Here is a 71,787-nt window from a genome sequence, read left to right on the forward strand (position 1 = left end):
AATGCCTGCGTAAAAGATGCGCAGATTCTGTGAGCACACGTGAAGCCTGCTGCTGCCCTTGCTGCCAAGTGAAGGAGCAGACGGTGCGCTCGGTGCTTTTGTACTTTTCAAACAGATGACGATCCACCGGGGCAGAGGGGGGGGGGGCAGTGTCGCAGTCAACTTTCCGTAGCTTGAAAGGTGATGCTAGCGTCGAAAACACAGCTTTCCCATCCGCGGTGTTGCAAGTTGAAACGGTAGTAGAGCCACCACAGCCAGAATGCTGGGCACGTTGCTCACTGAGCAATGCCTGCGTAAAAGATGCGCAGAGTCTGTGAGCACGCGTGAAGCCTGCTGCCACCCTTGTTGCCAAGTGAAGGAGCAGACGGTGCGCTCGGTGCTTTTGTACTGTCCAAACAGATGACGATCCACCGGGGCAGAGGGGGGCAGTGTCGCAGTCAACTTTCCGTAGCTTCAAAGGTGATGCTAGTGTCGGAAACACAGCTTTCCCATCCGCGGCGTTGAGAGTTGGAACGGTAGTACAGCCACCACAGCCAGAATGCTGGGCACGGCATCAGCAATGCCTGCGTAAAAGATGCGCAGAGTCTGTGAGCACACGTGAAGCCTGCTGCCACCCTTGTTGCCAAGTGAAGGAGCAGACGGTGCGCTCGGTGCTTTCGTACTGTCCGAACAGATGACGATCCAAAGGGGCAGGGGGGGGAGGGGGCAGTGTCGCAGTCAACCTTCCGTAGCTTGAAAGGTGATGTTAGTGTCGGAAACACAGCTTTCCCATCTGCGGCGTTGCAAGTTGAAACAGTAGTGGAGCCACCACAGCCAGAATGCTGGGCACAGTATCAGCAATGCCTGCCTAAAAGATGCGCAGAGTCTGTGAGCACACGTGAAGCCTGCTGCTGCCCTTGCTGCCAAGTGAAGGAGGAGACGGTGCGCTCGGTGGTTTTGTACTTTTCAAACAGATGACGATCCACCGGGGCAGAGTGGGGGGGGGGGGCAGTGTCGCAGTCAACTTTCCGTAGCTTGAAAGGTGATGCTAGCGTCGAAAACACAGCTTTCCCATCCGCGGTTTTGCAAGTTGAAACGGTAGTAGAGCCACCACAGCCAGAATGCTGGGCACGTTGCTCACTGAGCAATGCCTGCGTAAAAGATGCGCAGAGTCTGTGAGCACACGTGAAGCCTGCTGCCGTCCTTGCTGCCAAGTGAAGGAGCAGACGGTGCGCTCGGTGCTTTTGTACTGTCCGAACAGATGACGATCCAACGGGGCAGGGGGGGGGGGGGCAGTGTCGCAGTCAACTTTCCGTAGCTTGAAAGGTGATGCTAGCGTCGGAAACACAGCTTTCCCATCTGCGGCGTTGCAATTTGAAACGGTAGTAGAGCCACCACAGCCAGAATGCTGGGCACGGCATCAGCAATGCCTGCGTGAAAGATGCGCAGAGTCTCTGAGCACACGTGAAGCCTGCTGCCGCCGTTGCTGCCAAGTGAAGGAGCAGACGGTGCGCTCGGTGCTTTTGTACTGTCCGAACAGATGACGATCCAACGGGGCAGGGGGGGGGGGCAGTGTCGCAGTCAACTTTCCGTAGCTTGAAAGGTGATGCTAGCGTCGGAAACACAGCTTTCCCATCTGCGGCGTTGCAATTTGAAACGGTAGTAGAGCCACCACAGCCAGAATGCTGGGCACGGCATCAGCAATGCCTGCGTGAAAGATGCGCAGAGTCTGTGAGCACACGTGAAGCCTGCTGCCACCCTTGTTGCCAAGTGAAGGAGCAGACGGTGCGCTCGGTGCTTTCGTACTGTCCGAACAGATGACGATCCAAAGGGGCAGGGGGGGGAGGGGGCAGTGTCGCAGTCAACCTTCCGTAACTTGAAAGGTGATGTTAGTGTCGGAAACACAGCTTTCCCATCTGCGGCGTTGCAAGTTGAAACAGTAGTGGAGCCACCACAGCCAGAATGCTGGGCACGGTATCAGCAATGCCTGCCTAAAAGATGCGCAGAGTCTGTGAGCACACGTGAAGCCTGCTGCTGCCCTTGCTGCCAAGTGAAGGAGCAGACGGTGCGCTCGGTGGTTTTGTACTTTTCAAACAGATGACGATCCACCGGGGCAGAGGGGGGGGGGCAGTGTCGCAGTCAACTTTCCGTAGCTTGAAAGGTGATGCTAGCGTCGAAAACACAGCTTTCCCATCCGCGGTGTTGCAAGTTGAAACGGTAGTAGAGCCACCACAGCCAGAATGCTGGGCACGTTGCTCACTGAGCAATGCCTGCGTAAAAGATGCGCAGAGTCTGTGAGCACACGTGAAGCCTGCTGCCGTCCTTGCTGCCAAGTGAAGGAGCAGATGGTGCGCTCGGTGCTTTTGTACTGTCCGAACAGATGACGATCCAACGGGGCAGGGGGGGGGGGGGGCAGTGTCGCAGTCAACTTTCCGTAGCTTGAAAGGTGATGCTAGCGTCGGAAACACAGCTTTCCCATCCGCGGCGTTGCAAGTTGAAACGGTAGTAGAGCCACCACAGCCAGAATGCTGGGCACGGCATCAGGAATGCCTGCGTAAAAGATGCGCAGATTCTGTGAGCACACGTGAAGCCTGCTGCCGCCCTTGCTGCCAAGTTCGCTGGCGGCAGACACTCCGCGTGCAGTGCCGTTTTTGGTCTTGCGTTCGCTTGCTCGAGCTGAGCGACGTCGCTCGCTTAGAACTCGCCGACTTGTTAGCGGCACGGTAGTTCGCGGAGTTGTGACTGCGGCCGCCGCTTCTGAACTCTTGCGCTACGGGGATCGAAATGAGTCTTTGACGATGTGTGACATCACGGTGGAATTATTAGCATGTCATATCTCACATATGTTTTCATTTCACCATGCAGGTATTTCTCATATGCATTTGTATTCATCCTCTGGCACGTTTGACTCACTATTTTACATACTTATTGTGCTGCCGTGGGCACACACCGTGCTGAAGACTGCGCTGGCGTCTGTGATGCCCGTCATCTATCTCTTTCATCAGAGCAACTTCAGAAGGACTGTGCGAGATGTGAAGGTAAAGTTATTTGTGTGTCATATTTTAACGCTTGTTTTTATATTAACGTGCACGTACTTGTCATATGCGTGCATTCTCATCTTCTGTGACGTGTGCCTAACTATTTTTACAGTATTATTGTACGTGCAGCCGTGGGAACACAACAAGCAGAAGGCTGCGTGCGCTGGCATCTGCAATACCTGTCATCTATCGCTTCCGTCAGAGGAGCTCCCCAAAGAGTGAACGAGATTTGTCAACGAGACTGGACTTGTACACTTCACCATGAATTCACTTAAAAGAACGGGGAACCTTCATGTGTATGCAGAAAAATAAAAGATTTCCATGTCTCACTTTTGTCTTAAGTTGTTGCCAGGACTGTGAAAGCAGTTTCGCATAGGTGGCTAACTACTTCTTCGCGTGTTCTTTTCTGCGGAGTTTGTTGCTCACTGGGCAGAAAAACACGCCAAAAAAGTATTAGGCTTGGCGGAAAATAAAAAAAAACAATGTTTGAACTGGGGACAAAAAGTTCGTCCGATTGGAGTATTTCAGTGGATCAACCGTTCGTCCGGCAAGGTGCAACTGTGAGGACTACCGTTGCCCAGTAAGGTGTACATGGGGATTAACAGTTGCTCTATAAGTAGCAAATGTGAGGACTAAATGTTAATCCTTTGGGGTGAACTGTGGGACTAACGGTTACTCACCAAGGTGTAAATATGAGGACTAAATATTAGTCTCTTGAGAAGACTAATGGTTAGACCCGGTGCTGTTATTCCTTAAAGGGATTGATGCTTGTGGCAGCCTCATTAGTCCCCAAAAGGACAAACCACACACCCTTTTAACACCCTCTTGCCTTAGAGTGCAGGTTGCCTCGTTTTTACAAGAGCAGCTTAACCTTTTACTACTGACGATCCTTTCCTGGTAAAAGACTCTTATGCGGTTATCAAGTTTTTTAAGTTCTAATGACAAAGAACTGAAGGCTTTATCGATAGATGTGAAAGATTTGTAATATTCACTTCCACATGACGCATGATTCTTCATAGCATAGTTCGTACCCGAAGATGTTAGGCTTGGACCTATATACCAGGCAGTCTCAGAATCCCCGAAGTGCGAGCGTGATCGTAGCCTTTTGGGGACAGAAGGCTCCATATGACACAGTTCATAACAACTTCTTTTGGGTAGGCTAATTCTTATATCTGCAACATTCTATTTGATGCAAAAGAAACGTGGTATTTTCTCTTCTTTCTGTGCATCTGTTGCGATTTTCTTAACACATGCGTGGTTCTTGCTTTCGCAATATTATGGAGACGCCTTCTCCTCTTCTTTCAAAACTGCTGCACCTTCTCACATTTCGAACGATGGTACGACACTTGGGGGCGTAATTTTCCTATCATAGCCAGGTATCCTCCTGCGTGATGAGCACTGCTGTTAATTGTATGCGTACAAACACTTACTGCTTCTGGTTTAGTTAAAGCATACTGTGAATTGCAACATCCAGGTCTGGTTTGTTGGTCTCCACTTTTCACTTCCTTGATGTTTGGCGTAGGGGCGAAGCTTGTGAAGCAGGATCTTTTCGGGGCTTCTTTGCACTTGCTCTCATGTAGGAAAGATAGTCCTCTAAGAAAGTGGATGCAGAGTCGGAAAGAAGTTTTCCCATTTGGCACGCAGGCACATAGTCTACATTGCGGAATTGTCTGTTGCATACGACAGTCGATGCAGACTTGCAGTTGATGATAAGGATCTCTCTCTCAGTTTTTTTGCCATTTTGCGAACAGTTCAGCATTGCTTGAGAAGTGGCGAAAAGAAACACTGGGTGATTTCCCCGAACAGGACTAATAATACGGAACACAACAAGAAACAGCCACACATCTAATATATATCCATACGTACTGCTCGTACTCAACGTTGTACGACCATCTTCCCGAGCCTAAAAATCACTGCAAACTGAAGGCCGAGAAAGCTTTGAACAAAATGCAGCCGCGGTGGGCAAATACCAGAATAAAGCAAGTCTCACAAGAGTGAAAGAGAAACCGGTAACAACCTGTTTGAAGAGCCACAACAGAATTAGGAAAAAAAAGCTGTTTACTTGCCGAAAAGTTGGGATGTCGGTTTCTCTTCCTAAACATGTTCTTTCACGAACTCGAAGTACAGTGCAGAAATGGTTTGCACTAGAGATTTTTGTTCGAAAGTAAGCGGCTTGCGAGCGTAATCAGCTGCATTTTCAGTGTTATGACACAGCGGGAGCATTTCAGCGAGGAAACCTTTTTAACCGCGTAGCCTGCAAGATATTGCAGAATGTGCTCTTTGGGCGATTCTTGCAACGCAGATCTGCAAGTTCATCAACAGTGTTGTTAGGCTCCGATAGGATATCGTCTAGGAGGACTGCCAGAGAGTCGGCCTGTAATGTAAACCAAAACTTTTTTAGGATAGTAATGAGTATGCCAATAAAACAAATGCACATTTGGGAGTCTTCTAGGTGCGGTTCAATGTAGTATGACGCACCAAAGATTACATTTCAAATGAAAGAATCTTTGGGTACCCAGATATGGTATTTGTTAAGTACTCGTGTGTTTTCCAACAAACCTTCTGTTAATAAAGGTTTGCTTACAAGCTTCATGGGAGCTTTCGTCAGGTTGAAAAAAGTTCTGGAGTTTTAGAAGCAATTGTGGCCCGTTTCTAGCCACTGAGGTTCGTTTAGGTGGTTGTACGGGGCTGTTTACGGAGAGCATTCTGTACATAAACAAAAAATGCTCCACCATCGGCTGCCCTCGATCACCAGCAACACGCCTCACTATGCCGAAGAATCTCTGGAAGAATTCGTATGTGTTATCAGTGAAAACTTGTGAAAAAATAGTTATTTACCTCGAGTGGATCCTGCCCTATGTTTAAACCCATCACGTAACGAACACCGTATGAAAGCAAACTTTCAACTAGAGAAATGGTACCCACGAGAATTATTCGTAGTGCCTCAGATATGGGTTTGCTTATGAAGCAGATTTTCTTCCCGTTTGGCAGCTTATCCAGATAATTGCAGCCGTGGTCCAGCCACACCAAGTATTTTTTTCTTGTCTGCAATGTTGCCACATTTCAACATCAAGAACAAAATTTTCACCGAAAGAAAAGAACAGTTTTCTTTACAGCAGTATGCTTAGCTTCTTTATATTGTACACGCTCTGGCCGCTGAGAGCTTATGAAGTCAAGAACGCTGTTCGTTTACCTGGGAAACAGTGACGTTGCTAAGGAACTGTGGAGCTTCTCGCACGCATCCTGTGTGCTGTAATATTCCATTCCTTCAGCAGTGAATTTACTGAATATTTGGAGTACGGAAATGTTTTTTTGTTAGAATTGTTCTTAGATAAAATACCATTATGTAAAACATTCTTGACTGAACAAAACTTGACTAATTCTAACCTGAACTGCAAGCTTCACACTGAGTTTATGAAAGGAATTTGATGATACATGTGACTTTGTAAGCTTTGGCACTGCACGAAGACCACCCAGTTCTTCGTATTCTCTTCCTTCTCGTAACCGCTGTGTCGGCATAATCTACGGGGTAAAACCATCCATCCCCTTAGAGAATTACAGCTGACATTACTTCACTAGTGCCACTTGTGTGAGGCGTTCGCATGGACAAGTTCCCCCCTCCCCTTTGTGAAAAAGCCATTTCCCCTGACATCCTGCTGTATAGGCAAAGGCGCCCTGTGCATCTGCGCAGCGCTGGCCCCTATTGTATCGTACACGTGGCACGATATGCGCATGAACTGTGTAGAGATATACCTGATACGCACGAATTCAGCACATATGATCAACTGACGTTCAATAAACCGGACTCTTTTTCCCCACCGGCTACCAGGCGTATCATGTCATCAATACATGGTGTCAGAAGTGGGGTGCACCCATCGCCGCACACGTAGGCGCCCATGGCGCCTTGGGATGGAATGTATTCGACTGCCGGATGCAGTACGCTTCAAAGGAGACATAGGCAAGAGCTGGCCGCTGTTCAAGCAGAAATTTGAGCTCTTCTTGACGGCTACAGAACCTTCCGGACAATCACGACCAGAGCAGACGAAGACTGCGTTGCTGCTGACAACTGCAGGCGAAGAAGCCATGCAGGTATTTAATACCTTCGTTTTTTCGAAAGCCGAAAGCAACATCGATTACGCTACGGTAGTCAAAAAGTTTGACGAGTACTGTGAGAGACAGAGCAATGAGTCATATGAACGCTACTTATTCAGAAAACAAATACAAGAGCCAAAAAAACCTTATGAGCACTTCGTGCGAGACGTCAAGACACAAGCTTGTCTGTGTAACTTTGAAAACTTGCGTGACTCCATGATCCATGATCAGAATGTTTTTGGAATACAAAACGAGAAACTACGAGAGAAGCTGCTAAGGAGCACAGATCTCACGCTGCATAAAGCGGAACAGACCTGCAAGGCAGCAGAAGCAACAGCAGCCCAGCAAGAAACGTGGCTACGGGACCATCAATTGGATCCAATTCGGAACTTCTCAGCGCCAGGAAGGCAGCACCAAGAAGCGAGACAAAGAAAGAGCAACGCCAGAAACCACCAAACTACATGTCCCAGATGCGTGTGAACACACGGGCTAAGAAAGTGTCCTGCGTTCGGGCGTGCTTGTTATAACTGCCAGCGGAAGAACCACTTCGCAATTTGTTGCAAAGTAGGGAGTCAAGTCAACGAGCTCACTGGCGATGAAGAATGCTTTGATGTGCTGAATGTATCCTTGAGAAGCAAGGTGAGCGGCCGCGACTGGCTTGTTCGCACGAACGTTGCTCCCGTATCAGTGAGCTTTAAAGTCAATACTGGCTCGCAAGCAAACATCATTCCCTTGAGTTTCGTCACCAAGATGCAGCCAAAACCACTGTTAAAGTCCAACTTCTCAGTTTTAGGCTCGTATGGCGACAATGAAATCAAACACTGCGGCAGCGCAGCAGCCGGTGTGACACTGAACGAACACACCGCAGTCCTTCAATTTTTCGTCGTACGTAAAGGTCAAGCAATCTTGAGACTGCAAGCATGCGAAAGCCTTCAGCTGGTTTCACGCCCAGTGCACAGCGTGGAAAAAAGTACAGCGGAAGGCGTAGCGGAGGATTTTTGGCACCTTTTTAGTGGCACGGGATGCGTCAAGTGCCCTTACCACATGGTACTCCGTGACGATGCAGTTCCGGTGGTCCAACCAGCACGGCGGATTCCACTAGCCTTGCGAGAACCACTGCGTGAAGAAGTGGAGCGGATGGAACGAGGCGGAATCATTGCAAGGGTGACAGAGCCTACGGATTGAGTGAGTCTTCTCGTGATAGCACGTAAAAAGGATGGAAAGCTTCGAGTGTGCATGGATCCGAGAAAGATTAACCAATGCATAAAAAGGAGGCACTATCAAATGCAGATGCGAGAGGACATAGAAGCGGAACTAGCCGGCGCAAAAGTGTTCATCCGGCTCGATGCTAATGCTGGTTTCCACCAGACACCATTGGATAAAGAAACTTCGAAAATTTGCACGTTCGCAACGCCTTTTGGTCGATACCGCTTCTTGAGGCTACTGTTCGGCATTTCTTCAGCTCCAGAGGTGTTCCAAAAAGCTTTGAATGAAGTGTTTGAGAATCTGCCAGGGCTAAAGGCATACGTTGACGGCGTGATAATCTGGGGCTCTTCAATGAAGGAGCATGATCAACGACTCAAGTCTGCCTCGCAAGCAGCAGAACGAGCTGGACTAACTTTTAGTGCGAATAAGCGTGCGGTGTGTGTAAAAGAAAGAGAATTTCTAGGTGACGTAATTAGTCAAGAGGACATTAGACGCAATCCTAATCAGGTGAAGTGAATGACTGAAATGCCAGAACCAAAGGACAAGCATGTGGTTCAAATGATGCTGGGTGTCGCAAACTACTTCAGCAAGTTCTTGCCATCCTTGGCTAAGAAAACGGTACTGCTCCGGAGCTTTAAAGCACGACACACATTTTGAATAGACTATTGATCACGCTAAAGAATGGCAGATTCTATGTGATAGCATGTGTAGCCAGTTCTGCTATCACTTTTCGATCCAAAAAAGGAAACCAAAGTTGCATGTGATGCGTCGCAAAACGGAGTAGGTGCTGCCTTGTTACAGTGTCAAAATGGCACGTGGAAGCCTGTGGCATACGCGTCTAAATCGCTCACCGAATCTCAACAAAGATATTCGCAAATCGAAAAGGAAGCCATGGCAACAGTGCATGGGTGCGAAAGAGTCAACCAATTCACATATGGTCGTAAGATAATATTGGAAACAGACCACCGCCCATTGATTGCGAATTCTCAGAAAGCAATCGGTGACATGCCATCAAGGCTGCAACGCTTTTTTGCGCCTGCTTCAGTGCGACTTGAAAATTACGTTTACTTTAGGGAAACACCTCCTGCTAGTCGATATGCTTTCCTGGGCGACTGTCAACTCCAACGACAATTTCACTGACGACAATGCGGAAATACACGCCGAGAGTGTGCTTTCATCCCGTATTAGCAACAGGACCCAGCAACGACTGGCCATAAAGACAAGTAAGGACAAATACCTGGCAAACGTCCTAGAAAGCCTGAGCAAAAACACACCTATTGATGCCAGCTAAAAGTGTTTAACGGAGAGCTCTCACACGTGCAAGGTGTGTTAATAGGGTGCACGATTGTGATTCCTGCTAGCATGAAGCATGAAATACTAGAAAAAATTCACCAAGGGCATGTAGGCATCACGAAGTGCAAGTCCAGGGCGCGTGATAGCGTTTTCTGGCCTGGAATGAGTCGAGACATTGAAGACTTTGTACAAAAAAGTTCAGTTTGCAGCAAATTTGCCTACAGCCAGCCCCGTGAACCATTGCAGATGCGACCGATACCTGAGCAAGCATGGAGTTGAATAGGTATAGACCTTTTCCACTACGGCGGCAAAACGTACCTATGCGTCTACGATGCATTTTCGAACTTTCCCGAAGTAGAAATGCTCAAAGATGCACCTGCTGTCATGGTTATCCAAGCGACAAGTGCCATTTTTGCCAGATATGGTATACCAATAGAAGTGTGTTCCGACGATGAGCCACCTTTTTCGAGCAGGTCTTTTGCCGCGTTCGCGCGAAAGTATGATTTTCAGCATGTCACTTCTAGCCCTGGCTACCCACAGTTGAACGGTCTAGCAGAAAAGGGGCTACAAGTAGTGAAACAGATTTCAAGGAAAACTGATGAAGCAAAACACGACTATTGGCTTGGTTTGCTTGCCTATACAGGACAACACCCCTGGAAGGCAGCGCGGCACCGGTGGAGCTTCTCCAGGGCAGGAAACCGAGAACAAACATACCGGACTTCGGATGTGATCCATGTCTCCGCATCATCAAGCATCGTCAGACAGACAGCCAGAGGCGTCCCCTGCCAGCTCTGAAGCGCAGTGATGTGGCGCGTCTAAAGAAGCAATCGTGAGACACAAAAGTGCGGGTGGTGGAGCACTGCACACAACCTAGATCTTACAATGTGGTCACAGAAGAGTGGAGGATCCTACGACGTAACAGGAGAGATTTGTTGCGAACCAGAGAACATTTTGTGCGTGATTTTTCAGATGACAGCGAGGACGGCGATGAGGACGAGCCACTCGACAGCAGTGGAGGTGCATCAGCACAAGAACAGTTGTTATCAACTGGGGCATCAGTGACGAACACTTCAACACTCCGGAGATCACAGAGGCAACGTAGACCACCAAGTTGTTTAAGATATGACAGAAACTTCAAACAAGTTGCAGACGCGTGCTTTTTGGTGCATGGCACTAGCAGTGCACTAACACTTCACTAAGAATATACTAACTTTGCGGAGGCGGTGCGATGTTTTTTGTTCTGTTTTTGTTCTCTGAAAGAAGAAAGATGTATCGTACACGTGGCAAGATATGCGCATGAACTGTGTAGAGATGTACCTAATACGCGCGCATTCAGCGCTTATAACCAGCTGACGTTCAATAAACCGGGTTCTTTTCCCCCACCGGCTACCAGGCGTATCATGTCATCAATACACAGTGTTCCCGTTGCTGCCACTACGGCCACGCAACTGCCACTTGCTCGTGAGACTAACGGTGCCTGTACTGCAGCGTCAAGAACGCCCGGGAACCATGTGCAGCTCAATAACCACGCTGCATCAATCGTAACGCAAAGCATTCCGCAACCGAGCTGCGCTGCCGCCTTTTCTGGCAGCTCCAGCGCAGGGCAGTGGTCATCATGGTATCATCTTACGGCACCGTAACCCGCCGCCAGGCTATGGAACGAGCCTGCACCCTTGAGAACAAGTCGGATGATGTGGCTACAGTATACTAGACTTCGGGCCGTTCCACACGCTTCCCGCACACCCACTCCGTGCGTGGTGGGACCCCTGCCAACCGCCAGTGAAGAGTGAAATGGCGGCCCGCCCGGTGCCAAAATGTAACCCAAGCGCTAGCCGCCCGAGCGGCTCTGACGCGCACTCTGGTTGGGCGACGACTATTCAGACTGGCAATCATTCCGCCGAGCTTCAATTTTCGGGGTCTGCAAGTATCACCAACCGCCCACGGTGCAGACAAGTTGTTGAACCCGTTGGATCAAGCTGCCGCATTTATCATCAAACCGAGGCTTTTGCATTTTCACCACGCGTTTTTCGGTCGCACGTGTGGCGTCGTCGTAGTCATCTGTAATCGGATAAGATCAAGCGCTCGACTTCTCTTGATGTTGTCGTCGACGTTATCGCATACAAGTCATATCGCTTGATTTGCATTTGGTGCGATAGATTGATTCATATGTGCCGTTTAATGTCCCAAAACCCCCATATGATTATGAGAGATGCCGTAGTGGAGGGCTGCGGAAATTTTGACCACCTGGGGTTCTTTAACACGCACCCAAATCTGAACACATGGGCCTACAACATTTCCGCCTCCATCGGAAACGCAGCCGCCGCAGCCGGGATTCGGCCCCGCGACCTGCGGGTCAGAAGCCGAGTACCTTAGTCACTCGACCACCGCGGCGGGGCTGCATTTGGCGCTACGGTGATCTTTTACAGCTAGAGAGGATGCGGGCGCCACGTACAAACGCTTCGTATTACAACGAAGAAAAGGCCCACAAAGTCGTAGGCATTGCACGCTTCAATTCCGTGATGCTATCTAAAAATAGCGAAAAGAGTTCTTTAAATTCACTGGTGAGTGATCTTTATGATTGAGCGCAGGTGTATATTGCTGTGTGCGGCTTGCTGACGCACTCTTTTTTTTTTTTTGCTCTTTACTAATTTTCGTTTGCTCTTTGACATCTCCTAATCAAATATTGAAGCGATTGAAGTTTAAGCCGGGAATAAAAAGTTTAGCATGAGTGATATATATTCATTAAAGCTGGCTACAAATGTATGTGCATATGAAGGAGTCACGTATTTTATAAAAGATACTATAGCTTGCATTTATAGGCATGGAAATATGAAGCATAGTGTTTGTTTAAAATACTTGCAAGGCACCTTGTTGCAGTAAAAACGCATGTCTACATTTTTTGTTGGTGACAAAAATGCTACCACAAAAAGCGCTCTTGTATTAACACACCTGAAGTTTCAACAAATTATTTGCCCATTCACTTCTACCCATTCACTTCTACATTGCTGTTGCTCACCTCATAATATTTTCCCGTTGGCGGTATGAATCATTACATACCCCGACACAGCCTCACTGCTACATGAACTAACACTGATGCCATAACGAGGGTTTTATTTGAGAAAGTAGTGTCAGCTTCCTAGGTGTCTCCACGCACTTGAATGTTGCATGGAAGTTGTGTGACAAATTTTTACGGCTTCAGCTTCCTTTCCCCTTCCTTGAGTATTTGTTAGCAGCAAATGTTCTGTTTGGCTATGTCCACAATAGTGTAGTTAAATACATGCTTGGATGAAATGCCTTTTTTTGGACGAGAATGAAAAAATGAATCTCGTTCATCAACACATTTTAACGGTTACTCGATGGTAAACCTTCTTGTTTTCATCATCACTCTATATCTCAGTCTCTTCTGGGGAGCCTGATTTCCTCTGATTCCGCTAGCTAGCACAGACTGCCAAATGCAGTAAAACATGGGCTGCGCCTAAGGCATTCTCTGTGTGATCTATCGAGGTGTGCAACACATCTCTTAAAAATATTTCCAGCTGGCAATCTTTTTGGGGCACAATCCTATCAGTAAATTTAATTTGTTTGTCACTTCTGAAAATTTATGTATTCTTAGGTTCTTGCAAAGAAACCTTGCCCACACTGTAAATGTGCTGAAATGTGTAAGGCTTCGAAAGAGACAAAATCTGGTCATTCCTCAGTAGCCAGAGAGAACACTTATGTTCACTTTGACTCTTGCTACATAAAGAAGAACAGCCACAACGTAGCGTTATATGCTGTTCAAGACCATTCTATTGACACAAGGCATGGCGTTGGCTTCAACTAGCTGTCCTCGGGGCAATTTGTGATACAATTTGTTATGCCTTCTTTTTTGGCTTTAAAGTAACCATTATGACTGTTTTGTAAATTCTGCGATATTATCCGGAATTCGGACTGGTTCTGCGATATTATCCGGAATTCAGACTGGTGCGAAAGTGTTTGAACTTCAGCACTTTATTTTCCCCTACACATGTCCTGCTATTCTTTATGTGCATGTAATGTGTGTCTTCACATTATGCAAACGCATGCTCGTGGCACCAATTGACAATGCTGAAGCGAACGCCAGAATGTGAGTGGGCTGCCACAGGCACATTTTTTTTGTGGAAGGTAAATTGGAGGAAAGGCACCAACACGATCCTAAGTGGGGCTTGGTCTGTAGATGTGATCGAGCGTCATTTCGTGCTGTGTATAACAAGGGGGGGGGGGGGATTCGAAAAAGGGGGCCATGTACGTGGTGTGTTAACGCCTGGCTATGCCACTGGGCTGCTGCAACATTGGGTACCTTGCCCTACTAAGCACAAGCTTTGTATACATAGCCTATTTCCCATTGAACACATGGTATGTGGAGTTGAGATGGGGCATTGGTATGCTGACGTTTTTGTAATATCAACCCAAAAGCAGGTATCAGTCATACTTAATTAGCCTGTAGCGACGCGAGAAGGAGAGACGTGAGATGACGTCGAAGGCGGCCGATGGAGCCGTGCCGATCTCGCCACTTTATTCCTGGCCTGAAGCGGAGCCACGTCGGTCACCAGCGTCCGCCACGCCAGGCGTGTCAGCTCGTTCTAATCCTCGCGCAGCTCGAGCTCGCGCCAGCTGCGCGAGAGACGCGGCGCGGTGATGGAAAAAATGACGATGGTGATGATGGCACTACAGGGCTCCCCCCCTAGCACTTTGCGCGATTTGAACGCATATGAAAAAAAGAAAGAGGGCGACAAATGCTATGTACATGAACGGCAGTCCATAAAGTGTTGCTTTGGCAAGTCCAGTTTGTCAACGTGTAGTGACCATCGGGAACCAGTGGGTCTCTGGTGGGCGACACTGAGAGTTGCGCAGTGGACGAAGAAGTAAGCGCTCGATGGAAAGAAATCCGTAATGGCGGAGGGCTCGGTCCCAGAGGTCTTCAATCGTGGAAAGCACCTCTGGAATTTCGAGGTTTCGCGCCACTTGTGATGCGTTTCTGTAGGCGAAAGAGAGGCCGTACTCAGTGACGCTGTGAAGCGACGCGTGACTGAGAACGTGCTCAACTGGTGCACTAAAGTGCGGGCTGTAAAGCGTGTCAAACGGGCCCGTGTCGTAGAGGCCATCGTAGAAGGTATAGTCACACACGCCGTCCGCAGGCAGCGGCTGCGACTCGTTCGTCGCCGTGCCGAATACGCGGACCACGGGAAATGGCGTCACGGGAGGCTGTGCAGGAAAGACGGGTTCAGTTGTCGCCTCAGTCACTGTCGAGGTATTCGACGCTGGTGGACTGGTGGCAGTGCTTGTTCCCATGCTTTCAGTTGGCTCCACAGTGGTTGTAGTTAGGTCGGTTGACTTGACAGACGTCATAGACAGTTCAGTTGGCTCGACAGGGGTCGGAGACAGTTCAGTTGGCTCGACAGATGTCGTAGATAGTTCAGTTGGCTCGACAGATGGTGTAGGCAGTTCGTACGCGGGACGCGCGTCGCTAGTGGCCAGACGAGAGGAAGTCGGGAGGTCAATAACGGGTGAAAGGTCACCTGTGCCAGGCTCCGAGGCGGGCGGCAAGGTGGCCGTCATGGAGTCTGGTGGGGCCACGGTTGGTAGCACACGTTGCGACGCAGTGAGAACCCCAAAGTCACGGGCCCCTGGAAGCGGTTGGTACGTGAGGCCATTGCGGGCGAGCATTGAGGGCAGGCTCTGGCTCCGCGAAGGCACGGCGCTGGGGCCCGTCGTAGACCACGAAACAGAGACAGGGACAGGGGCGGGGAGCGGGGACCCCGAGTGTGGTCGGCTGCTGGCCGGGTAGGTGCGAGTGGAATGTGGCGAGGCACCCGGCAGGCCATTGCTGGCACCAGTGGCAAGTGGCGGAGCGGCAGGGGGCACCGTAGAGGAGCTGACCAGCAGCTGCGGCGAGGAGGAGGCCGAGACGTCTGAGCTGGTGGTCGCGGAAACGGCGAGGGCCACGTTGTCGCGTGCCGTCGCTTTCTTGGAAAACGTGCAGGTAGCAGGTACGTGTGATGAAGCTCTGCACGGGGGCTCTGAGGGAATGTACCTCTCGGAGGGAAGGTCAGTCGCAGTGGGGGAGTCTTCTACCTCGCGGTCGTGATCAGGTGCAGGAGTGGATGTTTCTGCGACCGGATCAGGTGTAGAAGTAGTCGAAGCCGGGGTACCGAGGTAGCGGTCAATGGAGGGCTGCGGACCGGTTCGTACCTTGCTCTGCGACGCCGGGGAAACCTGCCTGGTGCGGGTAAACGGAAGCGGACGGTATGTGTTGCCGCTGCGGGCGAGCACCGCAGTGCAGAGGGCATCGTAAGGCTGCGGGCTGGTGCTTGAAGTGGCAGCGAGATGGCGCAACTCTACCGGTAGGGCGTCGAGAAGAATGGCGTGCATCTGCAGCTGGTCCGTGACGCCATTCAGCGCCAGAACGGCCTCGAGCTGCATGAACCATCCCTGGGGGTAGGTCGATTGGAACGGTGGCACTGGCGGGCAGAGTTGCGGGAACATGGCCGCGGGCCGCTCGGCGAAGGGCGTGTTCTCCGGGTCACCAATGTAGTGACGCGAGAAGGAGAGACGTGAGATGACGTCGAAGGCGGCCGATGGAGCCGTGCCGATCTCGCCACTTTATTCCTGGCCTGAAGCGGAGCCACGTCGGTCACCAGCGTCCGCCACGCCAGGCGTGTCAGCTCGTTCTAATCCTCGCGCAGCTCGAGCTCGCGCCAGCTGCGCGAGAGACGCGGCGCGGTGATGGAAAAAATGACGATGGTGATGATGGCACTACAAGCCCATCGAGCCATTTCTTTCCGTCACCTGTGGTAGTAACGTAAATAAAGCGGGTAGATCACCAATTTTTTCCTGCCAAATTTTGTAGTATGTGTCCTCCATATTGCTCCTGTAATACTGAAGCATCATCAGCAAATTACAAGTCCTTCTTGAGTCAGTATGGTGAGAAATTTTGTCAGTGTGTAACAGTATCTTGCCATAAAGCAGAACAGAAGTGGCTCAACAGTCTCATAAACACACCCAAAATGATTATTACAGTGCTATTACTTTTGTATTATGTGAAGCACTTTGTCGCTTGCTCTTTTTTACTATACACTATTACTTAAAACACGTTGTTGAAAAAAGTTACTTTTTCTTTGAAGAAAAATTTAAAACTTGCTCATGGTGTTAGCTCGTCTCGAACCATACAACCGCAGCATCTTCCCATAAACTGTGTAACGATTTTAATGATTGCCTTTTCACGTCACCACTGTGAGAACAAATAACACAGCAGATGAAAATCCACCTGTGATATTTCTTCTTGTCATAGTTGTGATGCATAGTGCAACAATTCATTCATTCATTTGAGTAAATATAAAGGTTTGCAAAATCAGAAAGGCCACCAAAACCTACAAAACAAGGGCCTGATGACTGGCCATCTGTGACTACATTTTAGTTAGGAAATCTACAGCACAGTGATAAAGTGTCAAAAGGTCAGCACTTGTTAAAAGTAATGCAATGATATGCACAGCTGCCCGGTACTTGTATTTCATTCCAAACTCAACCAAGATAGCACCCTGATGAAACTTTGGAATGGTTCAGTGATGTCATAGCGGAAAGGCTTTATGTTCTAACACCTGCATTCTTTCTAGCAAGCCGCTTAGATGGCCGATAAAATGAACGCTTGCAACAGATGAGGTAGGATAGAACATTCAGCCACATGTGCCATCATACTATTTGCAACCTGTTGCAAGTTATGGGCAATCAATTCATTGTTTTGTCTGAAGAACTTTTGCATCCTCTAATGAAAGACGATTACAAAATTTAGTTTATTAGCAGCTTGCAAACAATATAGCATAGGGTACGCCGGAAAACTTGTCACGTCACTCTTGGCTTGTAGTACAGACCCAGACACAGTTCTTGGGCACCCCTTTAACACAGTGCAGAATACATTCCATTGAATTGTGACATTATAGCATGTTTTACAGTACGCTATCCATGTAAACAACTCTAATAGAAACAGCCCAATCAGAACTATAAAATGAATTTAAAAAATCTGTTGTGATAAAGCCACAGCAGCCAAGCCATTGTGCTCAATTTCAATTGATCGTGCATTCATATACTACATGAAAATCCACACAATACAAGTAATGCTTATTTCCTTCCTATAAAGTTATGGTAAAGACCACAGACACAGCTAAACGATAGGTTTTAAACACCCAAAATGACTCAGTTTGAATGTGTGAGATCATGTACTCTTACACAAGCACGTATATAGTGATTATACTGCCCTCCCACTCCTGATTTTCGCAAAATACAATCTTAGTTCTGTCTCAGGCATTAGTTTTAGGTGACATAGCTTGACAAAACATGAAAATTGTAACTTATTGCACTAAAAGCAACCTTAAGTGGGTCTTGATACTTCGTTGAGGAATGCACTGTGCACGTCATGCTTATACTTATTAGTCAGTATGCGTGTTGTAAGAACCTTTATTCACAGCTTATCTACACATTCACTATTTGTAATCACACCACGGTGTCGCACCAAACCCCCAATAAAATACTGTACCTAAAGAGTGACTTTCAGTGAGAAAAAATTTAGATCAGCTTTCTCAAAGCACGTCTGAACCCAAGCCAAAAAATATATGTTGCCAATTCGGAGCAAAAAGTTCAAATGTAGGCAATTTAGAGGTGCTGAAGTAGTTACACGAAGGATCTTGAGACGGTGCAACCATCGCGTGCAGTGTCTAATGCGAGCTCTTTTAGAATTTTGCGCTTCCTGGTTGTGTTTTCACTTCCTCTCCTCTATAAACTCTGAGCTCACAAAATATCACGTGTTGTGTTATCCTCCGGCAGGCCGGCTGCTTACCCACCTCGGAACTCTCCACTCCGAATTCATACCACCGTGTAGCCACACCCGTTCTAGTACGCCAATGCTTAGTAAATAATCCTCCTTGACAAAAGCCCAGTGTTTTATCGGCCCTTAAAATAGGTCATGGCATCAAAACATAACAATTTCTAAAGTCAGTGCATCAGCCATGGGGAAGATTCTTGCACCCACCTGCAAAATTTGTCTCCAGGGGCAACGGTGCGGAACAGCGGCTAGCCTTCAAGAAGAGCTTCACATTGGACCTCAAGGCTAACACAGTCAGAACACCATCTGATCAGCAAGTAACACTACTGACTATAGGAGGCACTTCACTGTTTTATAAATATACAACACTTCACTAAATCCCAACGCAGAATTCAACTATACTTATGTCGTCAGCCTTCTCGATAAGAATTTCTTATAAAAGAAAAATGAACTACACTGACGATACTTCTTCAGAACTCACATACAAAGGGTTGAATAGCAGTTCGACATCATAAGTGATTTGAAACTCTAGGAGCATGATTGTGCATTCGGGAAGCAAACAAGAAAAAGGTCCTGACTAGATCGTCTGTACCATCTACGAAGAAAATGCTGGTGGAGACATTTTAAAGTTGAAAGGTCCGACACTGAAAAAGTATCTCGAGCCCATGTAGCAACTGTAATTCAAATGCAAGCATTTAGAGCGGACATGCAGCAATAATAAGGGACGAAATCGTTTCCCGGCAGTTTGTAAATGTGGCTAAGTAGGAAGACCTGGCAGTAGATAATGAGGACGAAACCATCTTGGCAATTCAAAGCAGCCAACCAAGCTCAAACCAAACTTTCCATACAGTGAAATAAAAGCCGGTGAACCTTGAACTGGTCAGTGGACCAACTGTTGACGTCTTCCTAGCTATAGACCCATCAACGCACAGCAAATTAAACCATACGCAATGACACTGTGAACATGGAACAGAAGTTAAGTGCAATACTGGGGCAATGCTCATCTAGAAGTCACCACATCAAGCGGACAGTGAGATTGTAGTCTTCAGAGAAGACATCACTCTTCTGATTGGAGGAACAAGAGCTAATGGGCCTGACAACTGTAGACTGTAACCTTGTGCAAAACCAGCGCTGAGGTGGCTGGCACTGGAGCCCCTGCTAAAAGAAAACCTATTCCAAACACAACCCATAACTTCCCCTCCTCTGTGCCCCCTTGACGGAACTCGCTTGTTGTCTCACCCCCCCCCCCCCATATCAGATAGTAGAAAAATAGTGTGACGCCCTTGCAGACACAGTAAGAATACTCCCGGAAACTGTTCATTTGATAAGTAAGCCTTATGTTCTCCCAATTGCAATAATGAGTTGCATGGTGTGAGTGGCAACATTAAAATTCAACTAGAACAAATGTCGATAAACCTAAAGAACAGAGGTGTCATGAAAAGCGTAATTGGCCATTGTCCTAACCGATTGTGTTGGCATCAAAAGCCAACACTATGAGTTAGGTGAATGGTTGTCGCAACAACAAAAATGGGCAAGTGTGAGTACTCATCCACAAGTGCTTGAAGCTTCACGAAGAACATGCTACGCATTGTCTACTGTTTGTGATGTTCTACTAGATCTTCCTAAAGCCAAAGTTTTCTCAATACTGGATTTTCAAAAGGGGGTAGCAACGACAAACCAAGCTTGCTGACTACCTTTCCAACTCTGAAAAATTGTCACTGACGGCTTCAACTGCAATGCGGTCTCCCACTAAGCAGCAAAATATTCCAAAAGATCGTGTCCCCGACATTGGTGGCAGTGAAAAAATTCTCAAGTGGATGACGACAAGAAACTGAGGAAACTACTTCAGACATGCTGACGAATTGGGATTTGTCTCAACAAGGATCGAAACACAACTTCTAACCAAATGAGTCATTTACCTACGACACATGTCACCAATGAAAGACTAAGTTGATCCAAATAAAGTCAAAGCAATTAACCAGATGCCAAAGACAATATATTTCAAGAAATGTATAGCTTTTGAGCTATAATGAACTACCTCTTCAGATTTCTACTTAAATTGTCACGCGCATCGATGCTTTTGAGGAAACTTGCTGTCAAGGATGTACTATAGCAGACGGAGAACTTGCAGGAGAAAGCATTCGAAAAGGCATGAGTTCGTGACAAGCGCTGCAGTTGTAGCCTTTTTTTGAATAATGAAAGCAGCTAGAAATTCAATGTGATATGAGGGATTTTAGTTTCGGAGCTGCTTGTATTTGAAACGGACAGAAAATATTCTTTGACAGAAGAGCACTGACAACAAGTAAGTTTGTTATGCACAATGAAAAATTGATATTCTGGCCATTGTCTTCGCCTTAAAAAAGTTTCATCAGTATACCTTCGGAAAATAAACAAAAATATTGAGCGTTTACAAACCACTGAAGCAAGCAATCCTGAAGAAACGATTGGATCAAACTCGAAAATGACTGCAAAGTATAATCATTCAGATGCAAAGACACAACATTGCAATTGAACACAGCCCAGGAAAAGAATTAGTCTTGGCTGACATGATTTCTAGGGATTTATTTTTAGCGAAAGCAATGAAGAGGAGCTTGAAAAGATCCATGTCAAGCAATACGTATACGTGAGAAAGGAAACCTTGAAAATAACGAAAGCTGTGACTGAGTGTGATGACTTACTGCGAAGACTCAAGTGAATCTTTCTTTCAGGCTAGCCACAAGACAAAGATGAACTAACCAAAAGCATGAGCTTATATTTACCACACAAAAATAAGGGTTTCCGCAAAAGTCGTTTGCAAGAGTTAAGGTCCGTTGAGGATGATCTGATCTGCAAAGAATTACGCCTAATTAGTGTCATGTTTCTGTGAGGTGAATCAAAGTGAAACACCTGACAACGACTCTTGGAATCGAGAGCTGTCTGCAATGCACTCATGAGTGTGTCTTCTGACCAGGAAAAAACACATAATTGAAAAACTTCCAAGAGTGGAAGCTTGGGCTAGTTGGTGCGTAGTCATATTTGCAAGGTGTTTCAGCGCGCGAACAAAGCACAAAAGGACAGGGTAGACAGAAAGAGCGCTGCCTTCCAACTAACTTTATTTCGCAGAGTGGCAAGAATTTATACGTCTAAAAAGGAAGATTACAGAGCAGGAAGGTAGAAAACCAAGCCTAATCTACACATCAGTAACAGCACGTGTGACAGGTCCTCTAATGCCTCAAAGCCCACCCAGGTAATCACGTTCAGCCTGGGATAAAGCAACCAATGAAGTGCTTACGCATTTATCTCTTAGCACGTGCATTTTTTCGGCTTCGATAATTTCTCGGGTAAGTTGGTCCCTGTGCCTTGCCAATATAGAGCACTGATCAAAAAGGGGGGTGCACCCACAATCTCGGCAATGAATGCCAAGATGCCCTCGTACCATATTGTGTACATTGTTTCGGTGTTCTCGCAGGCCGTCGTTTATGCACCTGCCGGTTTGGCCGACATAGACGCACGCACATGTCAGTGGAATCAAGTATACGACTCCCACTGCGCATGGGACGTAGCATGTCCTGTGCGCGACAGAGCACGCTGCAGAAGTTGCGCGAGGTGTATTTACCCGTTTGCAAAGCTTCTGCAATTTTTCAGGTGCTGAAAAAACAACAAGAACGTTGGCGTCTCGAGCAATATTTTTTAGCCTGTGTGAGACGTCGTGCACGTACGGTAGTACGACAGGCCGGCTCTTTCTGACGCTGTTGCGCTTATCTGGTTTGTTGCCTCGCTTCACGACAGTGACCAGTTTTTCGCCACTGAAACGAGGACGTGTGCGGGGTAACCGGCTTTGCTGAGGCGCTCCACTTGTAGAGCAAAGCTGCGGTGTACCATGTGGGGGCAAGACTTCTTTAAGGCGTTGGCAAGGCAGAGGTTAGCAATGCCCCGCTTGACCAATTTAGAGTGAGCTGAACCGAAAGGCAGAAGTGGCTTGCCGCTTCTTGGTTTATACATCCAGCAAACATGTCGGGGTTCTAGCAACAGTTTCAGGTCTAGAAATTTCAGGTTATCAGTGGGTGATTCATACGTTAAAACTAATGGTTTCAGGCGCACTCGGAAAACAGTCAACACGTCAGAGGAAATGGTCTGAAAGTTTTGACTGTCACATTTCAACGACACTAAACAATCATCAACAAAACGGCAGACTTTAAAAACCACAGAGTCATCAAGTTTGTTTGCCAAGACACGATCCTGATGTGCTAGAAATATGTCACTGAGAATGGGTGCCAAGCATGAACCAATACATACTCCACTTTTTTGTAAGTAGTTTTTGTTATCCCATGATACAAAAGTGGCCTTCAAATAGAAGCTGAGTAACTCTAATAAGCTGCTGTTATGAATTCCAGTGCGCATTTGGAACGCTGATGATCCGAAGTTGTCTATGGATTCCTCTACACATTTTAGTAGTTGGTCGTGCGGCAAAGAGTAATACAAGTCCTTAATATCCACAGACATTGCCTGGAGTCCTGTGTTAGTTCGCCCAATAATGTCAATAACAGCGTCAGAGTTTTTGACCAAAAAAAGGGTCGACTATTGTTAAATTCTTTAGCTTTTTTTGCAAGAAAAGTGCTACCGACTTTTGCCAGGTCCCCTTTTCTGTTACAATGACCCGCACACGGCAGTCAATTTTGTGCGTTTTCGCAGAAAAAAACAAGTCAATGCTAAGCTTTTTGCAGCTATCTATTGCCTTTGAAAGCTTCTGAAGCCCCAGTTCCTCTGCAAGAGTTTTCGCACGCTTCTTAAGCTTATTCAGACAAATTTTATCACTCTCGTTGAAAAGAGACTGCATTGCCTGTATGCCTTCACCTTAAACATTGAACAAGGAAGAACCGCAAAACCACCCTCCTTGTCAGCCTGCAGAAGTGACAAGGAATGTCCCTTTAGGTACGCGACAGTGCCTCCTGTATTGATAACTTTGTTCGAGGACTTACATCTCGATAGCACCTCCACGCCTTGGGCAACACATCTATCACATTCAGAGTCAGGAGCACGACGAGCGACTTGCCTCACAAGAGTTAGGAGCTCGTGTGGTGTTCTTCAAGGTGCCACTGCGTATTTTGGTCCGAGGCATAGGGTGTGCTTAACGTTGTCGGAAAGAAACGCATCCCCGAGAACATGAACGAGGTCCCTAGCAGCTGGAGACTTCCTTGGTGTGATGGCCCGCAGGTAACTGAGCGTCTGACGCCACATGAACTCGACGTTTTGGTCTACGAGGCTTGAGAGTTCATGACACTTCTTTTGTTTAACTGCTGTGCGTTCGCTCCCTAGGATTCGTAGTTGCAGGGCTTGACGGTACAGGCGAGCTTGCCGAAGCCATTCTGAGCGTAGAATCTTGGAAAATCTTAAACCATGGCCAATCGAGGGAGTGAGGCCACCAAACAACGCCTTGACTTCGGGAAGAAGTATATTTAGCCGGATGCGGTACGCCAAAGAGCGTGCGTGGCAAGCTGCCACACTGATTAGACGGACGAGAAGAGAAGAGCTTGTAGAAGAGGAGATATAGATGCCAGATGTACTAGAAATGTAACTCACAAGAGTGGAAGCTTGGGCTTGTTGGTGCGTAGTCATATTTGCAAGGTGTTTCAGCGCACGAACAAAGGAAAAAAGGACAGGGTAGACAGAAAGAGCGCTGACTTCCAACTAACTTTATTTCGCAGAGTGGCAAGAATTTATACGTCTAAAAAGGAAGATTACAGAGCATGAAGGTAAAAAACCAAGCCCAATCTACACATCACTAACAGCACGTGTGACAGGTCCCCTAATGCCTCAAAGCCCAGCCAGGTAATCACGTTCAGCCTGGGATAAAGCAACCGATGAAGTGCTTACGCATTTATCTCCTAGCACGTGTATTTTTTCGGCTTCGATAATTTCTCGGGTAAGTTGGTCCCCGCAAAACCCCGCGCGACGAGGAAAGGGAGTGCTACAAAATAAGCGTTCTATTGGCAGATGGCACTCCCATTCCACACGTAGACAAAATTAGAATTCTGGGGTTACACCTGCAGGCAAACGGCCATAATGGTGAGACGGTGCGAAGACTACGTCGTTTGGTAGACGACACGATCCGACTCCTACGTCGTATCACGAACAGACGTACTGGTATGCGCGAACACTGCGCGATCCGTCTAGTGCAGGCGTACACAATAAGCCGTATAACATATGTTGCCCCCTACCTCAAATTGCTAGGCTCGGAAAAAAACAAGATCGAATGTATAATACGAAAGGCTTTCAAGAGAGCAATTGGAGTTCCACTGAATGCGAGCACTGAAAAGTTACTAGAACTTGGACTGCACAACTCACTCGACGAGTTAATTGAGGCCCATGTCGTTTCGCAAAACGAACGCTTGTCGGGGTCTAAGACGGGTCGACACATCCTCGAGTCACTTGGCATCCGGTACCACACTCAGCAGGGAGAAAAAGCGGATGTTCCTGCCTCGGTTCGCGACCGCCTAATTGTTCCGCCGCTTCCCAAGAATATGCACCCGACGCACCACGTCGGGCGCCGTAACCAGCGAGCTAGTGACCTTCAAAAGAAGTACGGCACTAGCGACGAAGTTGTGTACGTAGATGCCGCGAGATATGGTGACGGGAGACACGCACACGCCGCTGCGGTCGTTGACCGTGCGGGCAAATGCCTCGCGAGCGCCACGGTGACCACGGGACATACGGAGGCGGCCGAAGAAGCCGCGATAGCCCTAGCAATCGCCACGGTGCCGAACGCTACGATCGTAATCAGCGACTCGCAGGCAGCAATCCGCGGCTTCGCGCGCGGCCGCGTCTCGCGGGAAGAAGCCCGCATCCTTAAGAGGTGCGGTGATGGTGACTCAGCGTCGCGATCGCCACAACAAAATTTAACAGTCTTCCTCCTTTGGACCCCGGCACACACCGATGTCCCGCTTCCGGGCAACGAGGCGGCCCATGCCGCGGCTCGAGGTCTCACTCGCCGAGCCGCGGCACATTCCGTGGCCGCCGCCTCCGCTCCCGAGAACGGAGCTTCTGATCTGCCGGATCGAGACACCTTGACAGACACGCAGCGACAACACAGACCTCAATGGTCGTGGGGTGATCGTCTCATCACGTTCCGAGATATTACGCAACACTACAGACTGGAAAGGCGAAAGTTCCCGCCACCGCATGACAAATTAAACAGACACGATGCCGTAAGCTATCGCTTACTACAAACCCACTCTTACCCCAGCCCGGTCGTCTTACGCCACTGCTACCCGCACTTACACATTACCGATCTATGTAAAGCATGCGGGCACAGAGCAACGCTGCGCCACATGCTCTGGGAATGCGCCGATAACAATGGTCGAGAAACGGCCGCCGTTCGCGATGCGCCTATGGCGGCTGCCAATACCAGGCAACAGGAAGCCTCGAGCTCACTCGTTCCCGCCGCCGTCCCGTCTGCGGGTGCCGCGGGGGACCTTCTCCGTCGGTGACGACGCCGCTGGGAGGCGGCGCTCAGAAGCTCGGAGCTCAACGACCAGCTCTGGGCTGTCCGGCAGGCCGAAGATGCCGCCCGAGTTCAGGGACTCAGCGCCGCCATCTGAGGCCACCAAGACCAAGCTGCCGGCCAAGTTCTAATAAAGTTTCCTCTCTCTCTCTAAGTTGGTCCCTGTGCCTTGCCAATATAGAGCACTGATCAAAGAGAGGGGGGGGGGTGCACCCACAATCTTGGCAATGAATGCCAAGATGCCCTTGTACCACATTGTGCACATTGTTTCGGTGTTCTCGCAGGCGGTCATTTATGCACCTGCCGGTTTGGCCGACATAGACGCACCCACACGTCAGTGGAATCAAGTATACGACTCCCACTGCGCATGGGACGTAACATGTCCTGTGTGCGACAGAGCACGCTGCAGAAGTTGCGCGAGGTGTATTTACCCGTTTGCAAAGCTTCTGCAATTTTTCAGGTGCTGAAAAAACAACAAGAACGTTGGCGTCTCGAGCAATCTTTTTTAGCCTGTGTGAGACGTCGTGCACGTACGGTAGTACGACAGGCCGGCTCTTTCTGACGCTGTTGCGCTTAACTGGTTTGTTGCCTCGCTTCACGACAGTGACCAGCTTTTCCGCCACTGAAACGAGAACGTGTGCGGGGTAACCGGCTTTGCTGAGGCGCTCCACTTGTGGAGCAAAGCTGCGGTGTACCATGGGGGGGGGGGCAAGACTTCTTTAAGGCGTTGGCAATGCAGAGGTTAGCAATGCCCCGCTTGCCCAATTTAGAGTGAGCTGAGCCGAAAGGCAGAAGTGGCTTGCCGCTTCTTGGTTCATACATCCATCAAACATGTCGGGGTTCTAGCGAAAGCTTCAGGTCTAGAATTTTCAGGTTGTTATCAGTGGGTGATTCATAAATTGAAAATAATGGTTTCAGGCACTCTCGGAAAACAGTCAACACGTCAGAGGAAATGGTCTGAAAGTTTTGACTGTCACATTTCAACAACACTAAATAATCATCAACAAAACGGCAGACTTTAAAAACCACAGAGTCATCAAGTTTGTTTGACAAGACACGATCCTGATGTGCTAGAAATATGTCACTGAGAATGGGTGCTAAGCATCAACCAATACATACTCCACTTTTTTGTAAGTAGTTTTTGTCATCCCATAATACAAAAGTGGCCTTCAAATAGAAGCTGAGTAACTCTAATAAGCTGCTGTTATGAATTCCAGTGCGCGTTTGGAACGCTGATGATCCGAAGTTGTCTATGGATTCCTCTACACAATTTAGTAGTTGATCGTGCGGCAAAGAGTAATACAAGTCCTTAATATCCACAGACGTTGCCTGGAGTCCTGTGTTAGTTCGCCCGATAATGTCAATAACAGCGTCAGAGTTTTGACCAAAAAAGGGTCGTCTATTGTTAAATTTTTTAGCTTTTCTTGCAAGAAAAGTGCTACCGAGTTTTGCCAGGTCCCCCTTTCTGTTACAATGACCCGCAAAGGGCAGTCAACTTTGCGCGTTTTCGCAGAAAAAAACAAGTCAAGGCTAAGCTTTTTGCAGCTATCTATTGCCTTTGAAAACTTCTGAAGCCCCAGTTCTCCGGCAAGAGTTTTCGCACGCTTCTTAAGCTTATTCTGACAAATGTTATCACTCTCGTTGAAAAGAGACTGCATTGCCTGTATGGCCTTCATCTTAAACATTGAACGAGGTAGAACCGCAAAACCACCCTCCTTGTCAGCCTGCAGAAGTGATAAAAAATGTGCCTTTAGGTACGTGACAGTGCCTCCTGTATTGACAACTTTGTTCGAGGACTTACATCTCGATAGCACCTGCACGCATTGGGAAACAGATCTATCACATTCAGAGTCAGGAGCACGACGAGCGACTTGCCTGACAAGTGTGAGGAGCTCGTGTGGTGTTCTTGAAGGTGCCACTGCGTATTTTGGTCCGAGGCATAGGGTGTGCTGAACGTTGTCGGGAAGAATAGCATCCCCGAGAACATGCACGAGGTCTCTAGCAGCTGGACACTTCCTTGGTGTGATGGCCCGCAGGTAACTGAGCGTTTGACGCCACATGAACTTGACGTTTCGGTCTACGAGGCTTGAGAGCTCACGACACTTCTTTTGTTTAACTGCTGTGCGTTCGTTCCCTAGGATTCGTAGTTGCAGGGCTTGACGGTACAGGCAAGCTTGCCGAAGCCACTCTGAGCGTTTTCAGTGGCGGAAAAGCTGGTCACTGTCGTGAAGTGAGGCAACAAACCAGATAAGCGCAACAGCGTCAGAAAGAGCCGGCCTGTCGTACTACCGTACGTGCACGACGTCTCACACAGGCTAGAAAAGATTGCTCGAGACGCCAACGTTCTTGTTGTTCTTTGAGCACCGGAAAAATAGCAGAAGCTTTGAAAACGGGTAAATACACCTCGCGCAACTTCTACAGTGTGCTCTGTCGCGCACAGGACATGCTACGTCCCATGCGCAGTGGGAGTCGTATACTTTATTCCACTGACGTGTGGGTGCGTCTATGACGGCCAAACCGGCAGGTGCATAAACGAATGCCTGCGAGAACACCGAAACAATGTGCACAATGTGGTACAAGGGCATCTTGGCATTCATTGCCAAGACTGTGGGTGCACTCCCCCCCCTCTTTGATCAGTGCTCTATATTGGCAAGGCACAGGGACCAACTTACCCGAGAAATTATCGAAGCCGAAAAAATACACGTGCTAGGAGATAAATGCGTAAGCACTTCATCGGTTGCTTTATCCCAGGCTGAACGTGATTACCTGGCTGGGCTTTGAGGCATTAGGGGACCTGTCACACGTGCTGTTACTGATGTGTAGATTGGGCTTGGTTTTTTACCTTCATGCTATGTAATCTTCCTTTTTAGACGTATAAATTCTTGCCACTCTGCGAAATAAAGTTAGTTGGAAGTCAGCGCTCTTTCTGTCTACCCTGTCCTTTTTTCCTTTGTTCGCACGCTGAAACACCTTGCAAATATAAAAAACTTCGTCATGAGGTGTGAATTGTGATAAATGTACGCACAAGCCCAGTAAACAGAAACTCTTTCACACCATGCACAACCAAGCTATCTATGAAAATGGGTTGGATGCGACATGTTTAACTTCCACGGAAAGAATATTGGTTTACAGTCAATTATTACAGCAACTTTTGGAAAGTAGAAAAAGTCAAATCGATGACGTCGAACGAAGTGATACTGAAACTAAGGAATCACTTTGCAATGTACTGGATAACGAGAATTCTGATAAGCGGCAATGAGCTCTCATTTACCAGCAAAGAATTAAAACATGTCATGAACAGTTGGAAATTGGAACACAAAACTTGAAGCTCCAGTTACTAATGAAAGGGCTCAATCAGGCAAAAATGCTCCCTAAAAAGCACATGGAAGCCACTCAGACCCATAAATTTCATTTGTTTATCAATGAAACACACCAATTCAAAAACAGAACGGTAGTCCAGCACGAGTGTCAATGAGTCGCCACACTAAAATGACTGTGCCGACAGCTTCACAGTTACTGCAACCCGGAACAGTTGATGGGAGTGAAATAAAAATGCAGAAGAGACAAAAAACACGAGCTACCATCACATACAGGCAAAGGATTCCCCAAGCTTTAGAAAGGGTTAGTGGAAATCCCAGTTCAACCAACGTGAAGAGGAGCATGGGTCAAAGACAATAGTTAGGAGAATTGATGACAAACCGCATGAAATTCAGATGGAAGACAGCATCTTGAGAAGGAACCGAGTACTCAACAGGGCGAACCCTTCCTCAGACAAACACTTGGAAATAGGTCTGTCAATTAGAGAGACAAATACACCGAACAGACTGAAGCTTCTGCCACACTTCGAAGAACCATAAAGCGTCCAAAGAGGCTCCATGATTTCACAGTTGGTTGAAGAATTGACATCAAAAAGGGATGGATATAACAAAAAAAGATCCACAGAAGACACAACCATGATTAGCAGCATCTTACACAAGCCACACGCTTCTTTGGAATTCTCCACTACCTCCTTGTCTGAGAAGGCACTGAGTTCAGACTAGTGGGTATATATCCGTAACATTTGTAAGCGCATAATGCACCTACAGCCGTCAGCACCTTTAACACGAACGCCCCGCGGAGTGTCCTGCAGCAGTTTGATTGACGCTGACACCACGTTGTTTGTGTTCTGTTGCCAAGATGCTAACAATACTCGCCTACACACTATCCAAGCCTACCGAGGTATTATCTCGGCAAAAACGCCCAGAACTTCGCGGCTGGCATCAATCAAACTAGCCCTGCCATGCATCGAAGTGTCGATGTTAAATGTGCTGACGGCTGTACGTAAGACGAGCGTACCACTTGTCCTGTGTTGTTCAATGATCTCAAGTACGTGCATATAGCACTTAAAGAAGTTACAAATCCCTCTTCTCCATTCATTTCCACCTCCTTCTCATTTCCGAGCTCATGAAGTATCAAGTGTCTGCCCCTCCGGCTCTGCTTGTGGGCCGCTCCCCCACGTGTATCTTCATTCTGCATTCCTGCCTCTATGTAGCCCTACCTACTCTTGTAATTCAAGATTTATTCGACCTGGGGAACTCCCGTTAAAGAGACCATGAAACAATTCTTTAAAGTGCTGTCAGCGTTTAGCTAAAAGCATTATCAAACCATTTCCACCAAAAACTTAGTGACACGCAATGGAGTAAGGCCACTACAGACAATTATATAATAGCCTCCTTTTCACTTAAGCCTCGCCGCTTCAACTCATGAGGCACGCTGACGATCGCAGCGCTGTCATTAGCGCGCTACACGTTTTGAGCTTTTACCAATTTAGACCTCTGAGATGGCACACCAACAGGTTGCATGCAGTCTCAGAGGCCATCACATAGTGCGCCTGGCAGAACGCATGCCATCTGGTATCAGACACAAAGACCTCAGAGTAATTGATATTTGCTCTAACAAGTGCTGCCACCCTATTAGTCGAACTTCTGCATATTTTAAAGCCCATGACAGCCAATTAGATGAGCAGCCATGTTGACGTGGCTGCTGACGTGCTCTGTTCAGAGCATGTTGCTCTGTGAATGGCGAGTTGAAATGACATTGGGCCGAATAGCAAGCATCTGCACCAATTTTCAGCTATTAGCCGCTTCAGAGCAAGGTAATAAATTACACAGTTTACGCAGAGTGCTAAAATCGGTCTCCACATACCTCTTGAGGCTTAATATACCGGTCCAATATGTTGGTACAAAACCACCAAAACTGCTCCAGGTTTTCTTTAACAAAAGCCGAGAGTTTTTTGACCACAAATGTAAGCCATAGCAAAACAAACCATTACAAAGTGACCAGCTATAATTCATCGTCGTCGACAATCACAGCAATAAAAAATTCACAGCTACAGAGGAGCGTAATTTGCTTTGCAGACACATAGAATATACTTTGCAGGCGCAATAAAAATTGGCACCATGGGAGAGTTTACAATGGACAGTATTCCACAATGTGCACAAATTTTTCATCCTTGACAGCATGGTGCTCGTGTCCGTAAAAAAGTCAAGAGTGGCAAGTAAATGTGAATACAGTGAAATGAGTGCTGCTAATGCTATCACACTGCACTCGAGTATCCCCAATGTTCTTCAGAGCAAAGCTATGAATGGCTTGCACTGCTGGCCCTAAAAAAGTCATGCTTTAGTAACGACACAGTGGGATGCAAACTCTAGATTTACGTCAGTGCTATCAGTACATTACGTGCTGGTTTCTTTATTATTCATGCACAGAGACCCTACAACATTCCAGTGACATCGTTATATAAACAAAACAGGTTAATCTCCATGTGATTGAATTGCTTCAAAGTCACCTAAGTCGTGATATTGTAATCATGCCTCACATATTTTAATCATGGCTTCTATCTATGGTGCAGGCTACCAATTTAGAGTAAAACGTCGATACATTACTGAAAAAAAAGATGCACACAATAAACGCAGGGTCTGAGAAATGGTCGAATTTGTTAGAAGGCAGAGAGGTTGCGAGATCTCAGAACACTTAAGATCCAAATTGGTTTAATTCATTTTCATAACTGCGAACGTAGCAGCTTGGAAATCATCGCCACGTCGTGGTGGTCTAGTGGCTAAGGTACTCGGCTGCTGACCCGCAGGACGCGGCATCAAATCCGAGCTGCGGTTGCTGCATTTTTGGTGGATTTGAAAGTGCTGTAGGCCCGTGAGCTCAGACTTGGGTGCATGTTAAGAAACCTCAGGTGGTCAAAATTTCTAGATCCCTCTACTGCGGCGTCTCTCATATTCATAGGGTGGTTTTTCGACATTATACCACACAGATCAATCAGCTGGTAAATCGTAATAAGCAGGAATGTATCAGCGAGATTTCACTTTATATGTCCACGCAACTCAACGAAGGCTGACGTAATTAGGGGAAAATTGCGATCATCAACTTTCTATAGATTCAAATTTCGAATTGAGAGACTGTGTGCTTCCAGACTGAGTTAAAACGGCAGCTGACACACTGGGCAAATTGAATGACGTCAGTGCAACCATGAGAGTAATAAGTATGACTGTACTGTTACTTCGCAAAAAGATACCTTTTCTACAGAGAGCTCCTAGTGGGTGTGCACCACAGAAATGGGGCAAACATTACCACTCACTACTGTCCATAAAAGATTAAACTAAAAAAAGTGAAATAAAAATAATTAGCAAAGAAATATAATGCGTACATAAAAACATAACCTGCACGATGCACTTCTAGGCCACATAAACTGAGGTTGAAGTGCTTTAGAGAAGCATATGCGAAAATTTTAAAAAATTTGTAATAAATAGGTAAATATAAAAAGTAAACAAACAAAATCTTTGTGCGACACAGCTTGGCTGGTGACCCACCTTCACAGAGTAGAATAGCTCTAGCTTTTTTCAGAAATGTTTGCAACACTTTCCTCGAAAAAACATGCACATAGAGCTGAATTCAATCATTATACTCCACTTGGAGGATAATGCTAATTTCATTTACCCCAAAAGCCTCAACTAGTGCTAAGACAGGTGATCAGTGTACAACATTTCCGACAAGGTCCTCCGGCTACTTTGAATCAATCGCAAAATATCTACCACCGACCAGAACAATGAAGTAATTTCGCATTCATGTAAATCATTCATAAAATAGTTTAGCCGATGGAGACACTGTTTCCTTCTCAGAAGACAAGGCGTACGTTTTTCAATTCTAGTGCACTATTGGCAAGGAACAGACTACAAACACTCAGATAATGGTAATAAGAATTTAGTTGTTTAATTTGTTCCTCATCTGACTTGTGCTTGAAATATTTTTCTACACACAATAGCTTTGGTGATGGCAGACACATGTTTAAGAAGACAGACGTGGGCAGGATATTAAAAATATTGTTTAACCATTCTTCAAACGTTTAATACCAGCAGATAACCATTGCATGATGTACGAGTTGTAATGGTGTTCAAGTAATGTAGCTTGACTGACTGATATCTAGACAAAATCATCGACACTGTGTTAGCAGCTGCTGTCGAGCACCTATAATATATTGCAACACTTACACTTGAATTCAGTATGGTCTACAATACATTATTTCATGCATTCATAGACAGTCGGTCATAATGCTTAACTTAAAAATAGGAGGGGGGGCTCCATGCACAAAAATATCTTGTATGCAAGCTCCTTTTCAGGGCACATACACGCAACAACACGGATCACAAACTGAGCAATGCACACCCTGAATATTTCATGGTTTCCATTTCATGATTACACTTCTCAACGCTGGGCAAAATCACTTAAATATGGCGTGGTCCACCAAAACTTCACCACAGCGCAACACACAACAGCCCACGTACGGCGTAGCGCGTTAAGAATGACAACAATGACAGGCAATGAATCTTGCCCATCCTTTTCGAAGCAGATGCTGACGCTCGCAAGCGTTCAAAATATACGCATACTATTTGTGCGACAAAGAGCACACACAGAACACACCCGACACGAACACATGTTGCAAAAATTACGAACTTTTCACTTTGGCGCGCACTGAACGCATAGCCTGCTTCAGAAAGATGCATGATTACATCACAGAAATCTTTGAAGTTCATTGAGAGTACACTTGAAAAGTGGACGGTACAACCCAGGAAACACACGAAATGACGACACTAACATCTGCAAACATACTTTCTATGCAGCGCTGTTCGCTTCCGCTGTCGGTTCAACGCGCTGACAGGGCAGTGAACACTGCCTGGCTACCGATCTGACAACCGCTCAGAAGTGGGATGGATAGCACCCATTGCTGTACAACAGAGGAAGCTTTTCAATGGGCTAAATGTACTTGGGAAGAGATGAGACACAACTAAGCGGTTGTCTTAACACACACACACACACACACACACACACACACACACACACACACAGACATATATATATATATATATATATATATATACATATATATATATATAAGTATATATAAATATAAATATAAATATATATATATATATATGAGATATAACAGACAGTAATGCCAAGGAATGTACAGGGGAAGTTATTAACATTAATGGAATGTAAATAAGAAGAAAGAAAAGTGGATGAAAAAATTACCAACTGTAAGCAGGAATCGAACCTACGACCTTCGAATTACACGTTAGATGCTCTAACCACTGAGCTATTACAGCGGCACTCCCTCCATCCACTTTTTGGGTTTATCTGTGAATTTAGAAGTAGGAGCGACAGTCAGCGCCATCTATAAGCCAAACAACGAGTGTGAAGACACTCTTATGCGCATGTTTGGCGTCACGTAGCACGTGAACTTATTATGAGCGGGCAGCTGATTAATTGTCCCTCTTATACAACCTAAACAGACCAAGTCTGCCAGTACGAGACCCTCGTTCAATGAAATAAGGGTAAGAAGTGTATACCTAAGGGCTCGTTTTTCCGTGTTTTTAACACAATAATAATGAGATATAACAGACAGTAATGCCAAGGAATGTACAGGGGAAGTTATTAACATTAATGGAATGTAAATAAGAAGAAAGAAAAGTGGATGAAAAAATTACCAACTGTAAGCAGGAATCGAACCTACGACCTTCGAATTACGCGTTCGATGCTCTAACCACTGAGCTATTACAGCGGCACTCCCTCCATCCACTTTTTGGGTTTATCTGTGAATTTAGAAGTAGGAGCGACAGTCAGCGCCATCTATAAGCCAAACAACGAGTGTGAAAACACTCTTATGCGCATGTTTGGCGTCACGTAGCACGTGAACTTATTATGAGCGGGCAGCTGATTAATTGTCCCTCTTATACAACCTAAACACACCAAGTCTGCCAGTACGAGACCCTCGTTCAATGAAATAAGGGAAAGAAGTGTATACCTAAGGGCTCGTTTTTCCGTGTTTTTAACACAATAATAATGAGATATAACAGACAGTAATGCCAAGGAATGTACAGGGGAAGTTATTAACATTAATGGAATGTAAATAAGAAGAAAGAAAAGTGGATGAAAAAATTACCAACTGTAAGCAGGAATCGAACCTACGACCTTCGAATTACGCGTTCGATGCTCTAACCACTGAGCTATTACAGCGGCACTCCCTCCATCCACTTTTTGGGTTTATCTGTGAATTTAGAAGTAGGAGCGACAGTCAGCGCCATCTATAAGCCAAACAACGAGTGTGAAAACACTCTTATGCGCATGTTTGGCGTCACGTAGCACGTGAACTTATTATGAGCGGGCAGCTGATTAATTGTCCCTCTTATACAACCTAAACACACCAAGTCTGCCAGTACGAGACCCTCGTTCAATGAAATAAGGGAAAGAAGTGTATACCTAAGGGCTCGTTTTTCCGTGTTTTTAACACAATAATAATGAGATATAACAGACAGTAATGCCAAGGAATGTACAGGGGAAGTTATTAACATTAATGGAATGTAAATAAGAAGAAAGAAAAGTGGATGAAAAAATTACCAACTGTAAGCAGGAATCGAACCTACGACCTTCGAATTACGCGTTCGATGCTCTAACCACTGAGCTATTACAGCGGCACTCCCTCCATCCACTTTTTGGGTTTATCTGTGAATTTAGAAGTAGGAGCGACAGTCAGCGCCATCTATAAGCCAAACAACGAGTGTGAAAACACTCTTATGCGCATGTTTTGCGTCACGTAGCACGTGAACTTATTATGAGCGGGCAGCTGATTAATTGTCCCTCTTATACAACCTAAACACACCAAGTCTGCCAGTACGAGACCCTCGTTCAATGAAATAAGGGAAAGAAGTGTATACCTAAGGGCTCGTTTTTCCGTGTTTTTAACACAATAATAATGAGATATAACAGACAGTAATGCCAAGGAATGTACAGGGGAAGTTATTAACATTAATGGAATGTAAATAAGAAGAAAGAAAAGTGGATGAAAAAATTACCAACTGTAAGCAGGAATCGAACCTACGACCTTCGAATTACGCGTTCGATGCTCTAACCACTGAGCTATTACAGCGGCACTCCCTCCATCCACTTTTTGGGTTTATCTGTGAATTTAGAAGTAGGAGCGAAAGTCAGCGCCATCTATAAGCCAAACAACGAGTGTGAAAACACTCTTATGCGCATGTTTGGCGTCACGTAGCACGTGAACTTATTATGAGCGGGCAGCTGATTAATTGTCCCTCTTATACAACCTAAACACACCAAGTCTGCCAGTACGAGACCCTCGTTCAATGAAATAAGGGAAAGAAGTGTATACCTAAGGGCTCGTTTTTCCGTGTTTTTAACACAATAATAATGAGATATAACAGACAGTAATGCCAAGGAATGTACAGGGGAAGTTATTAACATTAATGGAATGTAAATAAGAAGAAAGGAAAGTGGATGAAAAAATTACCAACTGTAAGCAGGAATCGAACCTACGACCTTCGAATTACGCGTTCGATGCTCTAACCACTGAGCTATTACAGCGGCACTCCCTCCATCCACTTTTTGGGTTTATCTGTGAATTTAGAAGTAGGAGCGACAGTCAGCGCCATCTATAAGCCAAACAACGAGTGTGAAAACACTCTTATGCGCATGTTTGGCGTCACGTAGCACGTGAACTTATTATGAGCGGGCAGCTGATTAATTGTCCCTCTTATACAACCTAAACACACCAAGTCTGCCAGTATGAGACCCTCGTTCAATGAAATAAGGGAAAGAAGTGTATACCTAAGTGCTCGTTTTTCCGTGTTTTTAACACAATAATAATGAGATATAACAGACAGTAATGCCAAGGAATGTACAGGGGAAGTTATTAACATTAATGGAATGTAAATAAGAAGAAAGAAAAGTGGATGAAAAAATTACCAACTGTAAGCAGGAATCGAACCTACGACCTTCGAATTACGCGCTCGATGCTCTAACCACTGAGCTATTACAGCGGCACTCCCTCCATCCACTTTTTGGGTTTATCTGTGAATTTAGAAGTAGGAGCGACAGTCAGCGCCATCTATAAGCCAAACAACGAGTGTGAAAACACTCTTATGCGCATGTTTGGCGTCACGTAGCACGTGAACTTATTATGAGCGGGCAGCTGATTAATTGTCCCTCTTATACAACCTAAACACACCAAGTCTGCCAGTACGAGACCCTCGATCAATGAAATAAGGGAAAGAAGTGTATACCTAAGGGCTCGTTTTTCCGTGTTTTTAACACAATAATAATGAGATATAACAGACAGTAATGCCAAGGAATGTACAGGGGAAGTTATTAACAATAATGGAATGTAAATAAGAAGAAAGAAAAGTGGATGAAAAAATTACCAACTGTAAGCAGGAATCGAACCTACGACCTTCGAATTACGCGTTCGATGCTCTAACCACTGAGCTGAGTAGGTTCGATTACAGTTGGTAATTTTTTCAGCTTACAGTTGGTAATTTTTTCATCCACTTTTCTTTCTTCTTAATTACATTCCATTAATGTTAATAACTTCCCCTGTACATTCCTTGGCATTACTGTCTGTTATATCTCATTATTATTGTGTTAAAAACACGGAAAAACGAGCCCTTAGGTATACACTTCTTTCCCTTATTTCATTGAACGAGGGTCTCGTACTGGCAGACTTGGTGTGTTTAGGTTGTATAAGAGGGACAATTAATCAGCTGCCCGCTCATAATAAGTTCACGTGCTACGTGACGCCAAACATGCGCATAAGAGTGTTTTCACACTCGTTGTTTGGCTTATAGATGGCGCTGACTGTCGCTCCTACTTCTAAATTCACAGATAAACCCAAAAAGTGGATGTAGGGAGTGCCGCTGTAATAGCTCAGTGGTTAGAGCATCGAACGCGTAATTCGAAGGTCGTAGGTTCGATTCCTGCTTACAGTTGGTAATTTTTTCATCCACTTTTCTTTCTTCTTATTTACATTCCATTAATGTTAATAACTTCCCCTGTACATTCCTTGGCATTACTGTCTGTTATATCTCATTATTATTGTGTTAAAAACACGGAAAAACGAGCCCTTAGGTATACACTTCTTTCCCTTATTTCATTGAACGAGGGTCTCGTACTGGCAGACTTGGTGTGTTTAGGTTGTATAAGAGGGACAATTAATCAGCTGCCCGCTCATAATAAGTTCACGTGCTACGTGACGCCAAACATGCGCATAAGAGTGTTTTCACACTCGTTGTTTGGCTTATAGATGGCGCTGACTGTCGCTCCTACTTCTAAATTCACAGATAAACCCAAAAAGTGGATGGAGGGAGTGCCGCTGTAATAGCTCAGTGGTTAGAGCATCGAACGCGTAATTCGAAGGTCGTAGGTTCGATTCCTGCTTACAGTTGGTAATTTTTTCATCCACTTTTCTTTCTTCTTATTTACATTCCATTAATGTTAATAACTTCCCCTGTACATTCCTTGGCATTACTGTCTGTTATATCTCATTATTATTGTGTTAAAAACACGGAAAACGAGCCCTTAGGTATACACTTTTTTCTCTTATTTCATTGAACGAGGGTCTCGTACTGGCAGACTTGGTGTGTTTAGGTTGTATAAGAGGGACAATTAATCAGCTGCCCGCTCATAATAAGTTCACGTGCTACGTGACGCCAAACATGCGCATAAGAGTGTTTTCACACTCGTTGTTTGGCTTATAGATGGCGCTGACTGTCGCTCCTACTTCTAAATTCACAGATAAACCCAAAAAGTGGATGGAGGGAGTGCCGCTGTAATAGCTCAGTGGTTAGAGCATCGAACGCGTAATTCGAAGGTCGTAGGTTCGATTCCTGCTTACAGTTGGTAGTTTTTTCATCCACTTTTCTTTCTTCTTATTTACATTTCATTAATGTTAATAACTTCCCCTGTACATTCCTTGGCATTACTGTCTGTTATATCTCATTATTATTGTGTTAAAAACACGGAAAAACGAGCCCTTAGGTATACACTTCTTTCCCTTATTTCATTGAACGAGGGTCTCGTACTGGCAGACTTGGTGTGTTTAGGTTGTATAAGAGGGACAATTAATCAGCTGCCCGCTCATAATAAGTTCACGTGCTACGTGACGCCAAACATGCGCATAAGAGTGTTTTCACACTCGTTGTTTGGCTTATAGATGGCGCTGACTGTCGCTCCTACTTCTAAATTCACAGATAAACCCAAAAAGTGGATGGAGGGAGTGCCGCTGTAATAGCTCAGTGGTTAGAGCATCGAACGCGTAATTCGAAGGTCGTAGGTTCGATTCCTGCTTACAGTTGGTAATTTTTTCATCCACTTTTCTTTCTTCTTATTTACATTCCATTAATGTTAATAACTTCCCCTGTACATTCCTTGGCATTACTGTCTGTTATATCTCTATTTATTGTGTTAAAAACACGGAAAAACGAGCCCTTAGGTATATACTTCTTTCCCTTATTTCATTGAAAGAGGGTCTCGTACTGGCAGACTTGGTGTGTTTAGGTTGTATAAGAGGGACAATTAATCAGCTGCCCGCTCATAATAAGTTCACGTGCTACGTGACGCCAAACATGCGCATAAGAGTGTTTTCACACTCGTTGTTTGGCTTATAGATGGCGCTGACTGTCGCTCCTACTTCTAAATTCACAGATTAACCCAAAAAGTGGATGGAGGGAGTGCCGCTGTAATAGCTCAGTGGTTAGAGCATCGAACGCGTAATTCGAAGGTCGTAGGTTCGATTCCTGCTTACAGTTGGTAATTTTTTCATCCACTTTTCTTTCTTCTTATTTACATTTCATTAATGTTAATAACTTCCCCTGTACATTCCTTGGCATTACTGTCTGTTATATCTCATTATTATTGTGTTAAAAACACGGAAAAACGAGCCCTTTGGTATACACTTCTTTCCCTTATTTCATTGAACGAGGGTCTCATACTGGCAGACTTGGTGTGTTTAGGTTGTATAAGAGGGACAATTAATCAGCTGCCCGCTCATAATAAGTTCACGTGCTACGTGACGCCAAACATGAGCATAAGAGTGTTTTCACACTCGTTGTTTGGCTTATATATGGCGCTGACTGTCGCTCCTACTTCTAAATTCACAGATAAACCCAAAAAGTGGATGGAGGGAGTGCCGCTGTAATAGCTCAGTGGTTAGAGCATCGAACGCGCAATTCGAAGGTCGTAGGTTCGATTCCTGCTTACAGTTGGTAATTTTTTCATCCACTTTTCTTTCTTCTTATTTACATTCCATTAATGTTAATAACTTCCCCTGTAAATTCCTTGGCATTACTGTCTGTTATATCTCATTATTATTGTGTTAAAAACACGGAAAAACGAGCCCTTAGGTATACACTTCTTTCCCTTATTTCATTGAACGAGGGTCTCGTACTGGCAGACTTGGTGTGTTTAGGTTGTATAAGAGGGACAATTAATCAGCTGCCCGCTCATAATAAGTTCATGTGCTACGTGACGCCAAACATGCGCATAAGAGTGTTTTCACACTCGTTGTTTGGCTTATATATGGCGCTGACTGTCGCTCCTACTTCTAAATTCACAGATAAACCCAAAAAGTGGATGGAGGGAGTGCCGCTGTAATAGCTCAGTGGTTAGAGCATCGAACGCGCAATTCGAAGGTCGTAGGTTCGATTCCTGCTTACAGTTGGTAATTTTTTCATCCACTTTTCTTTCTTCTTATTTACATTCCATTAATGTTAATAACTTCCCCTGTAAATTCCTTGGCATTACTGTCTGTTATATCTCATTATTATTGTGTTAAAAACACGGAAAAACGAGCCCTTAGGTATACACTTCTTTCCCTTATTTCATTGAACGAGGGTCTCGTACTGGCAGACTTGGTGTGTTTAGGTTGTATAAGAGGGACAATTAATCAGCTGCCCGCTCATAATAAGTTCACGTGCTACGTGACGCCAAACATGCGCATAAGAGTGTTTTCACACTCGTTGTTTGGCTTATAGATGGCGCTGACTGTCGCTCCTACTTCTAAATTCACAGATAAACCCAAAAAGTGGATGGAGGGAGTGCCGCTGTAATAGCTCAGTGGTTAGAGCATCGAACGCGTAATTCGAAGGTCGTAGGTTCGATTCCTGCTTACAGTTGGTAATTTTTTCATCCACTTTTCTTTCTTCTTATTTACATTCCATTAATGTTAATAACTTCCCCTGTACATTCCTTGGCATTACTGTCTGTTATATCTCATTATTATTGTGTTAAAAACACGGAAAAACGAGCCCTTAGGTATACACTTCTTTCCCTTATTTCATTGAACGAGGGTCTCGTACTGGCAGACTTGGTGTGTTTAGGTTGTATAAGAGGGACAATTAATCAGCTGCCCGCTCATAATAAGTTCACGTGCTACGTGACGCCAAACATGCGCATAAGAGTGTTTTCACACTCGTTGTTTGGCTTATAGATGGCGCTGACTGTCGCTCCTACTTCTAAATTCACAGATAAACCCAAAAAGTGGATGGAGGGAGTGCCGCTGTAATAGCTCAGTGGTTAGAGCATCGAACGCGTAATTCGAAGGTCGTAGGTTCGATTCCTGCTTACAGTTGGTAATTTTTTCATCCACTTTTCTTTCTTCTTATTTACATTCCATTAATGTTAATAACTTCCCCTGTACATTCCTTGGCATTACTGTCTGTTATATCTCATTATTATATATATATATATATATATATATATATATATATATATTGAGGTATGGGATATGGCACAACGGGAGCGTTGTCAACAAGGATAAATATATTTATTTCCCAACAGTTTCGGGAGGGGTCCTTCCTTCATCAGGGCATGAGTTATAGTGACATGAATTTCCAAACTTCGTTGCTGCCGCATCCCTCTTGCCTTGAAACATGTTTGCGAGAGTGAGAGAGAACTAAAAAAAGGAAAGAAAAAAAAACAAAAAAGGGAGAGAAAAAAAGAAAAAGAAAGAAAAGAAAGAAAGTAAACAAGAGGAAGAACCACTGTCAACACTGAGAACGAAACCAACTGTCCGTGTACGTCCACATACGTTTCTTATCACGTTCTGTTCTGTTTTCGACGTTTGTCGGGCCACCCAAAATTGTCGCCGCGGTACCGGGAGGGTCCGTGAGTGCGTGCGTAAAGAAAGGGTTTCCCCGTATAGGGTCGGTCGGCGTGCGTAAAGGAAGGGGTTCCCATTAATGGGTTGGTCGGCTCTTTTTACCTTTAATCTTCGTCCGTTTCCCTTCAATGGTCATCATGTGGTAGGCGAACGAAAACACTTTGTATGTGCATGCGGAAAAAAAGAAAAAAAGGAAAAAAAGAAAAAAAGGAAGAAAATACGAAAAACAAAAAAAACAAGAGAGGACAGTGTACACGTACGAGTCAGTCAGAAAAAAGCATAGTCTCCAGCTATCAATCTTTGTCACCAATTTCCTCCTGGCTTACTTCTCGGAGGCAGTTGAGTTTTCCGGGGTCCTGGTTGATGCCCGCCACTAATGTTCGAAGTTGGAAAATAAAATATGCCTCACGCTGTTCGCGCTCGCGTCTGTTTGAGAAACCGGACTGCAAAAGAGTTACGCTGATATTTTCAAAACTGTGGTTTGGCAGGCGCAGATGTCTAGATAAAGGTAGCTTCGGCAAAGAGGTGGCGTGGTACCGGTGATTATTGAACCGCAGCCGAAATGGCGTGTCTGTTTGGCCGATATATTCTTGTCCGCAGATGTTGGAATGTAGCATGTATATTACGTTACTGGAGTCACAATCAAGGCTTTCAGTTATGCAGACTTTGAAATCTGAGAAGTTCGCTTTGGATTCACGTGTTGTGACCATCTGTGGGCATACCTTGCATCGGGCTTTTCCGCAGGGATGGCACCCTGATTGAAATTTGGGGGTGGTTGTTTTTGCTCTGACAAGAATGTCCTTCAGATTTTTATCCCGGCGGTACACCACGTGAGGTGGCTTCGCGAAGATAGAAGTTAGTCGTTTGCTTTGCCTGATTATGTTGAAATGGCGAAACAGTATGTTGTTGATTCGTGGCATTGATGAGAAGTAAGTTAGTACAAGGTTCGTTTAGGAAGTCGTTTTAGATACTCTGTTTGGTCCCTTAATAATATCATTCCTGTTCACGTTGCGAGCACGTAGTATGGCATCGTCAACAATGTCTTCCGGATAATTTTGTTTCAATAAGGAATGCTTTAGGTGTTCCGCGTGTCTGTCAAATTCCCGCATATCGGTGCATATTCTTCGGTACCGGTAGGCCTGAGAATATGGAATACCCGTTTTGCAATGCTTTGGGTGGCTGCTGTTGAAATGTAGGTACATTTGACGGTCTGTAGGCTTTTTGTAAAGGTTTGTTGACAAGCGGTCATTTTCGACCGTGACAGTGACGTTCGAAAAGTTAATGCTAGTTTTGGAAATTTTGTGCGTGAATTTTATTGACGGGTGGCACTTGTTAAAATCCTCTATGAAGCGGCAAAGACTTCCCTCTTCATGGTTCCATATCATAAAAATATCGTCTAAGTATCTTCTGTAGTAGAAAGGTTTCAAGGTGCGTCCCTTAAAGAATTGGATTTCAAGTGAAGCCATAAAGGGGCTCGCGAAGTTTGGGGCCATTTTCGTGCCCATTGCAGTGCCACTGACCTGAAAGAAATGCTTGCCATTGAACTCAAAATGGTTATAATTTAGTACAAGTTCAAGAAGTGTAAACAGTACCTTGCCACTTACACTAGTTGATGAGTGAGATTTTACATATTCAGAAACCATAGCCGCTATTCCGTCATGGTGGGGTATGTTGGTGTACAGTGAGCAGACGTCCATGGTCACCAGAAAACTGCCGCCTGGGATGTCAAGACTTGAAGTTTCGCAGATGAAGTGGTTTGTGTCCGTTAGGTAATAGGGAAAATTTGGGGGGATGTTTTTTTTAACGAATTGATGAATTCTGATATATTTTCTGTTGATGTGCTGTTAATGGATACTATCGGACGTCCCGGATTACCTGCCTTGTGTATTTTGGGGAGCAAACAGAATCGACCAGGAACAGAATGGGCCAGTAACATTGCTTTTAACATTTTGCCGGTAATTTTCTCGTCCCGGCGGAGATTGTTTAGGGTTACTCTTATCTCCCTTTCAAATTCGGTAGTCGGGTCAGTTGGAAGTTCTTTGTAGATTTTTGTGTCTGATAGCTGTCGTTCGCCTTCCTTCAAGTAGTCCAACGTGTTTGAATTACTATGCAGCCCCCTTTATCAGCCAGTTTGATAGTAATTCCAGTGTTTTTTCGTAGTTCATCGAGTGGCCTTCGTTCTGACTTTGATATGTTGTTTCGAAATGGCCGACTTTTTTCATACGCTGTGATGATATCTTTTTGAACTGCTGATATATACATATCGAGGTGTTTGTCCCTCTGCTCACCCGGACACCATGATTTGTCACCACCAATCACTCTATTCTCGTCTGTACATTCCTTGCGATCATGAAAATATTCACGGAGGCGGAGATTACGCGCAAAGTTATCGAAGTCTTGGCACAGTTCAATTTCATTGAATCTACCGGATGATGGACAAAAGGTTAAGCCTCTCGACAAAAGTTGAAGCTTAGCGGGTGTGAGTGTTGTGTTTGACAGATTGAAGACATTTTTTTCATAAGTTTTCAGCTGCTCTTGGCTATCACGTGGCACGGGAGTGTCAGCGTCATATTCGAGAGTAAGGATATTATGATCAGCACTGCACTGTAGTTTCGAGTTCCCATTTTTCTCCTCAGAGTTAGGTTGTGGTACGGGTGGTCCCTGCCGTTCTTGTACGGCCTCATTCCTATTTTCCTGTTGCAGAGCAGTGGACCTACTGCAGTCCCGCTTGAATTTTCTATCTTTTACTACTGAAATTTCGCCTCTCTTCTTTAGTTCATATCTTTCCAGTTCTCTTGCCTCATGCTCTCCAATATTAGATACCAATTTCTGCGTGGCCTCCATACTCGGCGGCCTTACGCTCACTATGGTCCGCAATGACCCGGGTCAGTTGCAAGGACGCCTCTAGTAATATTTTTTCCCACTTCCCCTTTTCTTCTTCACTTTGTGTAGACATTGAGGGGTTGCAGGCTAGGCGGAGGCCCTTAGGGGCAATTTCGTGGGATAGATATTCGGTTAGTTAGAAAGGGTTTCCCCATTACGTGGAAACCCTTTCTTTACGCACGCCGTCACGGACCCTCCCGGCACCGCGGCGACAATCTTGGGTCGCCCGACACACGTCGAGAACTGAAAACCACGTGATAAGAAACATATGTGGACTTACACGGACAGTTGGTTTCGTTCTCAGTGTTGACAGTGGTTCTTCCCCTTGTTTACTTTCTTTCTTTTCTTTCTTTTTCTTTTTTTCTCCCCCTTTTTGTTTTTTCTGTTTTCTTTCCCTTTTTCAGTTCCCTCTCACTCTCGCAAACATGTTTCAAGGTGAGAGGGATGCGGCAGCAACAAAGTTTGGAAATTCATGTCAGTATAACTCATCCCCTGATGAAGGGAGGACCCCTCCCGAAACTGTTGGGAAATAAATATATTTATTCTTGTTGACAACGCTCCCGTTGTGCTATATCCCATACCTTCACGAAGACTAACTGGCTCATTGAATTATTACTCCCACTATATATATATATATATATATATATATATATATATATATATATATATATATATATATATATATATATATATATATATATATATATATATATATACAGTCCAGTAGATCCTCAGTGAGCGGTCACAACGTGGTTTATTTCGACGTTTCGGCCTAGAGCCTGGCTTTCATCAGGGTCCTGATGAAGGCCAGACTCTAGGCTGAAGCCGAAAGGTTCATTTCGACGAAACGTCGAAGTGAACCACGTTGTGACCGCTCACGGAGCATCTACTGGACTATATGCAACGCTACGGCCACTCAATCACCATGCTTGCCCATATATATATATATATATATATATATATATATATATATATATATATATATATATATATATATATATATATATATATATATATATATATGTAGTATTGCCACGAGTGCTTGTGTTTATTTACAGATGAGGTGAAATGGCGTTGGAAAAAAGCAGCGTATTTCTTAGACAGGCCTCGTCCAATTCACCCAACCACACAGTTCAAGTGCTGCTCCACTACTCGTATTCTTCTTCCGCACCCCGTACGCTCGCGCATCTTCGTTTCATTTCCCCCGGCGGCAGACGAAGGTCGCCAAGCGAGTTAAATATGCTTATGATGGTACTGTTTGAGGCGGGCTACGTGAAGATTTTGCGTAGTGCGTGAACGTAGGGTATTTGCTGTGACTCGGGCGACAATTCAATTCACGTCGCTGAGACGAATGAATATCATGAATGGGCCGGAATAGTTCGCTAAAAACTTGTGGTACAATCCTTTTCTGCGAACAGAAGTCCACAGCCAAACGTAGTCACCAGAAGAGAACTCTACGGGGATATGCCTGGCATCGTAACGACTCTTGCTGTGTTCTTGAGAAAGCAGAGTTCGAAGGCGTGCTAGTTGACGTGCTTCTTCAGCACGACACAACATCTGAGCGATGGACAGATCTTCCTGATACGAGAAAGGTAAGAGAATGTCTGGAAAACTCCGTGGGTTTCGTGAGTGAAGCAGATAGAAATGCGAAGGTCCATTACCTTAATGCTTGGCAGTGTTATATGCGTAAGTAACAAACGGTAAGACAGCGTCCCAGTTCCTGTGGTCGGCCTCAACATACATCGATAGCATATTCGTGAGAGTTCGATTCGTTCTCTCAGTGAGACCATTAGTTTGCGAATGGTAAGGGGTGGAGTGGCGATAAGAGGAGCCACAGGGCCGCAAAATTTTTCCAACCACATCAGCGAGAAATTGCCGTCTATGGTAACCGATGAAAACCTGTGGAGCACCATGATGCAGTATAACCCGTTGTAACAGAAAAGAAGAAACAGCAGCTGCTCTGGGTGATGTCAGTGCGTCCGTTTCCGTATAATGAGTTATATAATCCAGACACATTATGGGTTTGGGTTCATTTCCAACACAAAAATTTGGGGGTTTCCTAGGCAAAAAGCTGTTGAAAAACAGCTTGAAGGGACCTGGAGGACCGTACAGGCAGCTGCGAATGAAATGTATAACTAACACGACATGATACAACTTACACAACTTGACAAGATATAATAGCATCGGTACATAGCAAAGTAAATATAAGGAGGTACGACAAAAATGCGCAGATACAGCGAAATTAATGTAACAGGGAAATGCATCAGTAAATAAATGCACCTATATAGCTATGATAGCTAGACATATCGAAAATGCAAACGTTTGAACGTATAAAAAATTGCAATGCAAGAACAGTGGTGCAGTGACAGTTAATGAGGTTATGCTGTAACGGCTGCACAGTCATTTAATAGAAAAACTCTTATTTGTTTTTTAAATCTATGAAATGGGATATCAAAATTTATTTGTGAAGATACACGGTTTATTGATGCAGGTATCTGATAAGGTAGGGCTGACCTTCCGTAGTTCGTATGTGTTCTTGGTATTGGTGTCTGTGTATTACGTAGTGGATAACGTCTTGATGTTGCATGTGCCATGTCTATCAGATCATGTTTCTGTATGTGTAGGAGGAGTTTATAATCGTTTAATTTCGTTGCTTTAAGCAAATTATACTTAACAAATAAAGGATTTGTGGGTAAGTCTTTTGGCTCACCAAAATAGTCTTCGAAACGTCTGAGCCCTTTCTTTTGCATTGTTTCCAGTTTGTAGTAATTAGTAGTTGTTGTGGTACCCCAAACAAGTGTGCAATAAGATAAGCGGGAGTAGAAATGCGCGTAATATATCGCCTTTTTTAGATGTAAAGGAATTGAATGGGATAGTTTAAATATTATACCGACGGCTCTGCTTAGCTCTGAAGTGAGTTTACTGATGTGTGTATTCCACGACATGCTTTCTTGAAACCATACGCCTAAACATTTCTGACATTTTACGCACTCTAAGTGCCCTGATATGTTAGCGTAAGCTCTGTGTCACAGGGCTTATTTACGGGCTTAAAGAGGATGTAATAAGATATATTTTTATTTAGGGATAGTTTATTAGCGTGAAGCCAACTATCCAACTGAACAAGATATTCGTTTATCACTTTCTGAAGCTGAGTAAGTGTGTGCGCTGAAAAAAAGACGTTGGTGTTCTCAGAGCACATCACTAACTTGGGAGAGTTAGGAATATTAAATAAGTCATTAACGTACAATTTAAATAACAAGGGTCCCAGAATCAACCCTTGGGGCACTCCTTGTTTTATGGTGGTTGTAGGGAAGGTAACATCTCCAATTTCGACACAATGCTTTCTGCAAGAAAGATAATTTTTTAAAAGATCTAGGGCGATGCCGTGAATGCCATAGTCATTAAGTTTCAGTAGCAGAATGTTGTGAATAACGCAATCGAACGCTTTCCTTAGATCAATGAAAAGACCTACACTGTAGAGTTTGTTTCCAATGTCATGTAGTATTTTATTCTTTACATGTAACAAAGCTAGCTCAGTGCTTTTCTTTTTCTGGAAACCGTATTGTGCATCGTTTATGATTTGGTGCTTATTTATGAAATTAACCAGACGCATGTTGAAGACATTTTCAAATACTTTAGATAACACAGGTAGCACCGAAGTGGGTCTGTTTTACTTATACCACCAACAGCACTTCCCTTCTGTATCGGGCATATGCGAGAAAGCTTCAGATCTGAGGGGAAGATTCCAGTTTCAAGCATTCTGTTAATATGTGTTATTGGTGAAGATATAAGAGCCGCAACGTATTTGTTGGGTAAGGCACTTAGGTCATCAATTCCTGCCTAAACATTGTTTCTAATGTTTCCCTCTAATTTTTCTACCTCTTGTGAACTTGTAGGGAATAAACTAATTGAGTGTAGCAACCTTTTGCGTTTATGTGTAGTAACATGACAACTTTCAGAACTGAGATTTGTTTGAAATTCACCCACAATCGTCAAGTATTCATGCATTTCTGTGAGTGCTTCCAGTTTCGTTTTGCCATGGGCAAAAGCTGCAATGTTAATACGACGTTTTACTTTCGAGTTGTTTGATGAATTATTTACTTCGTTCCACAGCTTTCTGGGTTCATTAAGTATAGTAGCAAAAAGCGTTTGATAGTAGCAGGTCTTAGCCTTTTTGAAATCGGCATTTAACTTAATACACTATCTTTTAAATTCGCTAAGAAGAGCAGCGTCACGTGTCTGTACAAACGCATGATACATTCTGCTTTTATATTTTATTCTTTTGTACAAACATCGACTAACCCTAGGCTTGCGAATTTTTTTATTCCTGCGGAATGGAACAAGTGGGAAGTGTCGGTCATAGATAACCTTAAGTGCCTCATTGAAAAGACTGTATGCTTTATCAGGGTCTTTTTCTGCGTAAACGAAGTTCCACTGTGTGGTTTCCAGCGCATGATAAAATTCGTTAAGCTGATCCGAGTTCATTCTACGATAACACGGCTTTTCGCTTGAGTCACGCCTGTCACTATCAAGCGGCAAAAATGTGAAGATAGGCAGGTGATCGCTTTCATCAAGTGATAATATACCACTGGTGCAAGCTTGACTGGGGGCGTTTGTGATACCTACATCGAGCAAAGTGGCCTTGTGGGTGGTAAGACGTGTAGGTTGTGTGATGACATTGGGACAGGCAAACGAGTCTAGAATAGCTTTCAGCTGCTCACATGATGCATCCCCACTGAGCATGTCAACATTTACATCACCCATGATAAGGAATGGACTACGCATCACATGGAGTTTGCGCAGAAGCTTTTCTATAAAAATTAAAAATTCAGACTTATACCCAGTGGGAGGTCGGTAAACAGCTGCAACTATTACATTTTGCACACATATTGTAAGACACTCTATATGAGGCGTGATACAGGCCAAGTCGTCGATAACGTCATGAATTAGGGTATCTTTAACATACATACTGATGCCACCACCCCGATTTGAAGAACGAACAATGCCATTATGAACATAACTAGCGAACCGTGGTGGGCTATCTTTCGGAGTCAGCCTAGACTCCGTAAAACACAAAACATGAAACTTACTCTCAAAACGGTTGAGGAAGAGGCTGATGTCATCCGTATTGTTTCTAATGCTGCGAGCATTTAGATGAAATGCAGCAAACTGTTCAGACAACACTTTGAAGATGCACAAGAGATTATCTTGATCATAATATTGACAATCTGAAACATGGGCCATTCTGAGGTAATTAAAAACAGCCCAAGCACTCAGAGTTCATTCACTAATGCATCTTATCTATATCTTTCCGACAACAGATTCCGAGTCTGTCCGATGTCTCCATATTTCGTGTGAAGATTTTTCCTCCTTGCGTCCAGACGAATCGCCAACCAACTTCCCGTTTCTTTGCCACTGCAGCACCAAGCAACTGTTTACCCTGACGGGTTAAGTTTTCATTTACAAAGATTGGTGCTGAGCTCTTGAGACCAATTTCCCTAGCCGAGGGCCTCACTTATCTAGATTTTATGAAAACGGCACTCCGCTTGTCGCGTCGCACAAAACGTACAACAATGCTCCTAGTTCCTACCTTAGATATGCCCATCCTATGGCAGGTTTCAATATCAGATACCGTGACCGGTTCCTGGACTGCAGCACACAACTTTTTCACAATCTGAAATAGCTCTCCTTCATTTGGCGCACCTTTAGTTTCAAGGTTGTTAGCACGGGTATATTGCTCGCGCTCTTCCTGTTTTATTTGTAGCTGTCGACTTTCTGGTAACTAGTTTCTCGTTAGCTTTCCGTGTTTATAGTAGTTCCTCACGCGAAGCCTTAAGTTCTTGCGAGAGCAAATTGACATTGTCACAAGTCTCACTACAGTGATCAACGCTCTGTTTGAAACCACGGAGCTTGGCCCAAATTTCTCTCTTAAAATCCTCAAGCGTTTTGTTAGTATCCTTCGTCATGTCAAGAAAGACAAAACACAATAGTTTGGCAGCAATGCAAAAAGTTAAAACGCTTATAATTCTATCGCAAGTGGAACAACGCTCACCTGCATGGAAAAATATATAGTATCAAGCGATGTGAAGTCGATGCGCACTGCCGCCAAACTAAAGATCACTCGGTGGATGTCCGGTTTATATGTGCAGGGTCAAGAAGCCACGTGACATGCGCAGGAGTAGTATGCCTTGCTTGCACCACCAACAGCTGATGTGGCCGGCAACCGACGGATCCGATCCTTTTTCCGCTTCTAAGGGCAGTTTCGCTGTGCACACTTCAAACAGGCTGCATGGAAAAATGTACAGTATCAAGCGATGTGAAGTCGATACGCACTGCCACCAAACATATCGGTAGCCAAATTGAGTCTTAGGAAGGGATCCGAGCAAGTCGATGCTGACTTTTTTAAAAGGGGATGTCGGTAGATGGATGGGCTGCAAATAACCTGAAGGGGCAGTGGTGGATCACTTGTGGCGCTGACATATAGCGCAGCTCGCGACGTACTGTTTTGTGGTCTTCCACTTTTTCGGCCAGTAGAACATCTCACGTGGTTGATGTTGCGCACGTGTGAAACCAAGATGACCGGATATTATGTCATCGTGCATAGAACGAAGGACGACCTGGCGCAGGCTTTCCGGCACCACTAGAAGCAATGAAAAGCCGTCGGCTGAATAGTTTCTTTTATACAGCAAGGCATTTGAAATTGTGAAGTGCTTGTCGGTGGAGTTATGTGCAGCTGCGAGCAAAGGTTCCAGGGTTGGGTCGCGCTGTTGCTCACGTTTGAAGCTGCTGGTATCTGGGAAGTCGGACGAGAGAGAAACTAAATAGCCATCAATGTCGTCGTCGTCAGCATTGGTGTACACTGAAAAAAGGCAGGATAAGCAGTCGGCATCCATGTGACATCGTCCCCTCTTATACGTCACAGAAAAGCTGTACTCTTGGAGGTGCAACGCCCAACATACCAGCCGGCCAGTCGGGTCGCGAAGTCCCACGATCCAGCATAGTGAGTGATGATCGGTTACTATTGTGAACTCGCGGCCGTTTAGATACGGTCGGAGCTTCTCAATGGCGAAGACGACTGCTAAGCACTAGAGTTCGGTGACGGTGTAGTTCTTCTCTGCTCTGGTCAGTGTCCGACTGGCACATGCTACGACGTGCTGACGGCTATTGCAGAGTCGGACCAGCACAGCACCAACACCTAGCCCACTAGCATTAGTATGAAGTCAAGTCAAAGCGTCACGGTCAAAATGCTTCAGGATGGGCCCTGAAGTCAATAAAAGCTTCAAGTGTTGAAATGAAGCCTCAAATTTATCATCCCATAAGTACAGCGGTCTTTATAAAAAAGCGACGTCAGCGTGGAGGCAAGTTGTGCGAAGTTCCTAATAAATCGGTGGAAATATGAGCACAGACCCAGAAAACTTCGCAGGTCCTTCACTGTTCATGGTTGTTCAAAGTTTCGAACCACTGCCATCTTCTGTGGGTCTGGTCGTACGCCTACTTTATCCACGAGAAAGCCTAATACGAAGGCTTGACGTTCTCCAAAATTACACTTCTTTGAGTTTAAAACAAGGCCAGCTTCGCGTAAGCATTCAACACAAGTAACAAGCTGTGGTAAATTTCTTGAAAAGTCTTTCCGTAGATAATCACGTCATCTATAAAGCACTTGCAAATTTCCTATTTTAGTCTACGGGGTACTGTATCCGTAAATCTCTCAAAAGTCGCTGGAGCATCGCACAAACCAAATGACATAACGGTAAACTTAAAAAGACCATCTAGTGTTACGAAGGCCGTCTTCTCTTTATTTGAGGAATGCATAGGAATTTGCCAATACCCAGAACGCAAGTCAACAGAAGAAAAACAGGAGGTAGAATGCAGGCAGTCCACGGCGTCATCTGTGCGTGGCAAAGGGTAGACGTCTTTTTTTTGTGATGGAATTGAGGCGGTGACAGTCTACGCAGAATCTCCATGAATTATCTTTTTTCCTCACTGGAATGACAGGAGCTGCCCACGGACCACACGATTTTTGTATGACGCCCTTCTTTAGAATGTCTTTAACTTGCTCAGCGATGACTTTCTTTTCGGAAATCAATACGCAATAGGGCTTCTGGCGTATTGGTGGTGCTTGGCTTGCATAGTTGCGGTGTTGCGTACGTGAAGACGATGGCATAACGGTAGACGTCTCGTCTTGGGCTAAGTCAAAGACTGCGGCGTAGCTTGCGATCACCTCCTGCAGCAGCGGCCATTCAGTTGAAGGAAGTGACTTGTTGATCATACGGTCAATGCTGGCAGAATAGTCGAGGTACGAATTGGCGTGCCGTTTTTTTACATCCACCGACAGTTGAAGTGACCGTATGGTAAGAGTACTTTGGTCTTGAAAGCTTTAATTTAAGTCCTGCAGGCAGAGATACGGGCTGCACGGAAACATTCACAGTCCACAAATCGGCACAACCATCGATGGTAAGCACGAGGCAGCGAGGCACAATAACGTTTTTCTCAAGTGCGTTACTGATGTTCGGCTCGGCTAAACTGTAGTAAGAACCCCCACAAGGACGTAAAGGGTTTAGGCACACAAACATTGTGGCATGCGGGGCCAAGCAGACGTCTTCAGACACGGAAAACCTGTTCGGTATCTTCCGTACGGTATCTTCCGTCAATGGACAGGGCAACACGGGACGAAAAATAATTCCACCACTACCACAATCCAGAGTGGCACCACACTCACGCAAAAAATCTATACGTAGAGTGACGTCGTGGGTCACACGTGCAAGCACCATTAGTTCAGCTCTAAACGTTTGATTTGCTACAGAAAGTAAAACAGAACAAACACCAACCGGGCCTAATGTTTCTCCCCTACACCGCAGAGCGTAGCACCCCGATTCCAAGCAAACATTGCTTTCATCCCAAGGCGATTTTTCAAAGACATGCTCATTATGAAAACGGCAGCACCGGTATCAACTAATGCAACAGTACTCATATTGTCTACAAAAACACTCGCTTAGTTCTCAACCATTACCACACAAGGGAGTCTTGCGGAAGATGATTTTGTGGCCTCGCTCCCATCGGTCACACCGGTTAGCTTCCCAGTAGTGGTGGCGTCCCCGAGCGGCGACGCGGGTTCGGGGATTGGTGTTGGCGTGTGGGTGGTGGGGTAACGCTGTGGTCGGAGCAAGGAGAGTCAGCACGTGCTGCGTGCTGACGTGAAAAAGAGCCCTGATATGGTCGAGACTCGCCAGCAGACACAAAGGGCGTGTACATTTTGAATCGTGGAGCTCGCTGCTGGCGATGGTAGCAGTACCTAGCGATGTGTCCAGGTAGCCCGCAGTTGTAGCAAGTACGAGTGTCGCGTCTAGTCGTCCCCGGTGAATTAGACCTCGTTGGTTGATAAAAGCCGGGCGATAGCGGCTGAGGAGTAAATCGCCTTTATGCAGCTTGCCTGCGTTCCTGGTTTTCGAGTGGCCGTTCACACCTTCGTTCGAACCCATCGATGTAATTTGAGCGAGGCTCAAAGTAGCTCTGACACATCCGAGATACTGGTGACTCACGGGGCCGTTGGTCGAATGCACACTGCTGGCAGACACCAGCGGTGTACACAGCTTGCAGTTGAGAGTTCTTCCTTAACCACTCGTCTTATAATCGAAGAGATGTCGTCCTGCGATAGAAGGTTGACACTTGCAATCGTGTGCACATTGTCAAGACTCCAAAGTTTGGTAGTATTTTCCTCCTCTTTAGCGCTTCAAACGCTCGGCAGTGTTTCCTTAGGTCGGAAGGTGTGGCTAGGTCTTCCTTAGTGATAAGAAAGTTGTGCACGTCTTCCGCGATTCCCTTGAGCGGATGACCTACCTTATCTTCGTCAGACATGGTCACACTCACGATTCCGCAAAGCTTCAAGACGGCCTCGATGTAGGTGGTGCATGTTTCGCCAGGTAACTGAGCTCTGCGTGAAAGCGTTTGCTCCACCTGCTTGACTCTAGAAGTCGACTCACCAAAGCACCTCTTCAGCTCGTCCACAAAAATGTCCCACGTGGTCAATGCACTCTCGTGGTTGTCGAACCAAAGAGACGCGGTGCCAAGAGAAAAAAAAACACAACGTTCTTGAGCTGCTTAGCTGTTCTCCAGTGGTTGCTGCGACTCACTCTTTGGTTAAGCTTAGGCCAATCCTCATTATCGTCATCCGGCTGTAACGGAAAGGTCCTTGCATGACGTTCCGGCGTGTCGCAGCGAGGTTGTCCTGTCAGCAACGAGTTCGTTAGGCCTGCTCCGGCGTATTCCATGTCTGGTAGCTGCGGTGGCAAGCATGCAAAGCGTCTGCTCCGTGGCAAAATCAGCAGAGCTGGGTCGTCCAGATTGATGTACCCGGCACCTTCCCCCAAACTGTCAAGAGTGATTGTGTTTGTTTATAGATGAGGTGAAATGCCATTGGGAAAGAGCAGCGTACTTCTTAGACAGGCCTAGTCTCGCTCACCCCGGTTCAGCCAACCACATAGTTCAAGCGCCACTACACTACTCTTATTCTCCTTCGCACCCCGCACACTCGCGCATCTTCGTTGCAATATATATATATATATATATATATATATATATATATATATATATATATATATATATGATTAAAAAAAATTTTGTGGGTCCGGTGCAAATATATTTAAGAATGAAGGAGCACACTTACGAAAATTTGATAATTGTTTACTCTACGTTTCGGCCGTGGCACGGCCTTCGTCAGGATTAAATCCTGACGAATCCTGACGAAGGCCGTGCCACGGCCGAAACGTAGAGTAAACAATTATCAAATTTTCGTAAGTGTGTTCCTTCATTCCTAATTATATGTATATATATATATATATATACATATATATATATATATATATATTTATATATATAAGTATAAAAGTAGATACGCTTTCACATGAAAAATTATTTATTTAGCCGTCGTTTTGACCTGCCTTGAATGTAGGTTATGCAGTGAAAAGACAGGGATATATATATATATATATATATATATATATATATATATATATATATATATAATTTTTATTGTGTTAAAACACGGAAAAAGGTGCCCTTAACTATACACTTATTTCCCTTGTTCATTAAGAAGGGTCTCGTACTGGCAGACTTGGTGAATTAGGTTGTATATGAGGAACTGTTGGTGAGCTGCCAGCTCGTAATAAGTTCACGCACTACGTGACACTACACAGGCTCATGAAGAGTGTGCCACACTCGTTCACGCACTACGTGACACTACACAGGCTCATGAAGAGTGTGCCACACTCGTCGCCATGGCTACAGATGGTGCTGACTGACACTTCACGTTTAATTTCACATATATACACAATAATGTAGCTGGGAGCATAGCCACCATGGTAGCTCAGTAGTAGAGCATTAAACGCGTTATTCGAAGGTCACAGGTTCGGTTTCTGCCTACGGCAAGTTATCTGCTCACCCTCTTCTTTCTTCACATTTACCTTACAATTCGGTCCAATGCATTCCGCTATACTTTCCTTGGCATTATTGCCTGTTAAATTTCATTAATATTGTGTCATACTACGGAAAAACAAGTCCTTACGCGTACACTTCTTTCCCTGATTCATTAACGAGGGTCTAATAATGGCAGACTTGGTACCTTAGGCTGCATATGAGAGACTATTCTCAGCTGCCAGTTTGTAATAGGTTCACGTGCTGCGGGACGCTACAGGCTCATGACAAGTGTGCCACACTCGTCGCCATGGCTGCAGATGGCGCTGACTGACACTCTCATGTTTAAGTTCACATATATTCCCAATTAAGCGGCTGGGAGGTTAGCCGCCATGGTAGCTAAGTAGTAGAGCATCGAACACGTTATTCGAAGGTCGAAGATTTGGTTCCTGCCCAGAGCAAAATATCTTTTCAAGCACTTTTCTTTCTTCACATTTACCTTACAATTCGGTATATTACCTTCCGCTATACTTTCCTTGACATTATTGTCTCTGGATTTTGTTAAATTGTGTTAAATTACGGGAAAACGAGCCCTTAAGTGTACACTTCTTTACTTCTTACACTTATTGTATAACGAAGGTCTCGTACTCGCAGACTTGGTGCCTTAGGTTGTATTTGAGGGACTATTGGTCATCTGCCAGCTCCTAATAAGTTCACGGGCTATGTGACGCGACACAGGCTCATGAAGGGTGTGCCGCACTCATCGCCATGGCTACTGACAGCACTGACTGACACTCTCACATTTAAATTCACATATATACCCAATAAAGTGGCTGGGAGAATAGCCGCTATTGTAGCTCAGTGGTAGGGCATGGAACAAGTTATTGGAAGGTCGCTGGTTCGGTTCCTGCCCACGGCAAGTTATCTTTTCACCGACTTTTCTTTCTTTACATTTACGTTACAATTCGGTCTAATACCTTCTGCTATGCCTTCATTGGCATTATATTTCTGTTAGATTTCAATATTATTGTGCCAAAATACGGAAAAACAAGGTCCCACTATAGACTTTTTGCATTACACACATATATATATATATATATATGTATATATATATATATATATATATATATATATATATAGATATATATAGGCAGGCATGGTGGATGAGTGGCCGTAGCGTTGCATACAGTCCAGTAGATCCTCCGTGAGCGGTCACAACGTGGTTTATTTCGACGTTTCGGCCTAGAGTCTGGCCTTCATCAATCCTCCGAAACGTCGAAATAAACCACGTTGTGACCGCTCACGGAGGATCTACTGGACTATATATATATGTATATATAAATATATATATATATATATATATATATATATATATATATATATATATATATATATATATATATATATATATATATATATATATATATATATATATATATAAATATATATATATATATTTATTTATATATATATTTATTTATATATATATATAAATAAATATATATGTATATATATATATATATATATATTTATATATATATGTATTTATATATATATATATATGGGTGTTTTCATATACACCCTACTGAAAGGGTGTAAGCTGAATACCTTACACAAAGGGTGTTCATAAAACGATAGGGTGTTCTTATACATCAACACCCTTCTAAGAGGTTGTTGAAAGGGTGGGCGACATTCGAGTAACGTGTGATTCGAAGGTCGGAGGTTCGGTTCCTGAACATGGCAAGTTATCTTTTCACACAATTTTATTTCATCACATTTACATTACAATTCGGTCTCATAACTTGCCCTATGCTTTCCTGGGCATTATTGTCTGCTGGATCTCAATAATATATATATATATATATATATATATATATATATATATATATATATATATATATATATATATATATATATATATATATATATATATATATATATGTCACCAGATGAAGCGAACGAGCAAACGAAGAACGGTGCTTCATTGCCAACGTTACGGCCGGGGACCGGCCTTCGTCAGGGCATACGTGTATATTACACTAACACGCACTTTTCTCAAGGACATAGCATGAGGGCCCCCAATAGTAAATAATCACTCTTAGCAATATTGACATGCATGTTAACAAAAAGGTATTCAGACATACGCAGCATTTTGTTGATAGCGGAGCAGCAGTGCGCTATACAGAATATGGTAGAGCAAGGTGACTTGAAAACATAGATACAAATAATATGAGGGACACTTGTGATATCCCAATATTTGTGAATGAATAGAAACAATAAAAGAAGGCAATGCCATGTTAAGTTACGTTCGTTGTCAATGAAATATACATTAGCATAATATCAGCATTGACGTCACAATGTGGTAACAGAGTGTGCATGCGTTCTGGTCAACTAACATTTGTGTCACCAATGACACCGCAACGTAATAACGGCAGTGAACAAACGTGTATGTGGGCTACGGCAGCTGATTTATCTGTTTTGCCGGTAAAAACCTCCCTGGGTTCTCGTTTATTCCAGACGCTATGGCGTTAAATTTATGAATAAGAAAAGATTCACGAACTTCCCTTTCGTAGTGCGATTTAAAACCAGATTCGACTATTGTGGCAGTTATGTTGTCGAAAGAGTGGCCTGGGAAGCGAGGTGTTTGAACAGCGGAAGGCTAGGCAGGCACAAGACGTGTGACCTGTGATTATCAAAGCGCAACCGGAAGGCTGTCGCCGTTCGACCAATATAATAAAAGTCACACAATGATCATTGAAGTAAGTAGATCGCATTGTTCGTGTCGCAGTCGAAATTGCCTTTCATCCAGAGAGTGAAGTTTGACGCAGAGCTCTTAACAATTCGTGACGTGGTCATGTGGGGGCAAACCTTGCAGCGTACCTTGTTACATGGGTGACACCTCACATGGGCTGGCGTTGATATTTTGGATGACGTAAGTGTGTCTCGTAGGTTTCTCGATTGGCGGTAAACTACACGTGGAGGCTCCGGGAAGACGTCTTTGAGACGATTGCTCTGCATTAGTGTGTTGTAGTGCTTTTTGAGGATCGCGTTAGCATTTTGAATTGACGGAGAATGTGTCAGAATTAAATTGATGTGCTTCCGGTGCGCAGGTTCTTTATTTGATTTTATAGCGCTCTTTGGTCCATTGCATTGGCGCGCATGATCGCGTTGTCAACAATCTGAGGCGAGTATGTTGTACAGTAAGGGCATCACGAAGCTTATCACTGATTTCAACAGAGTCTGAATTTTGAGAGCACAGCCTTTTGAAACGAAGTGCTTGACTGTAGGGTATACTCGTCTTACAATGTTTTACATGGCTGCATTTGAAATGATGGTATCGGTGAGCGTCGGTTGGTTTTCTGTACACTTTAGCAGATAATATTTCGCCGCAAAGGGATACTGTTACGTCCAGGAAACAGATAGATGCCTTCCAGTACGATTGTGACAATAAAATGGATGGATGAACCTTGTTAAAGTCAGCAATGAAAGTCATGAGTTCCGCTTCGCCGTGATGCCAGATAAAAAAAATGTCCCCAACTGGCCCATAAATACATTCGCGTAATTTAAACCAATTTTGGTGCCCATTGAAGTGCCACTAACTTGTACGTGTTGAACACCACCGAACTGAAAATTGTTAAGCTCCAGGATGAGTTCTAATAATGTGGCTAATGTGCAGCTATCAACAAATTTGCCCCAAGATGAGTCGTTATAAGCATCCACTACTGCACGAATGACATCTTTGGGGAGAATATTAGTTTAAAGTGACGCAACATCTAATCTTACCAGAAATGAGTCAGCAGGTATATTGAGGTCGATGATGTCAGCGAAGAAATAAGAAGTGTCATTCAGATAGGATGAAAAAGTTGGAGGTGTAGTGGAGCATACGCACCAAGTCGTATGCGCCTTCGGAAGACAACAAAAAACCCCGTGCTCTGCTTGCGCGAGAGTTTGTGCCGCCTCTGCCAGACTTGCCTTACGCCCACTTTCCGTTGCGACCTCGCTGCGACTTCTCGGCTCGAATAAACATCATCACATTTGGTGGAGGCTGCTGAGATCCCCAAGTAGACCTGAAGCTCCGCTCTCGCAAGTTGCCTGAAAGACTACCGCGAAACATGACTGACGCAGTCGCCAACCAGCCTGTCCCAGCCCAGCCAGCACCATCGGCTGCCCCGTCTACCTGCCCCGGCGCTACTCGCCAGCGGGACCCACCAATCTTCAGCGGAAGTGGTGAGCAAGACGTCGAAGACTGGCTCTCCTTGTACGAACGCGTAAGCGTCAGCAACAAGTGGGACGACGACTCTAAACTCGCTTACGTCATCTTTTACTTGGCAGACGTAGCTAAGCTTTGGTTTACCAACCGCGAAACCGCCATCACCAACTGGTCCTCCTTTAAGACCCTCGTAACAGAAGCGTTCGGCCGACCAGAGGTCCGCAAGCTCCGCGCCGACCAGCGTCTGCGCCACAGAGCCCAGCAGCCTGGCGAAACGTTTACGAGTTACATTGAGGATGTGCTCGACCTCTGCAGGCGTGTTAACCAATCTATGCCCGAAGAAGAGAAAATTCGGCAGATTCTCAAGGGCATTGAGGATGGCGCATTCCAGATGTTGCTAGCGAAAAGCCCGACCTCGGTGGCAATCCTCGTAAGCCTGTGCCAGAGCTTCGAATAAATACGCCGTCAGCGTTCCATCGCCCGACAGAGTGTCTCACCACCAGATTCGATCTCGGCTGTCGCACTCGCAAATGTCAACGTTCGCCAAGAAAGCCTGTCCAACCAGATCAAAGACTTCATCAGGGAGGAAGTCGCCCGACAGCTCTCCCTGCTGCCGCATAGCGACGCGCCCACCGCAAGTCTGCCTTCGACACTGCAGCAGGCCATACGCACTGAAATTTGCGATGCCCTACCTACAGTGCAGGCCCCTTACGCATGCACTTCAGCAGCATCTAATCTCTCAGCTGTCAGCTACGCCCCACCTGCACCATCTTCACCTCTCAGCTACGCAGCTGTGGTTGCGCGACCCCCACCGCATCCAGTATCCTTATCCGCTCCAACTCCTCCGGCAGCGCCACCGGTTCACAGGCCCTCACCTCGCTTTTTCCGTCCATCTAATGAGTGGCGCACCCATGACAACCGTCCTATCTGCTTCGCGTGTGGCATCGCTGGCCACATTGCACGCTACTGCCACCGCCGTCCCACACCTGCGTACGCCTCCTTTGGAACTCCTACCTATGCGTCGCAGCAGGCCACCACGTCTGCATACGAACAGAGGCACTCTGACTCGGATCGTCGCCCATCAACTTCTCGTTTCCCATCTCCTCGTCGCCGATCACCATCTCCTATGCGTCGTAGACCACCTCCTGAGGAGGGAAACTAATCAGTGCAGTTCCAGAGGCAAGAACTGCAACTTCTGCGCAATTATCAAGGCCTTCATTTTCGCCGCGAAATGTTGTTGATGTCAATGTTGAGGGAGTCACCACACAAGCGTTAATTGATACTGGGGCCGCCGTTTCTGTGATGAACGCAAAATTTTGTCGCAAACTGAAGAAAGTGACCACATCTCTCTGTGGCATCGTGCTGTCCACGGCTAGCGCGCAACGCATTCAGCCCTCGTCTGTGTGTACGGCGCGCGTCGTCATCCAAGACGTTTTGTACATCGTCCAATTTTTCGTACTACCATCTTGCTCTCATGACCTCATCCTGGGTTGGGATTTCTTATCAGGTCATGAAGCTATCATCGCTTGTTGCCGTGCGGAAGTGTCCCTAGTGCCAAGTTGTGAGTTTCCATCGCCCGACCATTCACCACTGCTCTGCAAACTCATCGCTGACGACGATATCACCTTGCCTCCGGAAGCTTCAGTCCCTATTAGCCTTTCATGTGTGGCGCAACCTGACGCCACGGTGGTGTTTACGCCATCCCCTGTTTTTACTGAACGCAAGGGGATCGTGCTCCCATTTGCCGTTCTTACGATTGCGTCTGGTTTAACCGTAATGCTGGTTACCAACCACTGCAACTACCCCATTGGCTTGCTTCGTGGTGAAACGTTAGGATATGTGCAACCTGTCGACCATATCAATGATATTATTCTTCCCGACGAAACGCCATGTCAGATTGCCGCAATCACTCAGGCGTCTGAGCCATCAAGCTCACCAGCCTTCGACGATGCTATTGACGCAGACCTTCCCCCCTCGCATCGCAGCCAACTTGTTGCTCTCCTTAACAAGTTTCGCTCTTCTTTCGACTTTCAGAAACCTGCTTTGGGCCGCACCACGACTGTCACTCATACTATTGACACCGGCTCACATTCGCCTCTGCGACAGCGTCCTTACCGCGTTTCTGCCGAAGAGCGCCGCGTCATTACGGAGCAAGTAGAAGACATGCTTAAACGTGGAGTCATACAGCCTTCTCAAAGCGCTTGGTCGTCACCCGTGATTCTGGTAAAGAAAAAAGATGGCACCGTTCGATTTTGCGTGGACTATCGCCGCTTAAACAAGATTACAAAGAAAGACGTCTACCCGCTACCACGAATAGACGATGCTCTTGACTGTTTACAAGGCGCCGAGTACTTCACATCCTTGGATCTGCGTTCTGGGTATTGGCAGGTGCCAATGGCTGAATGTGATCGCCCTAAAACAGCCTTTGTAACGCCAGATGGCCTGTATGAGTTCAAAGTCATGCCATTTGCGCTCTGCAACGCGCCTGCGACGTTTGAACGCATGATAGATACCATATTGCGGGCCCACAAGTGGAAAACTTGCTTGTGTTACCTAGATGACATCGTAGTCTTTTCAGCTGATTTCCCGACACATCTTCGTCGTCTCCACGAGATTCTGGCGTGTCTAGCTTCTGCAGGCCTGCAACTTAACACCAAGAAGTGCCACTTCGCAGCCCGCAAACTAACCCTCTTGGGACATGTCATCACAAGAGACGGTGTTCTTCCGGACCCCGATAAGCTTCGAGCTGTCGCTGACTTCCCAATGCCCACATCACTGAAAGCCCTAAGAAGTTTCGTTGGTCTTTGCTCTTACTTTCGTCGCTTCGTGCGCAACTTCGCGTCCATCATTGCACCTCTGACTAGTCTGCTTTCCAACAGCAAAGGTATATCTGCATGGTCACCTGCATGTGACGACGCAATTCACCAGCTGCGCCGCCTGCTGACCTCACCACCTATTCTTCGCCACTACGACCCCACTGCTGCCACAGAAGTTCGCACTGATGCAAGCGGCGTTGGTCTTGGCGCAGTTTTGGCACAACGCAAAGGTACCCAAACCGAATACGTAGTCGCTTATGCAAGTCGCGCTCTTAAGAAGGCTGAATTGAATTACTCCGTGACAGAGAAGGAGTGTTTGGCCATAATCTGGGCGCTTACGAAGTTTCGCCCGTACCTTTACGGCCGTCCTTTCGATGTGGTGACAGACCACCACGCTCTATGTTGGCTGTCCACCTTGAAAGACCCGTCCGGACGTCTGGGCCGTTGGGCACTTCGATTGCAGGAATACGACATCCGTGTCGTATATCGTTCCGGTCGCAAGCATGCGGACGCCGATGCACTTTCCCGATCGCCATTAACACCAGATGTGGCTTCTCTGTCACCCCCTTTTACCACCTTGTCACCACTCGACAGCACTGACATGCTTTCGGAGCAGCGTAAAGACCCATACCTTGCCTTGTTAGTCGACTACCTTACCGATCCGTCTTCTGTCCCTTCCACGAGAGCGGTACGCCGGCAAGCAGCCCACTTTTCCTTATATGACAACATTCTGTACCGCCGCAACTACACGCCTGGTGGTCAGAAGTGGCTCCTTGCTGTCCCAACTCATATGCGCTCTGACATCTGCATGAATTTCCATGCAGATCCCCAAAGTGCTCACGCAGGTGTCCTGAAAACCTACGAAAGGCTGCGCCAACGCTATTACTGGCGAGGAATGTATCGTTTTGTGCAGAAATACGTTCAGTCTTGCACCACTTGCCAACAGAACAATACACCTCCGCGGCACCTTACCGGCATGTTACAGCCGCTGCCGTGCCCGGCTCGCCCATTCGACCGCGTGGGTATAGACCTCTATGGCCCACTCCCATATAGTAGCTCTGGAAACCGGTGGATTATTGTCGGAGTCGATCATCTGACACGCTACGCTGAGACTGCAGCTCTACCGGCAGCGACCGCCCACGAAGTTGCACTCTTCATTCTCCGCAGCTTCATTCTACGCCATGGTGCTCCGCGGGAATTACTCAGTGATAGGGGTCGAGTGTTCCTGTCGGAGGTCATCCAAGCTATTCTCGCTGAATGCAACATTATCCACCGGAAATCTACCGCATACCATCCACAGACAAATGGTCTTACTGAGCGGTTCAACCGCACACTTGGCGACATGCTGAGGATGTACACCTCCTCCAACCACACTAACTGGGACGCTGTATTGCCCTTTGTTACCTTCGCTTATAACACCGCGACGCAAGCGACTGCCGGTTTTTCTCCGTTCTTTCTATTGTACGGCCGCGAACCTTCCCACCCCCTCGACACTATACTACCGTACCGCCCTGATGCATCTGAGTGCTCCCCGCTTTCGGAAGTCGCCAGATACGCTGAAGACTGCCGTCAGTTGGCTCGGTCTCTGACAAGTGAGGCTCAAGGTCTACAAAAGACTCGACACGACGACGCTCACCGCATAGCTCCTACATTTCGTGCTGGCTCCCTTGTGTGGCTTTGGGTGCCCCCGCACGTTCCTGGCCTGTCTTCTAAACTTCTGGCCCGGTACCATGGTCCGTACCGTGTCATTGACGCGACCTCCCCGGTGAATTACATCATCGAGCCGTTAACACAATCACCAGATTTGCGCCGTCGAGGACGCGAGACCGTACACGTCGACCGTCTCAAGCCCTACTACGACCCCATCATTGTGCCTACTCCCTGAGTCGCCAGGATGGCTACCCTTCATCCCGGGGGTATTGTAGTGGAGCATACGCACCAACGCGTATGCGCCTTCGGAAGACAACAAAAAACCCCGTGCTCTGCTTGCGCGAGAGTTTGTGCCGCCTCTGCCAGACTTGCCGTACGCCCACTTTCCGTTGCGACCTCGCTGCGACTTCTCGGCTCGAATAAACATCATCACAGAGGTAGTATACTACTCAGGCCATCGACATAGCTTGAGAGTAGTTCGGTGACAATGCCCATGCCTGACACTATAGGAGTACCGGGGCTATTGGGCCTATGTATTTTAGACAATAGGTAAAATTTTCCTGGAACAGGGCTCAGTGGGACTAATGAGTGCTTTGCTTTATCGGGAAGTTTGTCGTCCAGTATTAAATGCTTGATTGTATCAGTAACAATGTCCCTAAGTTTTTCGGTGGGGTTTTCATTGAGTCGCTTGTAAAACGTGTCATAATCTAATAGGCTCTGATCTTCACAAACGTAATCCGTTGCGTTCATTATCACGATTGCGCCTCCTTTATCAGCATGTTTTATTGCAATATCTGTGCGTTCTTGTAAACAATTACCTGCATTCCGTTCTTTGAATATGAGGTTTCCTTTGAATGAAATGTGGTTCCCATAAGCCTGCAGGATGTCACGCTGAACTGCAGAAATGTACATATCGAGGAATTTATCGCGTTGTGTTGGCGGCGTCCAGTGTTGATGGGCAGACATGTTACTCTAAGATGATGAACGTTTATGGAAGAGTTCGCTTAGCCTCATACTGCGCGCGTATCCATCTAAGTCTTTTATCAAGTTAAATTCATTGTAGCCGCCAGTAGCTGGACAGAAATTCAAGCCACGAGCAAGCACACTAATTTCTGAGTCAGATAAAACCATGTTTGAAACGTTTACTACGTTAGGTCTAGCTGATACTTTGTCTCGTCCAGAACAGGATGATTCGAGGGGAAGGGAATCTTCGTTGGTCAGTGGTTTAGGAAGGCTAATGTGGTCACGCAAAAACTTTTTTGCTTTCTTCTGTTCAGTTTCTAATTGTTTTCTCTGTTCGTATTTAACCAGCGAAGCCGATTCAGAGGGATCCAACATACGAGCCTTGCGCAACTGTATTTCACTGTTTGGCAACGCTTTGACAGCAGAAATATAATGGCCCATGATGATGCGCATGAGAGCTAGGGACGCATTCTTTAACGTTTCGTTCCGTTTCTCGATGCTGCGTTGTGACATTTGAGAAGTTGCTGGTTTGAGCGAAATCACAAGTCCTTTCGGTACAGTCAAGGCGTTTAATTAGGTGTTTAACGTAGATGCGTGAAGTTTGTATTTCACACGTTTTTTCAATATTTTTCTGAGAAAGTCATGACTCTGAATAGGGTTGTCGAATGAGGTCGGTATTAGTAAATTCTTTGAAGATACGGGGCTTTTCTCACAATTGCATTTTCCCAAAGGGTACCGGTGAGACAAAGAAATGTTTCCAGACTTTTCACAAGTGGAGAGTCCATGGTTCTTCGCTTTCGCAGCAACTGTGGCGTAGGTAGATTTTTCTTGCGGAATTGGCTCGGTGTATATTTCAGGCACTTGGAGGCGTTGGGGTGAAGATGAGCGGGGCGAGGACGCAAGTTCCACAAAACCAGGTTGGTAGGCGTTGGAGGATTGCTTCATGAAACCACTGGGCGTGTGGTCTAGCCAAGAGGAAGACGAGGCGTCCGTTGCGTACCGGATACACAGCTGCTTGATGTGGCCAGCCATCAGTGCAACGCCCTCGAAGTTGCAACGCCCTCGAAAGCATGGGGTAGTAATAAAGTTGCATAAATCCGGCTTATCATGGGGCGTTTCGACAGAATGAGTTGTAGCAGGGCCTTGTACTTGTGGAACGTTAAACGTCAAGTGCTGTGAACCAAATCATTTGTTCCAACATGAAGATTCAGAGTTGTCATTGAAGATGGCACAAAATCCAAAAGGCCATGTACGTCATGTATCACAGCGCCAAACTGTGTGATGAACGCAGGAGTGCCCTCTCGAAGAGGGTCGAAATGCTGAAACATATACTTCGTTTGGGAGTCGCCAACGACAGCTGTAGAAACTGTCATCTTCGGAAATTTTCATTTGATTGTTTTCGTTGCCGTCGTGCCAGAATCCATAGGTTTTTGGTATTTCTTGAAGGTTTCCCTGGATTTGGGTTGAGTTATAAGTCACCAGATGAAGCGAACGAGCAAACGAAAAACGATGCTTTATTGCCAACGTTACAGCCGGGGACCGGCCTTCGTTAGGGCATACGTGCCTATTACACTAACACGCACTTCTCAAGGACATAGCATGGGGGCCCCCAATTGTGAATAATCACTCTTAGCAATATTGACATGCATGTTAACAAAAAGATATTCAGACATACGCAGCATTTTGTTGATAGCGGAGCAGCAGTGCGCTATACACAATATGGTAGGGCAAGGTGACTTGAAAACATAGATACAAATAATATGACGGACACTTGTGATAGCGAAACATTTGTGAATGATTAGAAACAATAAAAGAAGGCAATGTCATGTTAAGTTACGTTCGTTGTGAATGAAATATACATGAGCATAATATCAGCATTGATGTCACAAGGGGGTAACAGAGTGTGCATGCGTCCTGGTCAACTAACTAATGATCCAGCAATGACACCGCAACGTGATCACGGCCTTGGACTGGTTTCCGTCGGTGCGCGTCTTCGCGGCAGACGGCCTTCACCCAAACTTCGAGGGCGATGCACTGATGGCTGGCCACATCAAGCAGCTGTGTTTCCGGAACGCAACGAACGCCTCGTCTTCCTGTTGGCTAGACGACATGCCCAGTGGTCCCATGAAGCAATCCTCCAACGCCTACCAGCCTGATTTTGTGGAACTTGTGTCCTCGCCCCGCTCATCTTCACCCCAACGCCTCCAAGTGCCCGAAATCTACACCGAGCCACTTGCGCAAAAACAATGTACCCACGCCTCAGTTGCTGAAAAAGCAAAGAACCAAGGACTCTCCACTCATGAAAGGTCTGTAAACATTTCTTTGTCTCACCGGTACCCTTTAAGAAAATGCAATCGTGAGAAAAGCGCTGTATCTTCAAAGAATTGATTAATACCGACCTCATTCGACAACCCTATTCAGAGTCGTGACTTTCTCAGAATTAAAAACATTGTGGAAAAACGTGTGAGATACAAACTTCCCGCATCTACGCTAAACACCTATTTAAACGCCTTGACTGTACCGAAAGGACTTGTGATTTCGCTCAAACTAGCAACTTCCCAAATGTCACAACGCAACGTCGAGAAATAGAACAAAACGTTGAAGAACGCGTTTTTAGCTCTCATGCGCATCATCATCGACCATTATATTTCTGGTGTCAAAGCGTTGCTAAACAGTGAACGACAGTTGCGCAAGGCTCGTATGTTGGATCCCTCGGAATCGGCTTCGCTGGGTAAATACGAACGGAGAAAACAATTAGAAATTGAACAGAAGAATGCAAAAAGTTTTTGCGTGACGACATTACCCTTTCAAAACCAATGAGCAACGAAGATTTCCTTCCCGTCGAATCATCCTGTTCTAGACTTGACAAACTATCAGCTAGACCTAACGTAGTAAACGTTTCAAACGTGGTTTTATCGGACTCAGAAATGAGTGTGCTTGCTCGGGGCTTGAATTTCTGTCCAGCTACTGGCGGCTACAATGAATTTAACTTGATAAAAGACTTAGACTTAGATGAATTCGCGCGCAGTATGAGGCTAAGCGAATTCTTCCATAAATGTTCATCAGCCAAGAGTAACATATCTTCCCATCAACACTGGACGCCGCCAACACAACGCGATAAGTTCCTCAATATGTACGTTTCTGCAGTTCAGCGTAACATCCTGCAGGCTTATGGGAACCGCATTTCATTCAAAGGAAACCTCACACTCAAAGAACGTAATGCAGGTAAATGTTTGCAAGAACGCACTGATATTGTAATAAAACCCGCTTATAAACGAGGCGCAATCGTGATAATGAACACAACGGACTACGTCTGTGAAGCTCAGAGACAGTTAGATAATGACACGTTTTACAAGCGGCTCAGTGAAAACCCCACCGAAAAATTTAAGGACATCGTTACTGTTACAATCAAGCATTTATTTCTGGATGACAAACTTCCCGATAAAGCAAAGCACTTAATAGTCCCACTGAGCCCTGTTCCAGGAAGGTTTTACCTATAGCCTAATATTCACAAGCCCAATGAGCCTGGTCGCCCTATAGTTTCAGACATGGGCACTGTCACCGAGCTACTTTCAAGCTATGTCGATGGCCTGATTAGTATACTACCTCAACTTTTTCATCCTATCTGAAAGACACTTCTCATTTCCTCGCTGACATCATCAACCTCAATATACCTGCTGATTCATTTCTGGTAACATTAGATGTAGCGTCACTTTATTCTAATATTCCCCACAAAGACGGCATTCGTGTAGTAGTGGATGCTTATAACGACTCATCATGTGACAAATCTGTTGATAGCTGCACATTAGCAACATTACTAAAACTCATTCTGGAGCTTAACATTTTTCAGTTCGGCAGTGTTCACTACGTACAAGTTAGTGGCACTTCAATGGGCACCAAAATTTGTCCAAATTACGCGAATGTATTTATGGGCCAGTTGGGGACATTTTTTTTATCTGGCATCACGGCGAAGCGGAACTCATGACTTTCATTGCTGACTTTAACAAGGTTCATCCATCCATTTTATTGTCACAATCGTACTGGAAGGCATCTATCTGTTTCCTGGACGTAACAGTATCCCTTTGCGGCGAAATATTATCTGCTTATCTGCTAAAGTGTACAGAAAACCCACCGACGCTCACCGATACCATCATTTCAAATGCAGCCATGTAAAACATTGTAAGACGAGTATACCCTACAGTCAAGCACTTCGTTTCAAAAGGCTGTGCTCTCAAAATTCAGACTTTGTTGAAATCAGTGATAAGCTTCGTGATGCCCTTACTGTACAACATACTCGCCTCAGATTGTTGACAACGCGATCATGCGCGCCGATGCAATGGACCGAAGAGCGCTATAAAATCAAATAAAGAACCTGCGCACCGGAAGCACATCAATTTAATTCTGACACATTCTCCGTCAATTCAAAATGCTAACGCGATCCTCAAAAAGCACTACAACACACTAATGCAGAGCAATCGTCTCAAAGACGTCTTCCCGGAGCCTCCACGTGTAGTTTACCGCCAATCGAGAAACCTACGAGACACACTTACGTCATCCAAAATATCAACGCCAGCCCATGTGAGGTGTCACCCCTGTAACAAGGTACGCTGCAAGGTTTGCCCCCACATGACCACGTCACGAATTGTTAAGAGCTCTGCGTCAAACTTCACTCTCTGGATGAAAGGCAATTTCGACTGCGACACGAACAATGCAATCTACTTGCTTCAATGCTCATTGTGTGACTTTTAATATATTGGTCGAACGGCGACAGCCTTCCGGTTGCGCTTCGATAATCACAGGTCACACGTCTTGTGCCTGCCTAGCCTTCCACTGTACAAACACCTCGCTTCCCAGGCCACTCTTTCGACAACATAACTGCCACAATACTCAAATCTGGTTTTAAATCGCACTACGAAAGGGAAGTTCGTGAATCTTTTCTCATTCATAAATTTAACGCCATAGGGTCTGGAATAAACGAGAACCCAGAGAGGCTTACGTTTTTACCAGCAAAACAGATAAATCAACCGCCGTAGCCCACATACACGTTTGTTCACTGCCGTGATTACCTTACGGTGTCATTGGTGACACATTAGTTTGTTCACCAGAACGCATGCACACTCTGTTACCACATTGTGACATCAATGGTGATATTATGCTGATGTATATTTCAATGACAACGAACGTAACTTAACCTGGCATTGCCTTCTTTTATTGTTTCTATCCATTCACAAGTGTTGCAATATCACAAGTGTCCGTGATATTATTTGTATCTATGTTTTCAAGTCACCTTGCCCTACCATATTCTGTATAGCGCACTGCTGCTCCGCTATCAGCAAAATGCTGCGTATGTCCGAATATCTTTTTTGTTAACATGTATGTCAATATTGCTAAGAGTGATTATTTACAATTGGGGGCCCCCATGCTATATCCTTAAAAA

General features: G+C 45.5%; 15 non-coding genes across 15 annotated transcripts; 9 read left to right on the forward strand and 6 right to left on the reverse strand.

Annotated features, from left to right (window-relative positions):
• Positions 1-34,502: 34,502 nt before the first annotated feature.
• TRNAT-UGU (transfer RNA threonine (anticodon UGU)) lies at positions 34,503-34,575 on the reverse strand. Its single transcript has one exon. It is a non-coding gene; the product is annotated as a tRNA-Thr (tRNA).
• Positions 34,576-34,957: 382 nt separating this feature from the next.
• Positions 34,958-35,030, reverse strand: TRNAT-CGU (transfer RNA threonine (anticodon CGU)). The gene has a single exon. It is a non-coding gene; the product is annotated as a tRNA-Thr (tRNA).
• Positions 35,031-35,412: 382 nt separating this feature from the next.
• Positions 35,413-35,485, reverse strand: TRNAT-CGU (transfer RNA threonine (anticodon CGU)). The gene has a single exon. It is a non-coding gene; the product is annotated as a tRNA-Thr (tRNA).
• Positions 35,486-35,867: 382 nt separating this feature from the next.
• TRNAT-CGU (transfer RNA threonine (anticodon CGU)) lies at positions 35,868-35,940 on the reverse strand. The gene has a single exon. It is a non-coding gene; the product is annotated as a tRNA-Thr (tRNA).
• A 382-nt stretch (positions 35,941-36,322) lies between these two features.
• TRNAT-CGU (transfer RNA threonine (anticodon CGU)) lies at positions 36,323-36,395 on the reverse strand. The gene has a single exon. It is a non-coding gene; the product is annotated as a tRNA-Thr (tRNA).
• Positions 36,396-36,777: 382 nt separating this feature from the next.
• Positions 36,778-36,850, reverse strand: TRNAT-CGU (transfer RNA threonine (anticodon CGU)). The gene has a single exon. It is a non-coding gene; the product is annotated as a tRNA-Thr (tRNA).
• Positions 36,851-38,177: 1,327 nt separating this feature from the next.
• Positions 38,178-38,250, forward strand: TRNAT-CGU (transfer RNA threonine (anticodon CGU)). The gene has a single exon. It is a non-coding gene; the product is annotated as a tRNA-Thr (tRNA).
• Positions 38,251-38,632: 382 nt separating this feature from the next.
• Positions 38,633-38,705, forward strand: TRNAT-CGU (transfer RNA threonine (anticodon CGU)). Its single transcript has one exon. It is a non-coding gene; the product is annotated as a tRNA-Thr (tRNA).
• A 381-nt stretch (positions 38,706-39,086) lies between these two features.
• On the forward strand, positions 39,087-39,159 carry TRNAT-CGU (transfer RNA threonine (anticodon CGU)). The gene has a single exon. It is a non-coding gene; the product is annotated as a tRNA-Thr (tRNA).
• Positions 39,160-39,541: 382 nt separating this feature from the next.
• Positions 39,542-39,614, forward strand: TRNAT-CGU (transfer RNA threonine (anticodon CGU)). The gene has a single exon. It is a non-coding gene; the product is annotated as a tRNA-Thr (tRNA).
• Positions 39,615-39,995: 381 nt separating this feature from the next.
• On the forward strand, positions 39,996-40,068 carry TRNAT-CGU (transfer RNA threonine (anticodon CGU)). The gene has a single exon. It is a non-coding gene; the product is annotated as a tRNA-Thr (tRNA).
• A 382-nt stretch (positions 40,069-40,450) lies between these two features.
• TRNAA-CGC (transfer RNA alanine (anticodon CGC)) lies at positions 40,451-40,523 on the forward strand. The gene has a single exon. It is a non-coding gene; the product is annotated as a tRNA-Ala (tRNA).
• A 382-nt stretch (positions 40,524-40,905) lies between these two features.
• On the forward strand, positions 40,906-40,978 carry TRNAA-CGC (transfer RNA alanine (anticodon CGC)). Its single transcript has one exon. It is a non-coding gene; the product is annotated as a tRNA-Ala (tRNA).
• A 382-nt stretch (positions 40,979-41,360) lies between these two features.
• On the forward strand, positions 41,361-41,433 carry TRNAT-CGU (transfer RNA threonine (anticodon CGU)). The gene has a single exon. It is a non-coding gene; the product is annotated as a tRNA-Thr (tRNA).
• Positions 41,434-41,815: 382 nt separating this feature from the next.
• TRNAT-CGU (transfer RNA threonine (anticodon CGU)) lies at positions 41,816-41,888 on the forward strand. The gene has a single exon. It is a non-coding gene; the product is annotated as a tRNA-Thr (tRNA).
• Positions 41,889-71,787: the final 29,899 nt, after the last annotated feature.

Source organism: Rhipicephalus microplus, chromosome 3 (assembly GCF_043290135.1).
Source record: "Rhipicephalus microplus isolate Deutch F79 chromosome 3, USDA_Rmic, whole genome shotgun sequence".
In the NCBI taxonomy this organism is placed as follows: domain Eukaryota; kingdom Metazoa; phylum Arthropoda; class Arachnida; order Ixodida; family Ixodidae; genus Rhipicephalus; species Rhipicephalus microplus.